Genomic DNA, 71,552 nt, shown 5'->3' with positions numbered 1-71,552 from the left:
CATTAAGAATAGGGCAAGTGAAAATGACGATGGCTAATAAGCATTTGAGCCATCAAACATTCTGACTAATCTAACCACAAAAATAAGTACTGACCCATGGGCTAAGTACCTAAAAGAAAACATAAACCATCTTATATGAATCAATTAGCGTGTGAATCTTAAGGGGAAAAAAATTCTACAATGATCCTTAGTTCCCCTTATTGTTTTTAATGGAATCTATGTATAGTAAGAAACTCTCAAGCTTGTTCTATGCTTTCTTCTGTGTTACTTATAGTGTGGTTGTGTTTCTAGTTCAAGGAACAAGTTGTAAATACTTCCCTTATGTTGTTAAAAAATAATTCTGTTTAATATCTAATAATTTCTGTAGAAATTATTAAAAGCTCCAACTTTTTTAATCATTCCCAATCTATAAATTTATATACTATCACTTTTAAAAAATGTATTTCTACCTCATCTAGTTCCATATGGATTTGATATAGCTTATAAAAACAAATAATATCAATAAAGTTATTTTTAAAGTTGAGATAGTCTGGGCAAAAAGAGAACAAGCAAGAAAATAATAAAACCAAATGCTAAAAGTAGTATACACAAATTTTGCACCATAACCATATAGTCAGTAAAGGTGGACTACGCATTTGGCTCTAAAACAATAAAATTGCAAGATTCATAGAGCCCATAAAATAAGAACAGTGGCTGACTGAGATAAAATTTCCCCTTGGATCATATGAAAAGGACACTATGTGATAAAATTATTGACCTCCAAAAAACCAACCTACAATAGAAACAATCTTGTTTTGGTGTGTTTTGTTTCATCAAATTCAGGTCTTTAAAGAACTAGTGTTTTGATGCCCTCTTTGCCCAAGGGCAAAATTTATTATCTAAGTGAGAATGTACCATATGGCATTCAGAGAATTTCCCCCAAATATAGATATTTGCAACTAGGTTTTTGATAAGAATTGACTAAAAGATAGTTAAAAATTTTGTTCTCAAACTAGGATCCAGGGTGCAGATGTGCAGCGCAATAGAATACGGCAGAGAAGATTGAAAAACTACCAAAGGCAAACACCAAAAAACCTTTAGAAAGAACTGATATCTTGCTTTCCATAAATTTCTGAATTCATTTCCAGACATGAATAAATGTGAAATTAAGGCACTAGACCTCTTCAACGCATAAACATTACCACACTAATTTTTCATGGGAACTTTTTTCAAAATAGATATTATTAGTCATTCACTGTGGCTCAAAAAGAAAAAATCAACAACTCAGTAAAATACCAAATAGATACTTAATTTCAGTAATATTGCTTTCTAGTGAATCCTTCAAGGTAAATTGGTTTCAATATTTTCCTAAGGGGCTGGAGTTGTGGCTCAGCAGTAGAGTGCTCACCTGCACGTGTGAGGCTCTGGGTTCGATCCTCAGCACCACATAAAAATAAATAAACAAAATAAAAATATTATGCCCATGTATAACTAAAAAAAAGCTTTAAAAATATTTTCCTAAGATAACTTGCTGAATGGAAATGTTGAACACAAAACAAACATATCTTGGAACCCTCTTGCCAAAAAGTATGAGTGGGGATTTAGAGTAGGTGTGGTGAATTGGCTGTATTATTGCCCTCAATTTTCATATTGATTCTGTCATCCATCGTGGACTCTGGGCTTTGTCATGTGACATATTCTAGCCAATGGGATGGCAGTAAATTGATAAAATACCTGCAGTTTCTGCTTGTTTTGTTTCTTTGAGAATAAGCCCAGGCAGCCTGCTGGAGGATGAAAACATGTGAAACAGAGCTGAATTGTCCCTTGCCACAGACCCCTCATCTCTGCTGTCAGCTGCTGTCAGCTGCAGTCATTAATTCAGAAACCAGACAAGGATCAATGAGGGGTGAAGAAAAGACAAACGGATACACATAAAGAGAAGAAGGTAGGGCCAGGTGGCAGCCAAACTCTGATGGAGTTTGACCCAGAGCTAGCTTAGCACATTTATTATATAGGTTTGATCAAAAGGTTATTTGTGGGAAAATTTCAGCAAAACCGCAACCTCAAGGACATAGGACTGGTGAGACATTAGTGTCATCTTGTTATGCTCAGAATCCTCTGTTCCTGGGAGTTGATGTCTGAACTCAAGGTCCAGACTGATAACAGCTGGGTGCCTTTGCATAGTAGCCTCCTCTAGCCAGCATCACCATAGCAACTGGGCTACCTTGACCTACACCTTTGCACAGGAAGTTCCTAGGGCAATGCAGGCATGAGGGAGTCAAACCATGATTCAAATCATCACTCTCCACAGTCCCAAACAAGATCTCCTGACCTGCCAACTCCCACCCTAGCCTACCCCCTAGCTTGGTGAAGATCCCTGCCCTATTCAGCAAAGCCTAGCAGATCAATCAAAGTATCTCACCAGACTTAGGCATATGAAAGTACAAAGTGGCTGTTGTTTTAAGTCACTGAGTTTTACAGTGATTTGTTGCATAGTAGTAGCTAGCTAATACAGTGACTGAATTTTAGCCATTCTTTATGTCATATTAGAAAACAGGATAAAGAGCTTCTAAAGTCATTTTTAGAATTTGACAATATTAACAGATAATAATATCACTTTTACTCTCCATGTGAGGTGGGTGGTATTCAATTAATTTATCCAAAAGTAATGTTAAATATTGCAAAACAAGTTAAAACAAACAGTGTGGTCAAACATCTCTGTTCACTGATTTTTAAACAATCATTCAATTAACTAGGAGGCTTTCATAGAAAATTCAGATGGAAATTCTACATAAGAAACAGGACTTGGTTTCAATATTACATATATATGGTCTAACCTACACCTGGTTCCTGTGCACAGAGTAGAGTAAAGATAAATAAAAGCTGCAGTCTTATCTTGTTTTAGAAATATTCCTGCATAAAATATATAAAGGAAAAGTAATTTTCTTGCCAAAAGGCTGCTCTTTACATGGAATATTGGCCTGAGAAACACAGACTGCAATTTGTCATGAGAAACTGGCTCAAATATAATAGAGAAAAACTAATAAACTAATACATTTATAATTGAAACAAAGAGTAGAATATTTATCTTTTTTTAAAAAAAGGGGGGGAGGGGTGGGTAGTGGGGATATACTTTATGTTGATTCATACCAAACAAAGTTGGAAAGGGCCATTAACAACAAATCATAAACAATTTAATAATATAAAATAATTCACCAGGTAAGGTATTTAATTTGGTCTTTTTAATCTGCAAGACTATAAATTGAAATGTTTCTTGCATTAGTACAGCATGCAATTTATTTCAAAGTATAATCTGAGAAAAGGGGCCCTCTTGTATTGCTTAATATTGGGATTTCTCTAAATTGTTAACAAGTTTATTTAAAAATATTTCCTGACACTCAGTTCTCACTGCTAAATATATGCCAAGAATTAATATTTAAAATTTAAAAAAAATCAGAAGTAAAAATTATATTTGGTAAGATCCTGAATGGCTTCTGGATCTCATTTCAGATTAATTTAAATTTAAATTTAAACCAAGACTAGCCATGGTGTTTTAGCTTCTTAACAATCACAAACACAGGAATTTTGTCAATCAATAACCCATGTAAAAACAAAAATCCTTCCAGATCTGATAAGCAGAAGAGGTTTAAATACAGGAATCAGATGCTTCAAAAATCCATCATGCTGACATGAACCTACAGGAATCAATCCCAGATGCTGTAGAACTGACCATCTTTGTGAAGAATTAGAAAGCTGGGGAATCAGGAAATGACTCGGGGCTGACTGAGATCAAGAGCATAACCATGACATCTGTGGCCCAGAAAAGGCAGAATGAGGAAGCTGTCCCCATCCCCATGGCTGCTCCTCCACACCTGAAAGGCTGGAGAGCAAATACCTGGATAGTGATATCAAAACACAACATCTCAGGACTCTGTTTGCTAGGAGAAAAGCCCAGGTAGCATAGAAATAGACCCTACCACCTTCCAGTCCTCACCCACTTGTATTCAGAACCATGACTACAAGGGGTTCTGGGAGATAGAGCCTCAGCTTTCACACAGTGTAGGATCTCACACTTGTGACAATACAGTATGTCCACCCAGGAACAGCAACCTCCTAATTTTACTAAAAGAGGAAATGAGAAGCACAGTTTTAGTTTACCAATAGTCCATTCAGAAAACCTCAAAGGAAACTTCTCTCTAAAGTCACTTGACATAGAGATTTCATCCATCTCCAGATATCTAAGATGTCACCAATAGAATTTCAGTGTGTCTTACTCTGTTTCACCCCTCTCATCCACACCGGGTAGCCAGCTCAATCACAGATTGTCATAAATAGGCACCAGAGCAAGCAAGCCAACATTTAAAGTAAACGAAAAAAAAAAAATCAAAGCTTTCATCCAATCCAAGATCTTGGTTCTTGGAAAGATAATACACAGGAAGTGATTAACTATGATCCATTTCATTTCTTTTCACCTAGCCTGATCCAGAAAGACTTTAGGGAGTTTACTCTAGCACAGCCTAGGATAGATTGACTAAATTGTTCTTAAACTCTGAATGTGGGCTATACACAAAGTACTCTTTGAAACAAAGCAACCACAGAATGACACTCACACTAAGGTTACAGTCACCTAGCCCCTGGTTACCCGTGAGTACACCTGGAATTCTTGGTTAAGCCAAATTATCCATGAAGGCTTATAGTGTCCCCTGAGGTAGTTGGACACAAGAATTCAGAAGAATCTGGGGCTTTTTGTTTGAGACTGAATCATTCATATCCTCTCTCTTGGATACTGGAACACACAATACACAGAGACCCACCCACAGCGGCGAGTGGAGGGTGGGGAAGTTGAAAGGCCCCAGAGAAAAGCAAGCAAAGGAAGCTAAGAAGCAGAGAAGAGAACAGGAGGTCAGCAGTTTCTCAAAGTGAAGAGAAGCAAATGTCACTGTAGTAGAAGCCATTGAGGTAGCGACAAGCTAGGTATAAGAATGGTAAGTCAAAGACACTTCACCAACGGTAGCATATTTGAAAGTTACCTGACTTCTAGGAGAGTTTTTTCTTAATGTTTTAGTAATTCTTCATAAACTCCACCCACAGTCATGATCTCAGCATATAGTTTACCTGTCCTTGCAACCTTGAAGAGCCTAACTCATATACCACTGCCCCCAGGATGGAGGGGAAATTGTTTCTCCAGGTTTATCCCGTATCCATCAGCATGAACAAACTATATGCAAATGAAGTAGGTGAGAAATTTACCATCCAACTTTTCCCTATGGTCCCCATAGAAGTAACTAATGGCAAAAATCTCTCTCCCTCTCTCTCTTTCTCTCCCTCTCTCTCTTCTCTCTCTCTCTCTCTCTCTCTCTCTCTCTCTCTCTCTCTCTCTCTCTGTCAGTGGGTTCAGAAAGGTTTTCACCAGTTTTTGATAAACTGAGTATTTAAATGGCTCTTTCTTTTATGGAGTTCATAGAATAAAAGAAAGTCCTAAGATTCCAGAAACATGGCCCAACATCCAAGCAGTTTGTGGGTAGTCTGATATCAGCAATATATGCATCAGGGCAAATCTCATCAGATATATCAGAGAAATTAATCAGGACCAAAAACAACAATTCCTATGAGCTTTGAGCATAATACTCTATGTTATAGCTTGAATTGTGTTTCTGATATATATATCCTAATCTCCAAAGTGATTATACATGGAGGTAGGGCTATAAATGGGCAACTAAGGTTAAATGAAGTCATAAGGGTGGGATCCTGGTACCATGGGATCAGTGTCTTTCTAAGAACCAACACCAGAGAGATTGCTCTATTTCTATCCTCATACACACACAGAGAGGAGGTCATGTGAGCACACAGAAAGGTGGTGGTCACCTATCAGCCAAAAGAAAACTCAGGCAGACACCTTGACATCCATAGCATAAGGGAGGTGATAGTTGGGTAGGACCTGTCACAATTCCCCCTCCTACCCCAATAAAACTGAACTCACAAAGAAGTGAGCTGTGCTCTCCTCTTTACGTCAACCTATCTTCTCCTTTGGGGGTGACTTTTTCCTAACAGACTTTGCTATAGTTTGTGTCTTGCTCAAAATCTTCTCTTGCGAGAACACAAGAACTGTGAACTCAACACAAATCTCCACGAATACGATCATCTTGTGTTCCAGGAAACAAACCATTCTGCTAAGACTAAGATTAGTTGGGCACAAGGCGTGGACTTCCCAGCCTCCAGAACTATAAGAAAATAGACTCTTGTTTAAGCCACTCAGCCTATGGGCTTGTGTTTTGGCACCCCGAGTTGATGAAGTCAGAGTCAAGAAGGCATCACTTCCCTGCTCCCTACAAATTTGGGGGAAAAATTGAGCATTGTCGGAGACCAGCTCCAACAGGGGGTCTCAGGAGACGAACGGATGGTGAGGAGTCGGCGAAAGAGGGGGTGGAGAAACAACACAGACACCAAAGTGAAGGTGTTGATCCCAATCTTTACTTGTGAAGTTGATCATATATACTTTTCATTTTGGCAGGCTCACAGTACTTTGTGGTTACAAAACAGGAATCATTATTCAAAGAAACAAAATATTACGTAGCTACAATTAGAATAGAAGAATGTATCTTGGCTTATGCATAAGCAAGCATTTGTACTTTCAGTTCGCGTTTTGCTTTGAGCTGTTTCTGCTTAGTTAACTTTTAATAATAGTTACAAATGTCCCAAACTATTGGCCTATACCTTGACTATTCTTTCTTGACTTACTGACTGGAACCGGTGCCATGGTTACGGCAAGGGGTTGACTTGTTATTACTTTTAATCAAACAAGAGGAAGAGCACAAACCATTGTGCACAGGAACAAGAACAAGTTGCCCAGTACTAAGCACTAATCTGTCTTCTTAACATTAATTTTTCTTCTCTAGATTTTAATTTAATTTATCAAAAACTTCCTTGACAGGAATACAGGGAGTTTTTCATTAGACATTAACAATTTACACTCCACAGCTGAATCACTGCATTTAGAGCAAACAGATCTATGCTTTAGAAGTAGTTGCATTAATTGGGAAAGTCATGATTTTTCCTTCATACTTAATGGTCATATGAGAAATCGCAACTATACTTATTAAAGGAATACAAAAACAAACCAGCCCATTCCCAGAAACATACTGCGCTCCTCCAGAGGATGGATGCCTTGAGCCATCCACCTCAGTAGGGCCTTGCCATTGCCTGAGTCAGGGGAGGGGCGCAGCAGAGCATAACCAGCTCATCCTTATCCCTGTGAAAGATTCATCTTCCGTGCCCCTACGATAACTAGGAAAGTAATCTAAAGCCTTGGATTTAAGGGTTCCTGCAGCCAAAGGATTAATACAGTCAGAATAGACTTAGTAACTTTGTTTCTTAAATAAGATAGCGTGTGAACCTTATCTTAGGGTCCCAAATATGCTGTGTTCCAGTAGAGGAATCTTATTTGTTGGAAGAGAAACAACCCTCAGCTAAATAACAAGAAATAAGAGAGATTAAACATTGGTCACAGCATAGGGATCCATATCAGCAAATGGTGAATCCGTCTCTATGTACCCACCAGCTCTCTCTTCTGAACCCAAACATGCCCCCTACCACCAGCATTTGAAGCAAAGGAAATGTACAAGCTATCTAAACCAAGATGCCAGCCCTGACACTGAGCTCACAGGAGATTCAGTCACCTGGAAAAGATCCTCTTTCATTGTCACCACAGAAAGTATCTGGGGTGGCAACTGAAACCATCTACACCCACACAGCTTGTCATCCTCATTAGCATGATTTTGCTCTTCCAATGCCTTTATCAACATGAAGACGGAAATTTCTTTATTTCCAGAAACATTGGCCCAGGAAGATTAAAGCTGAAAATAATTTTATTATTAATTCTAGAAACTTCCTGAAAGATCTACCACCTCTTCAATAGAAAGAATCAAATGATGGTTTGCACACCAAAAACTCTTCAAAACTCTGTCTGCCGCAGTCCGGCTGCAGCAAAATAACCGGGGGGTGACGAACAACTTGTGTACATTGATACAGCAGGAGTGGGAGCCGTTTATTGTAGGACAGGAGTGGTATATATACATTACACACAGCTTATCTTAATTAATATAAACTAGATACAGCAGTCAACCAATAAGGAATCTCCACACTTAATGGCTCGCTGGCGTTACTTCACAAACCACTCCCCCTGGCAAAATGCCAGGCGCCATCTTGACTTGTTTACAGACTCTAACAACTATCCTCAAAATCCTTACCTCACTGTACCCATCATTCTTGTATCATGTTCCATATTCAAACCTACCCAAGCCCCTTTATTGAAAGACCTGTCTTAACTACAGTTTAAAAATTCATAAATGTCCCAACTTTGCTGCCTGCCACCACTGAGATGCTCCTAAGATTCTGTCAAGGTGCTAATCCTGACTGCAGTAAGAACAAACTTAGGGGCTGGAGTTGTAGCTCAGTGATAGAGCCCTTGCCTAGCACATGTGAGGTACTGGGTTTGATCCTCAGCACCACATAAAAAAATAAATAAAGGCATTATGTCCATATACAACTTTAAAAATATTTTTTAAAAAAGAGTAAACTGGGCTGGGGTTATGGCTCAGCAATAGAGCACTTGCCTAGCACATTCGAGGCCCTGGGTTTGATCCTCAGCACCACATAAAAATAAATAAAAAAATAAGTTAAAAGAATAAACTTAGTTTTGTATCCTCAATATATTGACTCCATGATGTTTTAGGGAGTCAGCATTTTAGAGATGTCAGGAAATAACTGAGAGTGCCGAAAATGTTTAAGATGTTTGCAGGATGAAGCAAGAGAAGTATTACTTCAGAGGAATGGACAGGAAGTGTAAGCATCCAAATAGTGAAATGGCAAGATGGGCCTCACTGAGGCCAAAAGTCATCACTATGACTGGAGGGAATGTCTCTGCTATGGAGCCAGAATGTCTTTGTGTGAATGCAAAGGCCATGCAGACAAAGCCTTGTGCCCAACTAATCTTAGTCTTAGCAGAATGCTTTGTTTCCTGGAACACAAGATGATTCACGTATTCACGGAGATTTGTGTTGTGTTCACAGTTCTTGTGTTCTTGCAAGAGAAGATTTTGAGCAAGACACAAACTATAACTAAGTCTATTAGGAAAAAAATCACTCCCAAAGGAGAAGACAGGTCAACTCAAAAAGGAGAGCAACAACTCACTTCTTTGTGAGTTCAGTTTTATTGGGGTAGGAGGGGGAGTTGTTACAGGTCCCACCCAACTATCACCTCCCTCATGGCTATGGATTGTCTGACTACATTAACTAACAGCATAAGGGCAACTCTGAGTCATCTTGGCCCAGCTCACAGGTTCTTTTTTTATTATTTTTTATTTGTTTTAATTAATTACACGACAATACAATGACCTTGACATATCATACATTTGAATCCGATGGGATATAATGTCTCATTTTTCTGAGTGTACAGGTTTCAGAATCACATTGGTCATGCAGTCACGTATATACACAGAGCAATAATAATGTCTTATTTCATTCTACTATCCTTCCTTTCCCCCCATCCTCTCCTCTCCCCTCCCATCACTTCTCTCTACCCAATCTAAGGTAACACTATTCTCTATTTTTTTTTTTGTTTCTCACATCTTCATACATGTATCTTGTATAATGATGAGGGCCTCTTTCCATCTTCCATGCGATTCCCCTTCTCCCTCCCTTTCCCTCCCACCTTGGAAAGCTGGGAATGGAACCACCATTTGACCCAGCTATCCCTCTTCTCGGTCTATACTTGAAGGACCTTATACCCAAAGGACCTAAAAATAGCATACTATAGGGACACAGCCACATTATAGCAGCACAATTCACAATAGCTAGACTATGGAGCCAACCTAGATGCCTTTCAATGGATGAATGGATAAAAAAAAAAGTGGCATTTATACCCAATGGAATATTACTCAGCACTAAAAAAAAGATCACAGGTTCTAATTGGAACTTGTCTTACAGGATTTATTATTAGTGGGCTCTGGGTCTTAATCATCCTGCTTTGATGGTCTGGGAATCTCTGGTCTGTGTTGTTTGTTCAGGGTCTTGCTTAGGATGTTTTAGTAACAGAGCCCTTGTGAGTAACCACACCTTACCCTTTTGGTTTATACCTCCTGAGTTTACCTATCTCCCTTCTATTGTAAAAGGAATAAATTATAGAGGTCCTGAACTAGTTGTCTTATCAGATCTTGTGACACCATTAAGGCAAGGCTGTTGATTAACTGATTTATTCTACCCTAAATATTTTCTGAAACCTCTGATCCACTGCTCAGAGTAACCACTACCTAACAATGGGATGTCTGCAAAGAACTTTTCTGAGGCCATCTCCTTCTCACCTCCCTATCTCCCCTGGGGCTCTGTCAAGAGGCAATTGCTCATCACCTTCAACCTTACTGATGCAGTATGGGTCTTCTTACACAACCCCTTCACACCATAATAGCAGAACACAAAACCCCTTAGCTGCAGTCTAGAGTTAGATCCTCAGCAACCCTGTCACGTGCATTACAACTTCCTGATCCCTTTGGTTACAGAATCATTCTTTATGATGGGTTAGACCTTGACCTCAACAAGCTGCCATCTTTGGTTAATCTTCACTATCTACCTTATTATATCTTTCTTATTATGTCTTTAACCAACAATCAGGACTTGACCTTGGCCTTGCCTTGTCTCATGTGGTGCTGGACAGAAACTGTAAGATGGACATGCTTGTCTGAAGCCCAGCGTCCTCTGAACTTCAGCCCACCCCATAGAGATAAGGTAAGGAGGGAGAGATTTACAGGCAGATTAAGATGTAAAAATAACAATTATATTGGGAGCAGAGCACTTAGTATTGTTCCTCCCAAATGCCTTAGCCTTGTTTTTCCCCACATTTTTTATTGGCATATTATGGTTGTATGTAATGGTGGGATCTACCGTTCCATATTCACACATGCACACAACATAAGGATAGGACTTGGCCAGTATCATTCCCCAATATTTCCCCTTTCTCTCCCTTACTCCCTCCTCCCTCTGGTCCCTTTCCTCTACTCTACTAATCTCCCTTTGATTTTCATGAGATTCTACCCACTTTTCTTTTCCTTTTTTTCTCTCTGATTTCCATATATAAGAGAAAATGTACAACTCTTGACCTCCTGAATTTGGCCTATTTCGCTTCACATAATGTTTTCAAGTTCTATCCATTTTCCTGAAAATGACATAATTTCATTTTTATTTATGGTTGCATAAAACTCTATTGTGTATGTGTACCATATTTATCTATTCATCCATGGATGGACACACCTAGGCTGATTCCATAGTTTGGCTACTGTGAACAGTGCTACTATAAACATAGGTAGGCATGTGATGCAGCAGTATGATAACTTTAATTCTTTAGGATTAATACTTTAGAATGGCATAGCTGGGTCACATGGGGTTCCATTCCTAGTCTTTTCAGGAATCTCCATACTGATTTCCATAGTGATTGTACTAATATGCAATTACATCTTCACATCCTCTCCAATATTTATTCTTGTTTGTACTCTTGAAGGCTGGCATTCTGACTGGTGTGAGATGAACTCTCAGTGTAGTTTTTATGTATAGGTTCCTAACTGCTAACCAAATTGAACATTTTTTTCATGTGTTTGTTGGTGGCTTCCTTATTTATTCCTTTTCCTCATCATTGGAAATAGTTGGCACATTACTGAAATGGAGCCAAAGATAATCCATCAAAAGAATATTATTCTTTTTTCTGCTTCTCCACTCCAATTCAGTGCCAGCAGTGACATAAATAAGTCTGTGTTTTCACATTAAGCCATATTCTCCATAGTCCTAGGATACTCTGAGTTCTAGATGCCTGACTCCCACCTCTATTTTCTTGATTGTTTCCAAACCAGGAAAAGGAACAGGGATATAAATTATTGGGCCCCCATTAAACTCAGAGAAATGTGATTAAAACAGAAAAAATGTAAGTTTATAAAGGAACATTAAGAGCATTTTTAAAAAAGAAACTGAAGTAAAATAACAAGTCAACATAAAACAAGTCATAAAATCAAAAGCCAAAGAGAATGAATTAAAGTTTAATGGAAAACAAGATAATCTAGTAAAGTGAAATAAATAATACAAAAGAAGAACAAGAAAAGCCAAACAGCTGAATATTTTTTAGAGTTGATAAAAATAAATATGAAAGCCAAAAAAATTAAACCATGTAGATAATGCAAAAACATTACATTTAATTAGAGATTAAAATTTTAAGGCAAATAGCCAGGTACAGTAGCAGACACCTGTAGTCTTGTTACTTGGGAGATTGAGACAGGAGAATCACTTGAGCTCCGGGGTTCAAGTCAGCCTGAGCAACATAGAGAAAGAAAGAAACTTTAAGGCAAACAAAAGAAAGATGAAAACAAATGATGAACTCAGTCCTTATTCCAGTTGAGTCGGATTAGACATCCTGAGCCCCAGGTGGAGCTGCTCCTAAATAGGGAATTAGGAGGAGTCAGCTCTCTCTCAGGGGCTGAAAATCATATTTTCAATTGGCACCTAAAGTGATGGTTCCAGGCTCTTAGATCAAAATATCAGAAACCTAGAATTTCTTTGACCTTTTTACAAACTCCCAGACAAATCTTGATTGTCTTGTTTGTTCTTGGGTTTATCTGCACACATGCCTACATGGGAAGAAGAGAGACCATCCCTATTGTGTCTTAGTCTGTTTGGGAATCTATATGAAAACAAGGCAGACTGGGTAGCTTATAAACAACAGAAATTAATTTCTAACAGTTCTGAAGGCTGGAAAGTCCAAGTTTAAGGTGTGGACTCACAGATGATGCTTTCTAGCTGTGTCTTCACATGATGGGAGGGCAAACATACTCCTTCGTTCTCTCTCTCTCTCATAAAGGCACTAATCCCAGTAATCACCTTCTAAAAGACCATAGAGGGGATTAATATTCTAACATTTGAAATTTGGGGGGGGAAACACAAACATTAACCTTCCAATTCTTTGGTCTTTTCCTCTGGACACCCATTTGTTTGTCCATTAGCTCATTTGACAACCGTTTACTGAGACCATATTCCATACAATATCCAGTTGTTAGTATGGTGACACAAATCTACCTATGGTTGAGAAATATTATAAATAATGTTTGTCATTACAAGTGAGGTAAATGCTGGAAGGAGAAGCACAGAAGCCATCACAATGACAAGCAGGGAATGTCCGGGAGTCATCAAAGGTTTTCTAATGAAAGTGTTTGTTTAGAACAAACTAAGCCAAAGGGAGAGGAAGAACATTGTAGCTAAAGAGAACAGCAGGACTGAAGACTCCAGGGCAGAAGGGACAAGCTAAACAACTGTGACCAGAAGACCTGCAGAAAGGCCAAGAAGAAGAAGATGCGGATGAAATAAGCAGAGGCCAGAAGCTAGATCCAAAACCACAATAAAGATTTGCATTTTCTTTTTTCTATTTCCTTTTCAAGTGAGGAATATTTGACCCACTATTTGAATCTAGTGGAAAAGTTGCCCTTGATGTTTTGATTCTGTAGTTATTAATATAGTTCAACCCAAAATTAACAAGTTTTTTAATATAGTTAATACAGTTCAACACAAAATTAACAAGTTTTCATTCAAAAAACATGCTTCCTGAAATTAAATAATTTTAATTCCTTGATAAATTACCATACATATTTACCTCAATTTCAGTTTTCCCCATTTCCTGTTTATAAAGTTAATGTAAGATCAATTTTTATTGTAAATTTTCAAAGAAAATGTGTTTCATCAATTGTTTTGCCTTCAAGTTTAATTTTCAAGGATCTGGTTATAAATTTTCTAAAGGTTTGATTTCTCATAGTGATTTTTTTAATTAATCAGATTTTATTAGATATCATTTAGCCCCTTTCAGTATTATTTTGTGTCAATTATGTTTGTAAGTAATATTTTGAGTTAGAGAAATGTGTTTTTATTTATTTTTTTAGCTAATCCATGATATAATCTTGAATTATTCTATTGTTCAGGGCTGATCTATTTAAAGTAGTTCTCACACTTAGCAGTCTCAGAATTCCTCTAGACTCTTAAAAATGTTGAGATTCTCAAAAACCTTTTGTTTTTGTGGGTTATAGCTATCAACAGTTGCTGAATTACGAATTAATCTGGTGCCTTTATGCATTCGTTTTTTAAATTGCAATAAAATCACATATTCACAGATGTATTTATTAAATATAACTATTTTCCAAAACAAAAGAAAATGAGAAGAGTGGCATTGTTTTACATTTCTACAAATCTTTTATATGTGGCTTAATATAGGACAACTGGTTTCTCTTTCAAATTGTTGTAGTAGCACACATCATGTGGGACTCCAGAAAATTCCGTACCAGAAGAATAAGAGAGAAAGTACCTCACTGTTGGGATGAAAATATTTTTGTACTAATGGATCCTGAAAAGGTCTTGAAGAACCTCAAAGTCTTTAGACCACACATCTGACATCTGCTGATCTCTTGCCACGTTTCCCAATATATTTGACGGACAAGGAAACATTCTTTTCATAATTATATATTTTAAATGCTTGTTAGAAAAAAAATGTAACTCATGATACACTTGACACATGCGATTATTTTTTAAGGCGCACTAAGTCTGTCCCAGTTTAATTTATACGCATCCAAGTCAAGAAACCCACCGAAAACGTTTTGCGTTTTCTTTTCCACAGGAAGAATGCATTGCTTCCAGTGGGAAACTATTTTCTTTGAAATCAGCTGTGTGTCGATGTAGAAAGACACTGCAATCAGGCTTGGAAAAGGTTTTGGGACAGTAAAAGGGTTTATATTTCCAGGAAGTAAAAAAGAGGAGCATAGATAACGGTTACGAATGTGCGCGTTGCAATCCGGGTAATCTAGGTAGAAATCATTTGCTCTGTGGTCTTGGGTGTGATATTTACTATTTGTGAGTTTCCGTTTCTCTTCTATAAAATGGAGATGATAATATTAATGTGTAAGCTGGATCATTAACAAGGATACTGCAGGTAAAGCAAAGCACACGGAACCTGGCACCTGTGAGCACTCGACAGGCAGCACACCTTATTAGTGATTTTGATTGGCACCTTCACATTCCCAGTACCTCCTTCAGTTCCCAGCACAGAACTGACACCCATCGATAGTTTTGGGGGGGATGAAGACAGGGGCACCGTTTCAGGACTAAGGGCACACCTGTCCTGACACGCTGATGTCTGGGTCTGGAAAATTATAAGTTTAGGAAGTGTGGTTTATTGGTCAGAAACCGCAAACACGCTGCGAATCTGCCCTGGATCTCCCTGCGCATGCGTCAGCCCAAAAGCCCGACCGCGCTCACGGCGCTCGGCAGGATCGTTCGACCTGATCGAGGATCGTCAGGTCGGCTCTGGCTGCTGGAGCTCCTCTAGTTCTCGCGAGGCTTCAAGGCAGGCGGTCGGCTGGGGAGAAAGCAGGGACGGGAGGCGGTAGCACGCAGCGTTCCCAGAAGGCTGTGCGCGCCTCCCGCTTCCTCCCCTTCTTCCGATCGAGCGCGTGAACGGCTCTGTGCAGGCTGGCCATGGCGCTCCACGTCCCCAAGGCCCCGGGCTTTGCCCAGATGCTCAAGGAGGGAGCGAAAGTAAGGGGTGGAACGAGAGGGTGAGGTGGGAGAGCCGGCATGGGGTTGCGGTGGCTGTAGAGAAGGAGAAGGGCCTACTAACAGGCCGGGCATGCTACCGCTGGCACAGCGACCGGGGGAGAAGATTCCAGAAAGGGAGGAGTACTCGAGAGACTCGGCCGCCAAACCCCGAGTCTTTTTTATTCTCTCTCTGCTGTCGAGATCCGAGGCAGCAGTATTGACGACCCACACAGTCTAGCTGGGCGAGCGTCATGCTGCTCCTGCGTTTTCCCCTCCAGTACAGCGGGACTCTAATATTAGGCTCTCCTCCTCAAAGGGATTTGTAAGAGTGAAGTTGAGGAGATGAAATTGCTTTGGGAACTGTGAGGCCGATTAGCACACAATTCGTGGATTACAGGCTGGGGAGGGAGAAGGAGCAGGCGATCCCGACCAGAGGGCATAAGAACAAGAGCCAGCCAGTTCTTGGTTGCCTGTTTCCGAGTGAGAAATTGTGTGGTTAGTAGGACAGTCCAAATGGATTCTGGTCCCAGCTCATTGGAGCCAAGTTGACATAAAACGTGCCTCTCAGCGTCCTGTTTTCCTCATCTCTTTTTTAAATTGAGGAAATTGGAGCAAAATGTGGTATCTCTTGAGTTCCGAGTGCCTTATTTACCTGTGTAGCCCACAGGATAAATGACACTTTGGTCCAAATGCTACTTAGTTTTATGATCTTGAATGTGATTTCAGGAACATGGTTTTTAAAAAATGTATCTTAACTGCACACTGAAAATATTGTCTTTTGGATTGTCCAAGTTGAAGATAATTTACTTGAAATATTTTATCTCCTTTCTCTAATTGGACTTAGTTTTCCTCCTGTCTTTTTCACTACACAAAAAAAAATTAAAAGCCTGTGTTTTAATATGTAAGTAGATCTCTGTAGTCCCTAAAAAGCATACTGCTTTATTCATTTCAAATAATGAGGAAATTGTGTGGAGAATTTTATAAATATCAAGCAACACGTTTTACATGTGTAAATCTTGAATGATTAACTCAACAATCCTGTGAGGTGGATACTATTATTATTGGCTAGATTTATAAGTGAAAAAATTGCCCAAGGTCTTGAAATTAGCCAGAAAGCTGAGATTGGTGACCATGGTTGGTTTTATGGGAGGTGGTGTTCAGACTCTGAACACCAAGTATGGAATACTTACACAATACTTGATTTTTATTAAAAGAAAAGCAAAGATATCTTGTGCTGGGAAATTCTTGTTTATTGTCTTATTTTATTTTACAGCATTTTTCAGGATTAGAAGAGGCTGTGTTTAGAAACATACAAGCTTGCAAGGAACTTGCGCAAACTACACGTACAGCATATGGACCAAATGGTAATTTCCAAATTCATGTTTTAAAAATAGAGTAATGGAATCCTTTTTATTTTTCTTTCAAACTTGTTCTGAGGATTATATTTACAGTATTGCTTTGAAAGTTTATTTCATTATTCAGTAATACCAGTACATTCTTATTTGTTTGTTTATTTATTTATTTATTTACCAGGAATTGAACTCAGGGGCACTCCACCGCTGAGCAGACAGGGTCTCACTGAGTTGCTTAGCTCCTCACCTCTCCATTGCTGAGCCTCGCTTTGAACTCGAGATTCTCCTGTCTCAGCCATTCAAGCCACTAGGGTTACAGGCGTAAGCCACTGCACCTGGCATATTTCTGATTTTTAATCAGCAACTTAGATCTCCAGAAAAATAGCCATCAAAATGTTACTTTTAACATATTGAAAGGATGTAAAAATTATAGCGCTTCCACTTCCCACCCCTCCCCCTCTTTTTTGAGACAGTGTCTCCCTTAGTTGCCCAGGCTGCCCTTGAATTTGTGATCCTCTTGCCTCAACTGGGATTACAGGCCTGTGCCTGGCCCTTGAACCAATAAAGTGATATTATGCTATGTGCACACCTGTAATCCCACCAACTCAGAAGGCTGAGACAAGAAGATTGCAAGTTCAGAGCCAGCCTCAGCAACTTAGCAAGTCCCTAGGCAACTTGCGGAGACTCTGTCTCAAAATTTTAGAAAGGGCTAGGAAGGTGGCTCAGTAGTTAAGCACCCCTGGGTTCAGTCCCCAGTACCAAAATTCAAATTAAAAAAAAAAAAGTGGAAAGGGGACATAAGATTTTTCTACTCTTACCTTCACCGGTTGAAATAAAGATGCAGATCTGTGAAATAAGAATGAAAATAAATATGAATTGATTATTTTGGTTTTTATACATGTTAACATAATTTACATTTATGGAACACTTTTTGCATGCCAAACATGTTGTAAACAACATGGAAGTCCACTGTAAGATTTGGCATACTTGCTAAATATTATAGGAAATTAGGGGGAAAAATATGAATGTATAATCAGGGATTATACGTGGGCTCTGAGATAGAATGAAATATATGTTGATTTTTTTTACAACACTGTTTTAAGAAGTAAATACAAATTTTGTTTCTTAACTATGTTTTTCTGGGTATTTGGGGAAATATTTGAGTAATGGATTTTTTTCTTTTTTAACTATTATTTTTGAGGAATGAACAAAATGGTCATCAACCACATGGAGAAGTTGTTTGTGACAAATGATGCAGCCACTATTTTAAGAGAGTTAGAAGTAAGTTACTACTTTTGAAACAACCAAGAAATGTTTTGAGAACATCAAAAATTATATTTTATCATAGAAGGAAATTTCTTACTTCAGATTGAATAATAAAAGAACTACTTTTTTCCAACTTGAAATTTTATTATGCAGGTGTATAAACAGCTCTAGGTTTAATGTTTTAAACTCATTTTAAAAATCTATTATGTTATTATTAATGTTTGGAGGAATTAATTATGATAAGGTACATTTGCTAATAATGTCAAATTGATTTTAGAGTGACAATGAAATGAATTATTCTATAATATAGAAACAGCTAATGAGCAAAACTTTTTTAGTCAAACAATTTGGCTTTATGAAAATAAAAACAAAACTAATCCAGACACTGAACACACATTGGAATTTTGCTTTATTTAGCAGCAGTTTTGATGTTATAGCCTATAGAACAAATACTTTTTGTAGGGTTATAAGGAAAGTCTGGCACCTAAATGCATATAGCCATTTCTCTGTAGCTGCCTAGTAATTGAAGGATATGTTCAACTTCAGGAAATTTTCCTGATGGTTAGCCTGTAAAGAACTCAATCTTGTTTTAAATGAAACTGCAGATAATTCAACATCTTAACAGTATTTTCAAGGACATATTTAACTTCACAGATTATTTGTGGAAGAACCCATTATAAGTGTTGATTTTATACACTATGATGTTCTCGGAAGTTATTAAAGTATAATAAGGATATTATTAGGATAATACCACAATATTAAGTATGTTTTTTATGGTTGTCAATAATTATTACTTGTTTCTATACAAATATCTAAAAATTGACTCCTAAGAACAAAATTATGTAAATTTGTTGTAGCCTTTTAAGAAAATTTTTACATTTCTTTTTATAAACCAGAAGTGATAGCCCTTATGGCAGGAACATACAATGAAATTAATATTGAGGCTCTTAACCAAGTCAAGTAAAATGTCTGGTTTTGTTCCTCTGAAGATATTTTAATGTCTAGATCTAGTGGTTGGAATTGCTTTATTTTTTAATTTAGCACATAATAATGTGCTGAACCTTATGAGTTGTATTTAATGGATGATGCCCATCAAAAGAAGATGTGTTGTGAAATGGTTTTCATTTGTGTTGATAGACCTAGAGGGACTTGGATTTTCTTGTGACCACACTTTTAATAGCATTTAATGATCAAATGGAATTACCTGGCATATAGGGAAATTAAAGTCTATTTAAGAAATGGAAATTGATGATTTTATGTTACTGTAAGGATCAAAAATTTTCACTTGATATTTCTTCTTATACCAGGTACAGCATCCTGCTGCAAAAATGATTGTAATGGCTTCCCATATGCAAGAGCAAGAGGTTGGAGATGGCACAAACTTTGTTCTGGTATTTGCTGGAGCTCTTCTGGAATTAGCTGAAGAACTTCTGAGGATTGGCCTGTCAGTTTCAGAGGCAAGTGCTCATTTTATACCTTATCCCTATTTAATTTTTGTCTGTATATACACTACTGTTTAAAATTTAAGATCATTATCAAAGGAATAGCTAACATTATTGAGCTCTTTACTCTGTGCCAGGAAATACAGTACAGTGTGCTTCACATTGTACCATTTTATCATCAGAAGAATCCTGTTAATCCAATTAAACCCATTTTATTTTAAATGAGGAAAGTGAGACTTAGTTAGAAAAATATTGCACAAGATTCTATACCTCTTAAGTGGAGGAGTTGAAATTCAAATCTGGGTTGTCTCCAAAACCTATTCTCTCTCATAACTAGTAGGCTCTGCCATATATTAGTCTGTAAGTATACTCATTTTATATCAAAAATACCGTATTCTTGGGGTTACAAAAAAGAATTACTTTAAGTCATGTGAAAATTACGGGTTTGAAAGAAGTACTTTTGTTCTTTACATTTTAGGTCATAGAAGGTTATGAAATAGCCTGCAGAAAAGCCCATGAGATTCTTCCTGAATTGGTATGTTGTTCTGCAAAAAACCTTAGAGATGTTGATGAAGTGTCATCTCTACTTCGTACCTCCATAATGAGTAAACAGTATGGAAATGAAGCATTTCTAGCCAAGCTTATTGCTCAGGCATGTGGTAAGTACTAGTAAATGAAAGGATTCAAAATTAAAATATCTAATATGACTAATATTTTCTGTTACTTCAAAAAAAATTTTTTTTTCTTTTTGTCTTATTTTCCTAACAGTGTCCATTTTTCCTGATTCTGGCCATTTCAATGTTGATAACATCAGGGTTTGTAAAATTCTGGTAAGTTCAGAAAATTTATCGACATTCTCTAAAAAAGTTTTTTTTTTTTTTTTTTTACAAAAAAAATTGATCCAGACTTATATTTAATCTTATGTTTTAGACACTTAGTGCTTAATTATCTTTTGGGGCATTGTTTTACAACATTTAGTATTAATAGGTTGTAATGTTATCACCAATTAAGTTTAAGTGTATTGACATGTTGTTTCCCTGTTGTCAATTTTCCCTGCCATTCTTTTGGATTAAGAATAGTGAACAAAACAAAATACTAATTTCTTTGCCTTCTTTGTATATGCTGGATTATAACAATAAACTTGGATAATTTTGAGTGGGGTGAAATCTGATTTTTGTTCTGTATTAATAAAATTCACAATGTAAAGATAACATTGGAATATGTTTTTGATAAAATTTTTTATGTACTTTATAGTAGAAATGGTTTAGCACATTGGTATACTGATTATCGTGGTTGAATTTAGCTTATGTGATATGTATGCTATCTGTACATGTGCTATGTGTTTTCTGTCTGGGATGCACCTTGCTCATTAAATTGCAAGACTATTAGAGCATAATCTTTAGCCTCACACATTCCTGTAATATCAGCTACTCAGGAATCTGAGGTAGGAGAATCACAAGTTTAACACAAACCTGGATAGGCATAAACCTGGATAACTTAGTGAAAATATCTCAACACTCTCAAAATAAAAAAGGCTGAGAATATAACTCAGTGCTGGAGCACTTAGCACAAGTTCCTGGGTTCAGTTCCCAGTACCACCACCAAGAAGAAGAGCTGATTTTTGTTCTTTATTCAGTCTATAGTAGTAATAGCTGTTCCTGGTTTATTGGCACCAAATACTTCGGTGAGTGGATGAATAAATGGTTAGAGCAGTTTTCTACCTTTGGTTCTTCTTAGTACACTGAAGGACAACCTCTCCTTCATAAGTGGCTCATTCCCGAGGTGATTCCCACCTTAAGCAGAATGTTCTGCTTTATGCCTATCATCCCCTTTTATAGCCCTGGGTCTCTGTCTTGGTGTATTGCTTCATTTTAGAAAAGGCTGTATTTGATAACATACAGAGTCAACAGTTTGGCATTAATAATGATCTTGGTATTCAATTTCTTAGGGCTCTGGTATCTATTCTTCTTCAGTATTGCATGGTATGGTTTTTAAGAAGGAAACTGAAGGTGATGTAACATCTGTAAAAGATGCAAAAATAGCAGTATACTCTTGCCCTTTTGATGGCATGATAACAGAAACTAAGGTATGTAAACTTCAAACCTTCTTGAAATTAAAGTGAAAATTTGGGTTACCTTTTCATATTACCATTTTAAGTACCTCATAATTACTGAAAATTGCAGGATCACATTTATTTTTTAAGCCAAATTTTATATTCTTTGATATAAAATTCAGTTACTAAAAATTCTAAATTTGAAACATTAGATGGCACCAGGTTGGTTCATAGTCTATCATACAGCTATTGGCATTTCAGCAAGTAAAATAAGGTGAGCACTCTGTGTGCTCTTTGAAAATAGTTTAAATGTCAACCTTTGGTAAAATCTGAAAAAAAAAAATGCTAATATAATTTGAAATTTTTAATTGTTTTTAAAAATATATGTAAAGTTTTAAGTTTGTATTTAGCTGGACTCATCCCTGCTATTCTTGAAATTTAAAGTATTGCTTTAAACTCCTCTCCCCTAATCCAAATTTAAATATTGGATTAGGGGAGAGGAGTGTCTGTTTAGGAATGATCACAAAATTTAGGAAGAGTTTGGGAATCATATCCTTTCTAGTTTTTGTTAAACTGTTTGATTTTCATAAAAGACAAAAAAGGACACCTGTCTAGCATAGCTAAAATTAAAGTATTTCTCCAATTTTTCCACTGAAGTACCTGTTGAGGAGCATACACATCTGTTTTAGGAGTGAAGAGGAACAAGCTGAGTGTTTATAAATATCATGTATTCTGCTTCATAATACATGCATGTTTATTTTCATGTTTTCTCCCAAATTCTTAGGTTATTTCTTAAGTTAAAACTCATCCTCTGCATTTGAACACCAAAGTAGTGAGGTGGTTTTAAAGAAAATACTTAACTTGTTTTGCCAGGGAACAGTATTGATAAAGACTGCTGAAGAATTGATGAATTTTAGTAAGGGAGAAGAAAATCTCATGGATGCACAAGTCAAGGCTATTGCTGATACTGGTGCCAATGTCATAGTAACAGGTGGCAAAGTGGCAGACATGGCTCTTCATTATGCAAACAAATACAATATCATGTTGGTGAGGTAAGAGCTGCATTCTGTTAAACAAATTACAAATGATTTTTAGGTGTTGAAACACTGAATAAGTTCAGCAATTCTATGAAGGTAGTTAATAAAGGGAAATAACTTACAAGATCAGATAAATTATTAGATCAAATAGCAAAAGAATTTAGAGGGATATCAATAAGTAGAAGAGGAAACGGAAAAGGCATTCTGGGTAAAAGGAACAGCTTGAGACAATACACAAGCCTAGAACTTTGTCAGCCAGAGTGTAGAATAAGGAGGGTGCCTTGTAGTCCATGAACACATCTATAGAGAACACTATAAGACTTATCCATTCCCATCTACTACCATTCTTAACACCTAATCAAACGTGCAAAGTGAATCACTGTACTCTTCCTTATATGTGTGGTCGTACACAACAAAGCAAAAGTTGTATGTGTACATACATACCAGGTCCCTGGTGTTTTAGAACTATAAACCTCTGATTTCCTAAAGTGCGATGGGAATAGGAAAGGTAGTAGAATGAATTGGACATAATTTTCCCTTGTTCATATATGAATAGACAGTGAAACCACATCATGTACAACCACAAGAATGGGATCCTAATTAGAATTACGTTATACTCCATTTATATATAATATGTCAAAATACACTACTGTCATATATATCTAATAAATAAATAAAAATATCTCAGCAGAACTGGGTAAGCCAAATATGCAGGAGAGTAGGATTTAATTGTGCTCAAAACACTCAGAGGTAAATAATAGTTTCATGCTAGTTTATACATGACAACTCACATATCCAAAACTTGATGTCTCTTTATATACTATATGGTTGGAATTAAATGTTGTATTAAGGTCTTTTTTTTTTTTTTTTTTTTTTTTTAAGGCTGAACTCAAAATGGGATCTCAGAAGACTGTGTAAAACAGTTGGTGCTACAGCTCTTCCTAGATTGGTACGTATTTTGAGAAACAATCAAAGATAGTTGCATCTATTTGAATTTTATTATAACAATCTCTTTTTTACAGACTCCTCCTGTCCTTGAAGAAATGGGACATTGTGACAATGTTTACCTCTCAGAAGTTGGAGACACACAGGTGGTTGTTTTTAAGCATGGTATGTAGTAGTGGCAAAATATGTTTGTGCAAATGTAAGTTGTTTGTTTTCTTTTACTTAATCTCTGAATATGTTTATTGACAGAAAAAGAAGATGGTGCCATTTCTACCATAGTACTTCGAGGTTCTACAGACAATCTGATGGATGATATAGAAAGGGCAGTAGATGATGGTGTCAATACTTTCAAAGTTCTCACAAGGGTCAGTATTAACAAGAAGCTTCTTTAGTAATCTCTAATGTCTTAAAAACGTAGTTGGTGCTTCTTCAAAATGAGTGGTTTAGCCAGGCATGGTGGTACTTGCCTATAATCTCAGTTACTGTAGAGGCTGAGACAGGTGGATTTTTACCAACGATTTACCTTTCAATTGCTGAAGAATACGATAGTTTCTCAAAATGATCATATGAAGGACTTAATAGCAAAGCAAGGCTATTTCTTTACTGTTAAATAGTTCGTGTTTTTTTTGTTTTAATGTACTAACTTCAGTTGCTAAAGCATTGTTGTCAGTGCCTAGAATGCAGATAAAAGAGACAGGACTGTCCCCATTCTTCACTTTGGTCTTCCTTTTTCATGTACTAGATACTGCAGAAAGAAAATTTGTCTGATCATTCATTTTTACCAAGTTTATAAGTAGATTTTGAATAACAATGACTGGTTGAAAACTTAGTCTGATGGAGTATTAGAATCTGAAAAGATTAGTGAAACTACCTTTTTAATGTTTTGTTTTTGTTTTTTTGTTTTGTCTGGCTTTTTGGACATCTTACAGGATAAACGTCTTGTACCTGGAGGTGGAGCAACAGAAATTGAATTAGCCAAACAAATCACATCATATGGAGAGGTATGGCTTTTACTGTGTAACTTTCTTCTCATTGCTTGAATAAAAAGCAATAATAAACACATTTTGTTTTAGACATGTCCTGGACTTGAGCAGTATGCTATTAAGAAGTTCGCCGAGGCATTTGAAGCTATTCCCCGGGCATTGGCAGAGAACTCTGGAGTTAAGGCCAATGAAGTTATCTCTAAACTTTATGCAGTTCACCAAGAAGGAAATAAAAATGTTGGACTAGACATTGAGGTATTTGATAAAAAAACATGAACTTAAATTGTTTTGTGAATGCACAACCTAAAAATAGGAGCAGTACATATAAAGGGAAAATCAGAAATAGTGAACTGATTTATGAACAATTTGTTTTTCTTAAAAATTAGTTTTCAGGAGAAGGGAAATAGCATGGATGGTGAAAGGAGACCCTCATCATTATGGTGTCAACATACCTTATGTATAATCAGAAATATGATAAATTATTGTATAATGGTGTATTAAGAATTGTAATTTAAAATTTTAAAAAATTAGTTTTCATTTTATCTGATAGAAGAAATTTTTAGATTTCCTTTTATTGATACTCTTATAGTGTGTATGGAGTAGTATTTACACGTGGTTACTTGTCTGGTACTTAGGAGTCACACATGCAGGTTTTTTGTTTTGAATGTAAGCACTTTCACTGAAAAGAATTTAAAATGAAAGGATGGAAACTGTTTTGTGTTTGACAGGCTGAAGTTCCTGCTGTAAAGGACATGTTGGAAGCTGGTATTCTAGATACATATCTGGGAAAATATTGGGCTATAAAATTGGCTACTAATGCTGCGGTTACTGTACTTAGAGTGGATCAGGTGAGCAAAAGTGAAACTTTGGTATCTAAAAATGGTAGTTTCAATATGGTTCAACGGTACGTTTTTATAGAACTAGAATATAGCATAGTTCTTTGTTTTCAAAGGAGTGTTTCCTTACCCTCACACCTTAGATGTTCAAATCCCATCCCCCATTTTAAAAATTTTTTCTTCTCCTGTAGTTTTAAATTATACTGAAAATATTGAGTAATCTTAAATCCATTTGCCACAAAATTCTCAAAGCAATTATTAACTAATGAACTATTTATAAATACTTTATAGAAAGTTGTATTTGTTAGGGACACAGAATATATACAGTAAGTAAAAAAAATCATGTGAAATTAAACTTGGAAGAAATCCTAGGTGAAAATTAATAGACAACTAGACTTATTTCTAAGCACAGTATGGACCAGTTAATGATTATTCTATAACAAAAGTAAAATATATATATATATATATTATTTTTTTTTTTTAAATAAAGACTCTTTCATAACTGGAGAATGAGCAAAAATGGAACTGGGTATCCACTTTCACCTTACTAGAAATAAGTAGAAGGGCTAGGAATGTAGCCCAGCAATAAAACACTTGCCTAACATGGGAAAGGCCCTAGGCTTAGTCCCCAGTACCAAGCAAAAACTGTTTTGTTGTGCCAGGTAGTTTTCAGTAAAGAATATGATTGGTTTTTCAGTCAAGATGAGACAAGCCTAAGGAATTGTTTATTCTAGAAATGATGTGTTAAAGGAGAACCCAAAATAGAAGGGGACAGGAGCAGCTTAAGTAGACTAAGATATGTGGTGAAAAGAAATCCTGATAGTGGAAGTTCCTTAACTGAGGAACTTCTCTGAATGCCAAGTAAGACTATAAACTTTATCACAAAGAAATTTCCTAAATTTTGATAGTAGGGATGTTATTGGTATGTGCCCTTGGTTTTTGCACTCTGCACATAAAGATATAGGCAAAACCCATCCAACTACGTTAGCCAAGCTGGGGTTAGAATAATTACCATCTTTAAAAGTTAGTCGTGCTTGATTTTATGCAGTATATATATTCTCGAAAGAGACTTTATTATGAGCAGTAGTTGATGTAATAGGAGCTGGATTGATCTTTTTTCAAATATCTCTTTCAACTCGGGCTCAAAGGAAGTATAGTACCCAAATAGATAACATCAACATCGCCTAAGGTCTTGCTAATTCTCAGACCTTACTCCAGACCCATTGAATCAGAAACTCTGAAGGAGGTCGAACATGCAGCTTTAATAAGTTCTCTGTGTAATGGTGATGCCTAATAAAATTTTAGGAACTACTATTATTTTTATGTTGTTGGGGTTCAAGCCAAGAGCCACTTTGTTGGCAAGCACCCTCCACACTTAGCCACATCCCCAGCTCCCTTATGTTTAGACTTCTCATAGAGGCTTCTGAAAACAGGTGTGAAATCTGTTGGAGTGGTGGTAAAGATGTTTCATGTTCATGTTGCTTAAAATAGAAGTCAAACCCTTTAATGTTGTACAGGATGATTTCTTCATATAAATTGGGAAAGCAATGAATAATAGTTCAGCTTAATAGTTTATTTTAGCTTCCCCCAAACTGATTTGAGGCCACTGCCACCATTTTTGTTTTTTAATAAAATCTTTAGATATGAAATTGTTATACTGTACTTGGGTAAAATGTTGGTTTAGCACATTTTTTTTAGATAAGCTGAAGAAAGTCTTGTGGCTTATTTTTTAGTTACCAGTGAACTGGTGCTTGGATTTGTTTATGAACAAACACTTGTTACTATTTGGTTCTCATTGGTAGGAGAAAGCTTCATTGTTAAAGTTCTCATTGGTAGGAGAAAGCTTCATTGTTAAACTTTTATCTATCTATCAACTACTTCAGATTATAATGGCAAAACTGGCAGGTGGACCTAAAGCGCCTAAACCACAAGGAAATTGGGATAAAGATGGTTGGCAAGACGAACCTCATATATAAATAACAAATCAGGTGCCACACTGACTGGTTTATTCCAGGGATGCATGCAAAAACTTTCACGTTTGCTTAAGTTATCAAAGTGCTTGTTTTGGAATGTCCTTTACTAATCTGTGTGGGCTTTTTTTTTTTTTTTTTCTTTTTTGCTGTTTTTACCCCAGAAGCAGGAAGCTTTCTCACTCCCGAAGGTTCACTATAATTTCTAACAGGGAAGCTAGAAAACTTTGTGCTATGGCGTTTCATATGCAATATATATAATTGATTGCTTATATTAAGAAGATTGCTCCATCTTATAATTAGGCCAATAGAAAAGTATTCTTAATTTGTGAAGTTTGAATTTATAAGCACTTTTGTGTTTTACAGATCATCATGGCAAAACCAGCTGGTGGGCCCAAGCCTCCAAGTGGAAAGAAAGACTGGGATGATGACCAAAATGACTGAATAGCCTAATTTTTGCTATAGGTGAAGGTTGTATTTGAAGTAGTTCACTAGGAATTGCCTAATGGTTTTCTTATTCTCCTTAAATTAAGAAGTGTTCTGTGTTTGTATCCTTGGCTGAATGATAAAATAAATGTGTTTTACTGTAAAAGCCTGTCTGGTGACCAGCTACTGAATTTTTTTCAATCTTGTAAATCCCAGTAATTCTACAATGAAATTGATTGACACAGGTGCATTAAAATAGATTGGAGATCATGATCTAAAACTTATGTATTCTTGTATTTTTATAAACTGAGAAATACATATTTTCAAACCCTTTCATCATTTGCCTATTTTCTCAAAAGAAATATAAAACAGTATTTTCAAACATTATCATTATATTTGTTACTCAATGGAGTCATCACATTAGCTTTGGGACTTAAGTCACTTAATGTGTGTAGTAACCAGCTGCCCTTGCATGGCCTGTTGCCTGGTTTTTTAAATTTCAGTACAGCCACGCCTATGCAGTCACATGTTGTCAGATGCCACTTTCCACAAAGGAATGGCAGAGTTGAGTACTTGTGACAGACCAAATGAGCCCAAAAATTATAGTTTAACTATCAGGCCCTTGATGGGAAAAGTCTGCCAATTCCTGGACTAGAATTCCATAGTAAGTAAGTGGATTTTCATAAAGCAGATCCTCTAAGATCAGTAAGGAAAGTTGAAAAACAAAGACCATGTACAAAAAGATTTCATTTATTTTTATAGGATATGTGCCATTACATGTATTGGTGACATAGGCCCTTCCCTTGAATAATAGTTCAGAATTATATTGTTTTTGGTATTTCAAAGGATTTGCTTTTTTTGGTACTGGGAATTGAACCCATTGGTGCTTTACCACTTAGCCTCATCCCCAGCCATTTTTATATTTTGAGACAGGGTCTCCCTAAGTTGTTGAGGCTAGCCTTGAATTTGTAGTCCTCCTGCCTCAGCTTCGAGTTACTGGAATTATAGGCCTAAACCACTGCACCCAGCTCAAAGGTATTTTAGAAACAGTTTGGTTGACTGGTTTTTACATAAACTCATCAGAGGAATGATGCAAAGTTTTCTTATTCATAAAATTCTAAAATGTTGACCTATACAAGAAGTTGTGACAGGCTTGATGTTCTAAGCCTGGTTGTAACTAACCCAGTATTGGCTAACTTGGGTAAAAAAGGAATTTTTTAGAAGGAAATTTGCAGACTTTCTCTGACATGCTGGCATAAAAGAGGATTTGGTACCAAACTACAGTCTAAGTTTGTCCTATGTTATACTTTGATAACAGCAAATATTTAATGTTATCTAGTGCAGTCAATGTAACTTAAAATCTAAAGTAATAAAACAAGTTTTGGGGGAAGTCAGTTTATTGATGGGTCATGATTCACCACCCAAACATTAAGCACAGAGGAATTAAATAATTCAAATTTACTTTTCAGAAATGAAGCGAGAATAAAAACCACTATGACAATACAAAAAAAAAAAAAATCACTGAATTTTTAAGTGCTTTCCCTTTGATACTTAAATAAACATGATTTCTTCTGTCAGGTATTTAGTATTAAGTGAACATGATTTATAGTCTTTAATTTTTTATTGTTACTAATAACAGCCATTTAAAAAAAGCCACAAATGCATTTCCAAAGAAAGCACTTTTTTGTTGTTACAGTATTCTCTCATAGAATAAGAGGTATGCTTGTGAGTTTAGAACTTTAGCTGTAGGCACAGCTTGCACATGTGTGTCGCTGATGTGAAACCACTGCCCTTTGGTTGATTCCATTTCAAAATCTGTCAAGAAGAAAATATAAAATTAAATATAAATGGGAAAATTCAAATTGATTATTTTCTGATTTTGCCATAATCTGCTTAATGCCTACATTTTCCAGGACAACTTACCTTGTGGAATATCTCCATGAAGAATGAGATTAGAGAGATGACTATTTGCAGTTCTTGCCTTGGCATAGGCAGTGTAATGACCCGATCTCATGGTACCACTGTGTTCAACAACTCCATATAATGAATATAGTACTCTTGTGTTTTCTTCTGCAACATTCTTTAAAAATGAACAGAATCCAAAAGTTAGTTCTAGTTCCATTTGTACAGATGTCATTGGCAAGGTAAGTTTACACTATTCATCCTTTCAGAGTGTAGAAATTATTCATGAGTCTGAACTTAATTATTTTCTCCCTTACTTCTTCTTAGCCTAGAGATACTTCTGGGATTTTTTTGTTTGCTTTGTTGTTGTGGGTTCCCACCCACCCCCACCCCCGGAAAGTTGGTATTGCTGTTTTCCTGCTGCAGAAACCATAAGCCATGAGCTGCAAGTCCTTAACAAAACAACAATGTCATCTGTGTACCAAAAACCAACTCACATTTTTAGATGCCCTCTAGGGACAGAAGCACAAACTTTCAAGTACTCACTTTCCTTTTTCTTTAAAGAACACATACTCTATAGGGCTAACAATAAGGAAAAACATTCTTCAAGACAAGGACCAATTACAGATTACTCTCAAAAATCTTTAGAGTATCACAATCACTACATTCATCTTTATGCCTCCATATTCACCAAAGAACTTTTTACTTCATTCTAAATCCTGTCAGCTTTCCAGATATTTCAGTGTTCACTGGAACCCTCACAGAATTTTCATTACCATTCCATTTTAGCTACTCATCATGGTCAGAATTAGAATCTGGGCTTTGGTCATCACTCAGAACTGTTCAACTTCAGAATCTTACTAATCTAGTCTCAGTCTATAATTCTAATCAACTTTCACCTCAGGTATTCTTACTATTTAATCTAACAGATCATCTAGACCTTTTATTCTGGCCTGTGAGACTTCTTTTGTCATCATTGTCCTCATCACCATTTGCAGTATACACTTTGCTGTTCAGGATGTGTGTGAAACAGCAAAAGTGGGCACCACCTGAGAATTTACAAAATCACTTCGTAGGTTGGATTCCCAGGTGATTACCTATGCACATTTAAAGTGTGAGAACTCAGACCATATGTGAGCTACCTAATTCTTCCATGGATGCCCTCCACAGCTATGGTCTCAACTATTCACCACTTCCTTACCTCCAATCTTTTATTCTCTTACTAACCTCACCTCCCACTTCAGAAAAACTGAGACACAGCCTACCCAACTCCAAGTTGTCCATTCTCAAGAAACAATCCTCTCCCTTATGTTCAAAGACCAAACTCCAACCCTCAGCCCTCCTAGCTTCCTCTGATATCTTCAACTTCTAGATTTTCCTCTAGGCTTACAAACCTACTTACGTCTTAGAAATTTTTAGAAATAATCTTCAGTGGTCCACCTCTTTTCCTTTTCAATAAAACTTATAACAATATATACATACTTGATCTCTATAACCCACTGAAGTTCCAATGCTATTCTTAAAAATTCATAGCATGACCTCTATGCTGTCTAGTTGTTAGTTTTTAGTCCCTTTCTATGATATTCTTGACACTCAGTTCACACTTAGTCTTTCCTTGAAACTTTGAGCACATGGCAATGGTATTTTAGGCAAAAGATGGATTCCTGGTGACCTTGTATTCAAAAGTAATGAGAGGTATTTCCACTTACCAGCTAAAGTAACCTAGCCTTGTGGTGATAACAATAATAATTACAATTTACTCACCCACTCTGAAATCACACCTTGAAGAATTTTAATTGGGAGTGAGGAAAGTAAATTCACATCATTTTAAAATTCACACAGAAAGTATCCTCTCCTACCTTTGCCCTGTTCACTCATATGTTCAAAACCTCTGCCCTTGGCTACCTGATCTTTTATTTCAGGCTCTATATAGTATACAAGTGATCCCATCTCACTACTTTTTTTTATGTTTTAAATTAGATATTCTAATTAGTTACACATGACAATAGAATGCATTTTGACACATCATACATAAATGGAGTATAACTTCTTATTCTGGTTGCCCATGATGTAGAGTTACACAGGTCGTGTAATCATACACACACATAGGGTAATAGTGTTCATTTCATTCTACTATCATTCCTACCCCTATACTCTCTCCCTTCCCTTCAGTCCCACTGTTTAATCCAAAGTATCTCTATTCCCCCTTTCTTTACTGTGAATTAGCATCCACATATCAGAGAATCCATCTCACTTCTAATCACTGCTTACATGATTTCCAAACCTGTATCTCCAGCCCTAAACTCTCTGCCCTTGGGCTTCAGACCTGTTTCCTAGACATTAACCTCATGAATATTTCAAAGATATCTGATACTCACTGTATCCAAAACTGAACTCATTGTCCTTTCTCCACTTTCTAACCTGTTCTTCTTGTATTTCCTAACTCAATTTATAGCATTCTGTCTGCCTGTTCATACAGGCTACAGTAGTCACCCTCAACTGCTTCTGTGCCACACCAGCATCCAGATAAAGGCCTCTGTCTCACCTTGCAGCACCAAGCAATTCTCAGTGGTTAATGTTGCTGTATCCTGAAATATTCACCTTCCCTTTCCCCTGCCCTACTTTATAAGCTTCATTACTTACTAACTGAATAATCCAACTTACTACCTCTAGAATTTCTCTCCTAAGACCCAGTCTTCATATGTCAGCACATAACCTATGTTTTATGTATATATATAAAACCTCGTCACCCCATTGCTTTAAACTCCTCAGGGTCTCCTTGCATTACTAAGAAGTTCCTCATCATGAAACTCTTCATTGCTATCTTACCTCTCAGGCTTCATTTCCCTACTTCCCTATACCTTCTCTAAACTAGTCTAGAACTGCTAACATTGCCAGTCCCTGCACACTACACTACACTGTTATGCCTTTGTTCCTGTTGTTCTTTGTGCCTGAAGTACTCATGTCATTTTGACTCATCTTACTAACTTTTACTTTAAATATTAGTTGATGCATGGTCTACTTTGCAGGGCTTTCCGAGAATCACTAACATGTTGGATTAAGTTCACACGTGTTCTATGTATAATAATCTGAACATTCAACCATATTTATCTGATTTCTCTTTAAAGAATTTGCTTTAAAATAAGACCACTCTCACCTACCTTACATTTAAGGGTACAAAAAGGAGCCAAATCTAAGATTTCCGGAAACTTTATGTGTTTGTTAACTTTGCGTAGGTTGAAACCAGCCTAAAAGAGAAGGACAAACAAATTCAATTCTTACCCTAGAAAGGTGTGCATGTTAAGTAGTACCCGCCTCCAATATCCAAACATGAGCATCTAGTCCTGGTTCAGTCTTGGAGATTTGTTTTTGATCCCAAGTTGATTTTTTTGCTAAGTGCACGTATCTCTCTTTCATTCTCTCTCTCTCTCTCTCTCTCTCTCTCACACACACACACACACACACACACACACACACACACACACCCCAGAACATTAAGAAAGCTGGGCCAGGCATAATGGCTGCAAGCCTGAAATCTTAGCAACCAGGGAAGCTGTGGCAGGATCATCACAACTTCCAGGTTGAATGTTTCTGCTTCAGTCACCCAGAAAAATCAGATTAGAAGTTTAGAACAGAATTTGAAAGTCACGCTGCTATTGCAAGAAAAGACTGGGTCACCAAAATGATGCAAGTCCAAAGTATCAATATCTTTTTTTCAAGGGTCAGTAAAAATAAAATGTAATACATAAAACAGAAAAATAACTATAATATTCCTGGGTATGAGATTTTAGTATTACATTGCCTTTTTAAGTCTGGAATTAAGGTTAAAATAAGGTACTATAAAAAGAGCAGCATGAGTTCTAAGAAAAGTAAGGAAGAACTATACCTAAATGCCGCCTCTTCCTCTCTGACAAGCACTTGCCTATATATATGTATATATATACACACACACACATATACACTTATTTCTTTGAAGACAGAATTAAAGAAAACCAAAGAAACATATTAATATATTAAAACAATAACACAGTAAATATTATATACTTAAAACAAATCTGGGATAACAAATGGTACCTGCTGAAATCTCTTTAAATGAAGAGTGAGAACAGGAGGAGCAAGAGAAATTAGCATCTGCTTTTTGGCATTGGTATAAACATGTTTTCTTTCACCTAAAGAAAAGGACAAATTTTAGCAAATGAAAGATTATTTTTGACTTCTGAAGTATTCAGTTTGCTATAAAATCAGATATCTAAAGCAAGGATCAGCAACTGTAAAGGAAAAGATATTAAATATTTTAGGCTTTTGGATCAAGGGGCAAATATCCAAGGATGTTTTCTAGATATTTTATATAGAAAACAAATTTCCCATAAATTTTTATGGATGAAATAAAAATTTAATAAATTAAGTCTTGAGTGCACTCTACTAAAGAGAAGAACAAAATTACTTTAGATGACATATAACATTTTTGTTTGTTAGGGTTTGAAGTGGCTGTTTCCTTTCATCACAAAATTTACAAATATTCACTTATAAAAAACATTTTTGAGGGCTACAGGTATAGCTTAATGGTGGGGGGCCTGCGTAGCATGCATGAGACCCTGCGTTCAATCCCAGCAAATGCTTGCTCTCACAAATTTTTTTTTTAATATTTATTTAGTTAGTTAGTTAGTTATCGGCGGATACAACATCTTTGTTTTGTATGTGGTGCTGAGGATGGAACCCGGGCCGCACGCATGCCAGGCGAGTGCGCTACGGCTTGAGCCACATCCCCAGCCCCACAAATTTTTTTAAGTGGAACATCATCAAATTGGTTGACTAGAAGTGCCTCATGCATTTCCCTCCACAAAAAAAAGAACCAAAAAAAAAAAAAAAACTGTTTTAGCTCAGATACCACAAAAACACAGGTAGATGCTCAAATTTGGCCTATGGACCTTAGTTTGCCACTGCCTTCTCTAAATCAAAAAATTCTGTATGGAAAAAAAAAAATTCCCACAAAAGCAATATGTTTCCTTTTTATATCTACATGTCAATAAATTAAAAACTAGGATTTTAAAACACTTCAACCACTTTTAGTAAAAGTCCTTAGGAATTTGTAGCCCTTTCCTATCTCACTTACCCAACTTAAAAAAATAAAAAAGGGAAAGGGAGGAAAAGAAGAGGAACTGTCAATGTCTGTTTCTTATTTGATGGAAACTGTACAAAAGAATGGTCACTCTAGTCCTTTGCAATAGACACATCACATAAGTACGCTAAAAAGTTCAAGCATGACTTCCTGGATGCAAGAGAAACAAAGATCATCACAAATGCCGACAGGGAGCTATGGATGCAAGGAAACACTATCTGTCAGGAAGCTGTGGTGATTGCATTTCAGTGGGATAATCTACCTCTGAGAAAGGTGATGGACAGTACACTGTCCCACTTAACCTACTGCTGCTGTGATATCACAGAATACTAGTCACCTCAATAAAATTCTTCTTTCATTCTTCCATTGAAACATTTACCTTCAAGAAGGCTATCCAAATCCTGATAAGATCACAACAGAAGACTACTCCATCTCTACAGTGCAAAATGTACCCCTTCATATTAATTTTATTTACAGTAAGAAAATCTAAATACCTTTTGTATTTGCCTTTGGTCCATTATATTGCCTCCGTGTGCATACTTCACAAAGCAGTTTATTTGCATCTCGAAGTTTCTCATTACGGGTGAACTGATATAAACAATATTGAACTGAACACTCATCAGTGTTCAAAGTGTCTCTATTTGCAAGAGTACAGAAAGCAGTTTCTGGATCTTCATTTACAACCTCATATACTTTTGTCCCAGAAGTATGACTGTCATTCAGAATCTCTATATCTATTTCATCAGGTTGAAGAACAGCATTTAAGTTAAGGTTTTTGAAACCACTGGAAATGTCCACCTCTCCATTACTCCCTTCTTTCAGAAAGGTACCATTTAAATTCCTAGTACATTCAGAGGTAGATGATGCCAATTCCTCCAGATCATTATCCATATCGATATTTTTAATATCTATTTCCTCTATGGACTTTTGATTGTCAGTTATATTTTCTATCATTTTTTCTTGTCCGTTCAAATCTTTCTGATTAACACAAAATTCTTTATGTGTAACTTCCTCTTGTGAAATATGGTTGGATTTAATTTCTACTTCTTCCTGAAGTGACATTTCAGCCTCACATTCATTGTCTTCAGGATGGTCAATGGTACAGATATCATTTAAATGAAGAACTTTTCCTTGAATTTTTTGTTGCCTTCGTTGGTTCTGTGTAAAAGGAATATAAAACATTACAAAGGCGGGGGTGGGGTGGAAGGGGACAAAGAAATGGAGACACAGGAGTAGAGCACATGTACCACATCAAATTTTGCTATTTACTGATCAAAAATAATTTCATAAGGAGGAGTTCACTATCAGAATCTCATTATAAAAGTTCCTTGGCTATCAGGGTTCAAATAAATTATGAAGAAAAAGTCTTAATATGAAATCAGAAACAATCAAAAAATTGTTGCACTGGGGAAATAGAAATATGCAAATATTCTTTTTTTAAGAGAAGTGATCTAGACAGAGTACTACAACTATTAAACCCAAGCAGCCAAGAAATACACAATGTGGTAGATTTTACTGTATTCTCAACAAAAAGATGTATCCATATAACTTATGATTATGATTATTTGGTCAAAGTTTCACTAAGATAAAGAATAAATTGGGCTGGGGATGTGGCTCAAGCGGTAGTGCGCTCGCCTGGCATGCGCAGGGCGCTGGGTTTGATTCTCAGCACCACATAAAAATAAAATAAAGATGTTGTGTCCACTGAAAACTAAAAGATAAATATTAAAAAATTCTCTCTATCTCTCTCTCTTTACAAAAAAAAGAATAAACTGAAAAGACGCGTAAGTACAGGACTGTTCTGGACAGAAGGATGGATGACAAAGTTAATGAAAAAGCACAGAGGTCACCTGGACACATGTACAGAGGTCAATTAAGGATTTTCCCCCTAAAAATCATTCTTTTCTCTCTTTTTTGCCTCTGTAGCCTATTTCCTCTTGAGAAAAACAAAGCTATTTTATCAAAATTCCTGTTTTCTGAGTACCTAAAGACCCAAAGGTGTTGGCATTTTGGGCTGTAATTCAAAGGATAGTCTCTGTGAGGCTAATCTACAATACCAAAAAGATGAAGAACAACACAAGATGACACCAAACACTCTAACGTGTCAGTAAAAACAAAGGAACAAACAAATGAAAAGAACAAACAAATGAAAAATGGAAGAATAATTCAAAAAAAGAAAAATAAAATGGCTCTGAAACATGAAAATATGTTTAACCTCATTTATACTAAAACAAATGAAAAACAAAATTGCATTGAGATAGTATTTTCCACCTACCAGACTAGAAGAAAAGATTGATATCACTTTGCTATCAAGATCAGAAGAAACAAGTGGTGGTGTGAATATAAATTGGTACCTTTGTGGAAGACAACTAGAAAATATCTATTGAAACTACAAATGTAATCCTTCTTCTCAAAATTTACCCTACAGGTGCATTTTGTACAGGGTTATTCACTACAGCAATGACCAAAATAGCAAATACTAAAAACAACCAAAATCAACAGAGAAACAGCTAATGAATTATAGTACATCCATGAAACAAGTATAATGCAGCAGGGGAAAAAAATGAAGACACTTTCTATCCTGAAATGAAATGGCATCCAAAAATCTAAGTAGGTATATAAGCAAACAAAAAACAGGACCAGAACAGTGTTTTTAGTAAAAAAAAAAAAAAAAAAGTCTCTAACATATTTGTATTTCCTTAAATTTTCCAAAACAAATTCCAGAAGAATACATAGAAAACTAAAGACAGTCATAAAATGATAGTAGGTGACTTAAGTTACCGTATATCTTTATATATTTTTAAATTTGTAAATGTCAAGTGTTAACAATTCAAAAAACCAAGTTGAAAATCAACTAAGTTTATTAAAAACAGTTATCACACATGATGCCAGATTAAAAAAAGAAACACAACTTTTCTTTACATACACTCAAAGCAATTTCCCTGCAGATAATACTAAATGAGCTAATTCTATAATTGTCAAATTCAGACAACTCAATAGTTCAGAATGTAAAATAAGAAAAGCATGCTTTTTCCAGTTACACACCTTGGCTTGCTTTTTGGCTTGCTTCTTTGCTTTTTTCTGTAAGTGCTTACTTGTTCCTGAAGGAATATCATGTCTCTCTTTTATGTAACTGTCATTATCTTTTTCTTCCTCACTGTCTTTATCTTCATCCTCCATTGTCTTTTTCAGATTTTTATCATTTATACTTTTCTTACCACTCTTAAAATATGGAGAAAATATTGGTTAATACCAAAACTTTACATCCACCTGGTGGTTGAAAGAAAATTCATATTACCAAAAATTTTTTTACTTCTATTTTATACTAGTTTTACTTCCACAATATTTGAAAACATGCCTAGGACAAAATGCATTCATCTCACTTACTAGAAAGCAATCTTCACATACTGAGAAAGAAAGCAAATAAAACAGCAAAAAAGGAACTTCACATCTAAGTGTAATAGAAAGGAATGCAATGGATGTTACTAACTACATGCTGTATCACATTGTAAATCAGTCCATTTCTAAATGTCTTTTCTGTTCATAAATGATTTATGTATCAGACTGCAGGTACTTCTTTTAATTCTTTTCTTTCCTTGTATGTAAATGATAGTTTTACAGAAAAAGAGAATAAAGTAAGTGTGGTATGACTTTAACCACTAAGTAATGAGGCAAGGGATCCCTACTTCACAGGAAGTTGAACGATTTATCCCACATTCATGAAATGTCTCCTTTTCCCTACAACCACTTAAAGGAAGCCAAACCAATAAGGCTTAAAATTGAGATAATAATATCTATTTAATATTTATGTACATAAGACTGCAATGAATCTGTGGTTAGCCTTAAATAATAAATAATAATTTTAATGGGAGGAAAATACTTCCCTATGGGTAAAGCAATCAAGTTAATTACCTATGAAGAATTATATACATATCACCCTTTCTTTCTTATAAGAAAAATATATCCCATTCTTGATTCAAATCCGAAAATTTATTCTATCGAAAGTAAATTTACGAAAAACTTCTTCATGGACTAGTAATAATAAATTTGAAAAAGGTGACAAGGTTTTTTTCCCCATAAAAAATCTAACAGAAACAAAAATAATCTACTTCAACAAAATAAATTTCATAGTCTTACCTGATCATCTAAAACTGGGAGAGACAAATCAAGGAAAGATTCATGAACCAAAGAAACCTTAACCAAACAAAAAAGAAAATGTAAAAGGAAGGAAGAAATTCACATTAAACATTACATATCAAGATCCTCCCCATTTGGGTGAAGAGGAAGTAGGTTTTAATAACGGGTTATGAAAATTTGAAATGAAATACACAATTTTGAGGACTTCAGATTAGGGGAAATAAATTGAAAGATTAAAGCAACTTCAAATTTTAGAAGTGCTAAAATTTTCCAGCAAAAAAACCATACACATTTGGATAGTTCAACAAAGAATATTCTATGAAGTTAGATATTTCCTTTTTTGAAGGGAACAATAAACTGTTTTCAGGAAACATTAATGAATACTTGCAGCCCACACTATATCCACTTACAGTGCTACACTCATCACACATGATTGTACTAGTCAGTTCACCACCAAAGATACGGTCCACAAAACTTGGTATTGATTTTTTCTTTTCATAATCTGTAGGAAAAAAGTTTGTAATTACTTTATGTAATTACTTGAATAAGAAAAGATAAAACTATTTACTTACCTAACTCTAAAATTTTTCATTTCTTATCCAATAATTTTTCCTCCATTCATAATTAGCATTATTTATCTTTATACTATAGAAGTCAGCAGCTACATATACTCTGCCTCTAGACATAACACAACTGAACACAATCATCTTTTATGAATTAAGAAAAGAAAAGTTCTTATGGGTGATCTCTTAGTCAGTGTGAACCAAATAGTGCAAGTCGTGAGACTTTCTATATACTAATACCTCCAATAGTAAAATGAGCAGATCAGACGAGGATGAATGTCTAGCTCTAACATTCACTGATTTTCTAATAAAGACATTGGTACCAAACTTGGAGACAAAATGCATGTAATTTACTTTGTAAACTCTAAAACTGAACTACTTTTATAATTAAAAATAAAAAAACCTCAGGAAAATATTTTAGATGAAATCTTCCTTTTGATTTTTCTAAGTTCGCAGAAAGAATCTTGATACTCTTAATGTAAGGTGACATAATTTTATTACCTAATCACTCAATTTTCCAAATATATAAAATTTATATGTATTATTCAAATGATAAGTGTCCACTGATATAAAAACATACTTTTATAATAAATGGACACAGGAGCCACAATTCTCTACTACTGGCCAGGCTCTCTAGGGTACCAAAAAGGTAGAATTATCAAGAGTTGATTGGAACCACAACTTTATAATACAGTACCCCTTAGTCACTTATGGCCATTTAAATTTAATTAAAACTAAATATCAATTCAGTTCTTCAGTTTCACCATTCAGATTTCAAGAGCTCCAGAGCCACACGTGGCTAGTAGCATCTACACAGGACAGCATGTGGAAGAGTTCCATCACCACAATAAGATCTACTGGACATATCTGTCCTAAATCTTTATATGTCACCCAACAGTAAAATCAAAGTTGGCTCTATGATTATTAACCAGCTACTGACAACTCATATTAGTGTGATTCATTATTTTTTTTTTTTTTTTTTTTTTTTTTAAAGAGAGAGTGAGAGAGGGGAGAGAGAGAGAGAGAATTTTTTAATATTTATTTGTTTTTAGTTCTCGGCGGACACAACATCTTTGTTGGTACGTGGTGCTGAGGATCGAACCCGGGCCGCACGCATGCCAGACGAGCGCGCTACCGCTTGAGCCACATCCCCAGCCCAGTGTGATTCATTATTTACTGTTAATTATAGTTCTAAGTTTTTTAAAAACAAGACTGTGATATCATCTTAGTTCAATCTTTATAAATTTCACTATAATAATGCATAAAGAATAAACCAGAAGTTAATTTTTTTAAATATTCACCTATGGAGTACTAAATAATTTTTAAAAATCAACAGTGATGTAGAGAAATTATACGTTAATAATTGAGGATTTGAAATACAAGTGCCGGCAATCTTGTCCTAAGGTACAGAGGAATTCAACTATAGTGTTTTAGTTCAAAAAATTAGACATTACCTTTAACTTTATTTTTTAGTTCTTCATCCAATTTTTCAGTAGAATTACCAAATGCTTTAAGAATTCCTTTACTCACTCTCTAAAAGTAATAAAATGGATATATATATACTATTAAATTTTAAAGTTAATTTCCTTAGAAAATATGTAATCAAGAAAGGATCAAGACGTAACTCTCCAGATTTACTAAAATAAAAATTAATTCTTCCAAAATCACATTTTCAAAATTAATTCAAGGAGCTAAAAAGAATTATAACTCTAACACAATCAATAACCTGAAAAAAGGTACTATCTTATCATTTCAAGATCTTAAATCTATGTAAACCAAAGCTTTTCAAAGCATGCCCACTTCCTTAGGAAACACATTGAAATGTCTTATCCTCGAAAAAGAGTGTTTGCATGAGAGCTACAGGAACTGACTCCAGAACTAGATGTTCAGCTCTGCCTTTACAGGCTGAGACCTTGAACCAAGTACCAAACTTCTCTATACACTAGATTCAGTTTTATAGAATGAGAAAATAGTAAGAGGACCTACCCCACCGACTGGTTGTGAGAACTTCAGACAACAGTGCTCCACTAAGTGTAGCTCTAGCATTAGTTGCTATTATGGTTACTATCACCATTGTGATATTATATTAATTATATTCACATCACCAAATACATTATTTTACATCCTGGCAACAGACAAAATTTTCTAAATGCAACAAATGTTCCTTAAGTTTTATAAAATGAAAATGCTTCTTACATTCAAAAAACTGCTCTAAATCACACTCGGAAAAAGAAGAAAGGTATGCTGCAACTGGGAACTGGTTGGGAAAAATATCAGTTGGTAGAGGCTAGTAAAATAGGACCCTTAAAGAACAATGTTGTTGTAAACCAAATCAGGTAAACTAAAGCATTATGAAAAGGAGAATCATTTCTAATTCTCTTGATCTATTCTAATGAAGAAAACATTAGTTGAAAAAAGCCAGTATAGAAAAAAAAATTTAAGAGTACAATAGCTTCAATGACTAGCTTCCACTGCTTAATAACATTTAAATAGCAAATAACAGACAAGCTCATGAGATGGGATTATAAAATATGGTGGTAATAATATGCTAACTTGGTGTTCTTCTGCTCTCATCCCATCCAGTAAATAGCGAAGTAGCTCCTGGCTGTCTTGCTGCTGGTAGCCCTTAAACCGCACTGCTCTACAGAAAAGGAAAAAAGAAAAAGAAAAGCAACAATGAGTCAATTAAAACATGAAGCTATTTTTAAGAGACCTTAGGATCCTATCTTAATATTAGGGTGTCCCAGTTTTCTCAAAATTCCTGTTTAGTCTAATAATGCCCTTGGCAGATGTAATTATCACATAAAATACAATTCTTTAAATACAAATGAAATAAATTATAGTTAGTATATATATTTACTGGGTTGACTCTAACACCATTAACTTTTTAAATTATTTCTCAGCATTTTACTGATGCATTAAAGGCACAATCAAGTGGATACTCACTTTTTACAGACCTGAGCAAAGAGTTCTTTAGGTGTCACAATTCCCTTTTTGGTCTCTTGCATCTCATTAAGAAACTGGCTCATGGCTAAAGTAAGAGGACCTGGAGGCTCAAGGTTTACTTCTAAGGGTTCCTGAATATGGAAATAAAAATTACATTTTTCAGTCAAATTTTAGAATCACTTACTTTACCCAAATGTAACTAGTTAACACATATTACCAATGTTCCTGATAGAGTTGCTCTATTTTTTGAAAATTATATAAAAAGATACAGAAACATGACAGGTACAGTGGTGCATGCCTGTAATTTGAGAGACTCAGAAAACTAAGGCAGAAAGACTGCACGTTTGAAGCCAACCTAGGCGACTTAAGGAGACCCTGACTCAAAATGAAAAATAAAAGGGCTGGGGATTTCACTCAATGATAGAGTGCTCCTAGGTTCAATCCCTACTCACATACACACACACACACACCCCTCACACACACACAAAGATAAAAGAAACTCTATGGTAAAAGACTATCTTATAAAGAATTCAGCTATATTTTAGTTTTAGACTATCAGGAAGTTACTACCAAGGAACTGAAAAACTTAAAGCAAAATGTAAATAATAAAAATGAATTCATTTGGCTATAAGTCACTTTAAAAGATGTTAAAACGAAGGGCTGGAGGTACAGTTCAGTGGAAAAAAATTTGTCAAGCATGTGTGAGGCTCTGAGTTTGAATCCTAGTACCAAGAGGGGGTAGGGATAAAAAAAGACATTAAGAACAAAAATGTAGGCCTAGAGTTTCACAAATATCAACATTGCCAAAAGTGAAGCAGAGCACTAGCTCACAAAGCAAACAAATGTAAAGGCTCCTCATAAATTCCATTAGCCTGTTCATGTTTAATTTAGTAGTATAAAATAAAAACAAAAGGGCTGGGGATGTTGCTCAGTGGCAGCATGTGCAAGGCCATAGGTTCAATTCCCAGTACCATGGAAAAAAACCAAAAAGTACAAAATTTTAAAAAAGCAAAAACAAAGAAGTAATGTAGAAAATTGTTTTCTTTGAAAACAGTTCAGAATATAGATATTCACAGAGGAAATTTATTATAAAAGTTTTTTTAAAGTACATACTGTTAGTGCCAAATCAGGTGGTTCAATTTTTACAATTGTTCCAGACATTTTCACTTCTTTCAGTAACTCTCTAAGCACTGGTGTTTGTGACAAATTCTAGAATGAAGGATGGAAAAGGGAAATTACATAAAGGCAAAGTAATTCATTCAAAATTTCTTAAGTGTGCATTCTACCAAAACATGAAATCAAAACCAAAACTGAAATGAAAAGTCATGACCTGTTCTTTCCCCGACTCTGGCTAAAACCCAATTCTAAGCTTCTTCATCACTTCAGAGGGACATTCTCCTTCATCACCTGGTTAGAAGTACCTATCCTACACTACCATCACAATTTTTTCACCACCACTTTTAATTACATTTTTGTTTTTGTGGAAATTATCCTGGGCTTCCCTGACCAAATGCAAGCTCCAATAGGCAGGAGCCATGATTGCTTTAAAATCCCATCACCCCCATTCACTACTATGGTTTATTCACATGCAATAAACAATTACTTGAGTTATGTTGAATGCATAGAAATAAATTTCATGGGGAAAAACTTGATACTATAAGTAACAGACCCTATATTTCAAAAGGGTGGGGTGGGGGGGTATGACACTGTCACCTGCATAACTGCATTGAAGAAACATGTATTTCCCAAATTACTGAGTCCTTTCACGGTTATTTGGGAAGAATTCATGGGTGGATTTTCTTTAGTCATGTTTTCCTTCTTTTCTCTTTCTTGTTCATTTTTACTCTCTTTTTCTAATTTTTTGTTTTCAAGTTCAATGTTTCCATTATCCCTGTCTGCTTAAAAACAAAAAAAAAAAGCAGCAAAAAAGGCAAAATATGAAATATCCATATCACATTCAAAGTTATACTTGAAACAGAGCATTAGAATTGGTGACTTTTACCTAAGGCCATTGTCACCAATTTTAAAATTTTATTTTACGTCCACATTCTTTACTTGTTTTTTTTTTTAATTGTAATTTCACAGGTAAAAGAAATGTTCACTTGTAGAAAATTCTTATGTAATAAAAAGGGGAAAGTTTATATGAAAATGTACATTGTTTGGTTTCATTTGTCAACCAAATGCTTATATCTCTTCTGAAATTTGTTTATGCATTCTTCTTTTTAGGATATTTACCTACATTTATTAGATAATGCTTAAAATCAAACAATTCCAGGGGCCAAAAATCAATTCTTAAAAACAATTCTCTATCCTTGTCTAGATCTGACAAAAAAAAATTGGACCACAATTATCAAAAACATAAGCCTAAAGTAAATGCTGTATATCAGACCAATTAATTTAATTATCATGAAGAAACCAAGAAGTATTTGACCATTAGAAGGAGTTACAAGTCTTTATTTTATTTCATGACCCACTATAACTTTGTTAAAAGTATACCACCTAAATACTATATAAAACAGATCAATAGTAATCCCACAGTCAAAGTCTCCATCCAGACTGTCATCACATATAACTACTCATTTCTCACAACACTATAATGCTTCTCATTCTAATACCTCATAATGGCATAATTTTTCAACATTTTACATTCTATATCAAAAATAGTTTCAGAGTTTTAAAGTCAGTCACAACTAACCATTATGCAGCTACATGTAATACCAGGTAGCACAATAAATAAGTCTAAATATCAGCAGATATATAAATCAACATTATAGTATCTATTAAGAAACAAATTATTTTACCTGGTTTGGGAATTATAGTACCAGCTTGTTTTCTAACATAATCAACCACTTGGCCCAATCGGTTTGAACTACTATACTGGACTTCATTATCACAGAGGTAACACCTATGTCCAAAAAGATCACAGAAGAAAAATGATAAATTGACAAGCAAAAAAGGAGAGCTAGATGACAATTCCTGAAACCCAAAATATGTACTGCCAAATTATTCTATTAAAACAACTGAAAACAAAAATTCTGTTTTCTAAGCTGGGTTTGGTGGCACAAGGGACTTGGGAGATAGATGCAAGAGGATCCCCAAGTTCAAGGGCATCTAGTGAGACCCTTTCTCAAAATAAAATTTAAGAAAAAGTGGCTGAGAATGGATAGAGTACCCACAGTTTGCTCTCTAGTACTACATAAACATAAATGCACAAAATCTTTTCCTGAAGACTATGAAGACTATGCATGTGTCTGTGTGGCGCTGAGAATTGAACCCAGGGTGCTCTACCACTATGCCACACCTCCAGCCCTATTTTGAGACAGGGTTTCACTAAATTCTGAGGTTGGCCTTGAGCTCATAATCCTCTTGCCTCGGTCTCCCAAACTGTTGGGATTACAGACCTGTGCCATTGTGCCCATTGAAAACTACACATATTATGTATGTAGCATAGTTCTAGCTAACTATTAATAAGAAATCTGGTGATTTCTTTTAATAGTTAGCTAGAACTATTCTACATATACATACTGTTAAAAACTCCAGACATTTTACTGGACTGGTTATCATATTAAAGTCAAGTCATTTCTACACATAATGTAAATACACATTATTTTTTTTTATTGTTTTATTATTATTTTTTTTTTATTGTTGGTTGTTCAAAACATTACATAGTTCTTGACATATCATATTTCACACTTTGATTCAAGTGGGTTATGAACTCCCATTTTTACCCCGTATACAGATTGCAGAATCACATCAGTTACACTTCCATTGATTTACATATTGCCATACTAGTGTCTGTTGTATTCTGCTGCCTTTTCCATCCTCTACTATCCCCCTTCCCCTCCCCTCCCCTCCCCTCTTCTCTCTCTACCCCCTCTACTGTAATTCATTTCTCCCCCTTGTATTATTTTTCCCTTTCCCCTCACTTCCTCTTGTATGTAATTTTGTATAACCCTGAGGGTCTCCTTCCATTTCCATGCAATTTCCCTTCTCTCTCCCTTTCTCTCCCACCTCTCATCCCTGTTTAATGTTAATCTTCTTCTCATGCTCTTCCTCCCTACTCTGTTCTTAGTTACTCTCCTTATATCAAAGAAGACATTTGGCATTTGTTTTTTAGGGATTGGCTGGCTTCACTTAGCATAATCTGCTCTAATATCATCCATTTCCCTCCAAATTCTATGATTTTGTCATTTTTTAATGCAGAGTAATACTCCATTGTGTATAAATGCCACATTTTTTTTATCCATTCGTCTATTGAAGGGCATCTAGGTTGGTTCCACAGTCTTGCTATTGTGAATTGTGCTGCTATGAACATTGATGTAGCAGTGTCCCTGTAGCATGCTCTTTTATTATTTATTTTTTTTAATATTCTTTAGTTGTAGTTGGATAATGCCTTTGTTTTATTTATGTATTTATTTAAGTATTTATGTGTTTATTTATAGTTTTGATTGTAGATGGACACAATACTTATTTATTTATTTATTTTATTTGCTGCTGGGATCAAACCCAGTGCCTCACATTTGAGAGGCAAGTTGATCAATCACTGAGCCACAATCCCAGCCCTATTTTATTTATTTTTATGTGGTGCAGAAGATAGAATCCAGTGCCTTACACGTGTTAGGCAAGCACTCTACAACTGAGCCACATCCCTAGCCCCACATAATTTAATTTATACACATAATTTAAACTACAGACCTACACCAACAAAATAAATTTTACAACTAACAAATGATGCTCACTGAACACTGTTTTGAAAATAGTTTTGGCCGTGATCATATAGTGGTCAGTACTATGCATTGTGAAAATAGTTTTAAGTAAAAATCTGTTTTAATGATGTAAAAACACAGAAAAATACATGCCAGTCTGACATTTATTTTCATACAACTCATGGTCAAATTTTTACTTTATTCTCATTTATCTGAAATTTGTTCTTAGCATTGTAACCTTTAAACTAAAGACAACCCACCGTATATTTTATAATCTCATAAGCAAGGGGCTGGGGATGTGGCTCAAGCAGTAGCGCGATAGCCTGGCATGTGTGCGGCCCGGGTTTGATCCTCAGGACCACATACAAACAAAGGTGTTGTGTCCGCCGAGAACTAAAAAATAAATATTAAAATTCTCTCTCTCTCTCTTTTAAAAAAAAAAATCTCATAAGCAAGAAATCAAAAGAACAAAGATTTCTATATTTTCTATATGCTGCAATTTTATGTGTATACAAAAGTTGCAAAAGCATCTCATAACATCACATCACCTTCTCTAGCCTTCTATGATGGTAAACACTGCAAGAAGTTTACCTTTCATGCTCCTTAAACATCTTCAAACAATTTCATTTTCCAGTATTTCACATAATAGGCACTCACCACACACTCCAGTTGTCCAAACTGAGAACCAGACAGTGTGGCTCTGATCTTGGTATCATATAGTGCTTCAAAGCATGCTGCTCCTGAGAATTTCTGCCACAGCCCTAGAGAAGCAAAATCATAAACCTCAAAGTTACAAAAATTCATGAAAAGAGAAGAATTCATAATTGATCATGAATACAGAAGTGTCTCAAGAACTTTTTTACAATTTTGAAAATAAAATGTTAAGCTCTAGAAAATATGGATTTTGTTAAAAATTAAATATCCATAAGCAACTTAGGACATTTACGGAAGATGGTATCTAGAAAACCATGCATTAAAAGTACTCTTCCTCTCTAATTTGTCTTTCTTGTCGCAAATAAACCACACTAACACAAATCGTCATATCTGCTTTGGACCCTTAAGAGTCTCCCAAATATTCTCTTCACTTTAGTATCCTTCATAACATACTTAATTTTTTCAGTTCAATGTTCCTAAAACAAAGCTCTGTTCATAAACAATTCAAAGATTGCAAATTGCTCTCTTAAACTCTTAAGGAACGGATACCCTCTGATCCCAACCTATTTTTCCAATGTTAATTCCCACAATCTCCTATTTACATATCAACTATCAGCTAAAAACACAGTAGTTTTATAAAATTTATCTGTGGGAAAAACTGGCAAAATGCTTAACAATATCTATTATTTCTTAGGATTATATGTGAAATCAGTAACTATTTCAATGAAATTTTTCAACTTATACAATATGGAAAAGCAAATTGGCTCTCTGCCCCATCTTTACCTTCCTGACAAGTCTGCCTAGTAGTCCAAATTCCTATACACATAACCTGCCATCACTAAGGACTGACTGGTAGCCAGATGTTTAGTACCACGACAACAGATGTGTGCAGGTGTAACAGACAATCATGCACCAGGCAGTCACATACACACCTTCAAGACCAAAGTATTCATTCCCCCAGCTGCCTGGAATGTGGCCTGATGAGAACTCACAGCAAAGTCCATCTAACCCCAGGATTATCCTCAACAAAAGGGAGCGAACCTGCCCATGATACTCTCTAGGGACAAGCCACCAGTAATGAAGGTCTCTGTATGGGTATAAAGGCTCTTTGCCTTAATTTAGGATATTGCTCAAAGGCCAGAGTTCACTATATAATCAGCTGAGCACCTGTTGCAACAGCTTAATTTAACTTTTCCCTCTGCTTATTCCTGCTTCCTAACTCTTTTAATAGTGTGATACTTGAGAATACTCACCAGTAAACTGCCAACATACAAATCTTACTCTCAAAATCATTTCCCTGAGAGTATGCATCTGTCCTAGTTAGCCATAACAGTACTTTTAGATGACACCTTCTAAAACAAATTTGAAGAGTTTTCTAAAATCCCAAATTAATAAAATCTAAGAATTACCTGATGGCCACATTTAAGACATAGCCAAACTGAAGGATTTTCTTCTGTTTCTTCTTCAGATTTATCTTTTACTTTGTTGTCCGTCTTACAGTCTTGACAAATATTCCATTCCACATTGACTAAAGCCTTTTTCAAATTACCTTGTTCCAATCCTTTTCTAATGTGTCTACATATAGGTTCTATTAAAACAAACAATTTAAAAATGAGGCCAAAAATAGATTTTTATTAATGTCAAAACTTAATTTTTCATTCAAACTTCAAAACTGAATTAACCCTATAAACAATCAAATACCCTAAAATCTTGCTTGATATTTGGCTACTATGATAATTACGTGGCTTTTTCTTTTTTTTCCTTTTTTCTTTTTGGTGGTCATGCTGGGAAGCGAAGTTAGGGTCTCGTGTCTAGGCAAGTGTTCTACCACCAAGCATCCAAGAAAGAGATCTTATTCAAATTTGAAATTTTCATTTTTAAAGTTCTAAATATAATCACTACCATGCCTAAAAATTCACTTCAATTTATCTATTTTCTTTAAAGGAAGGTCCTTTATATGTTTTCTTTATATTAAAGAAGTTGGAGAGAAAGTCCCTCATTCAGTCAACACTACACCTACTTCAGGCCAGGCACTACACTAGATACTAGGCAACCTAAAAGCAAGCAAGCCACACTCTTCTCTTTTGAATAGCTCATACTCTGGTAGGAGCAGAAGCTAAATAAATTAATCTGTAAGAATTTCTAAAACATGCTATAGCATCACAAGAAGAGGCAGCTAAAGACTCCAAATTTTTCACAAGGGAGATAACATATACATTCCTGGACTATATTAATAGTAATAAAAAAAATCTCCAATATTGATTAACACATCCTATAGCTGTGTTAATAATACATGCTAAGTGTTTTACATATAATACTTCCTTAATCCTCACAATCACCCAGAAAGAGCACATTAGTATTTCCAATGACAAATGAAAAACTAAGATTTAGAATCCAAGGTCATATAACTACTGAAAGGCTGTGCCAGAACTTGGATGAAAGTTTCTGACTTCACAGTTCACAATTCAAACTACGACCTCAGGGAGTAAAGGGCAATCTGAGAACAATCCTATGAATAAGAACCTGCAAATGTTCATGCTGTCTCCCTGAATGGCAGGGTCTCAGATGGTAGAAAAATAAGCAACTGGACCCTGAAACTAAAAACTATACTGGGGTCAAGTGAATAAAGGGCTTTACAAGCCATTCTCAAGGGTTTTCATTGTTTCAGGAACACTGAAGTTTTAGAAATTATTTAAGTAGCACAACTGGCTTTATGCTCAACGAATGTGCACCAAGAGAAAAGTAAAAACAAATGAGATATGCAAGACAACTGCTGAATCCCAATAGTCAAATTTAAAAAAAAAAAAAAAAAAAAAAAGCTACCCTTTTGAACTATCAAATCAGCAAAGATTTTTACAAATAATCATAACCAACACTGGTGAAGGTTCAAGTAAATGGGCACTTGATTATGCTGCTAGGGGGCCTATAAATTAGTAAAACATTTCTGAATAGCAATTTAGCAACCCAATCAAAAGAGCCTTGAAAATCATTATACCCTTTGATTCAAAACAGTTCTACTTCTAGGATCTACAGTAAGAAAATAATTGGATGTGCACAGATATTTAACAACAAAGATGTTCATTATTATTCCATTCTTAACACTAAAAAGTGAAAATTTACCTAAGTCTGTAACAGTAGAGAATTAGCTAAGTTAATGAAATATGCACTTGTGACCCTTTACATCAATGGAATTATACACTACTAAAATGCCATATAAGACTAGTAAATTACATATAAATGTAAACATTAAAATGCAGATTACATAACAATAATATACATTTTGATCCTATTTTTATATGTTAAAATCTTTTTAGGAAAACAAATATCCTTTTAGGAATATAAATGTTAAAGATTCAATTAGTGCAATATACCTGAAGATTCAGAGGAATCATCAGTTGGAACAGTTTTTCCCTTTGTCCGTTTCTTTCCCATGCTGGCACTTTATGGATTATTTACTGACACAAAATAACAATCTAGAAAACAAGATAAAGTTAGATTGACCAAGAAAAAAAATGTTTTATATTGCTCTAGGAAAAGGAAATACAGCTAAGCCATATATAATGTCTTGCATGTCTATCACATTTTATAATTTACAAAGACTACTGACATATATCATCTAATTTTTTAATTGCTTTTTTTTTAATCATCTAATTTTTAATAAGAACTTTGAGGTAGTTGGGATAGTACTTCCCTGTCCTCATACCTTGGGAAAATGATTCTTAGCAAAGAAAGGCAAGAGGCTTTCAGTAAATCTAAATATCAGGGGAGAGCTTCAGTCTTCATACACAGATCTTGAAAAGTCTCAACACTTGACACTAAGAGAAATTCAGCTCCTCACCACATCAATTAAAAACTCTGAGCTGGGCAGGATAGTGCACACCTGTAATCCCAACCACTCAGGAGGCTTAGACAAGAGGATCACAAGTTCAAGGGCAGCCTACTAAGTGAGACCATATCTCAGAAATAAAAAGGGTTTGGGATGGAGCTCAGTGGTAGAACACTTGCCTAGCACGCAGGAGGTCCTCGGTTCAATCCTTGGTACAGCAAAAATATAAAAATTTCCTTAAAAAATAATTCTGAAAGCAACTTCCTAAATAGTTAGAAATTTTACAAAGTAATTTCAAACCTGCATATAAAAAGTGATGCATTTTTCTTCACCAGAATTTCCAACAGTATCAGCTAACAAAAAATTGATTACAACTTCATTATCAACCATTTACATTACTATAGTATTGCCAAAATCACTTTGGAATACAAATATGACTGTAGATCAAATCTTCACTATTTTAATCAATAATTCAAAATTAGAAAACAGGAAAAATACTGAAAAACTACATATCTAACTTTAAAATTATTAATAATTTTGAAAGCCATTTTTTTGTGCATTAAAATAATTTGTTAGTGACAAATCCTTAAATGATTATAAGGTATTGTACCTGAAATGTTCATTAATGTGTAAGTGGAGATTAGGGCAAATTAGGGCCTGGAGAAAACACTGTTACTGTGTGTGTGCGCGCGCACAAACACGTGTGTGCACACGCGTGAGAAAACCCAGAGTCTAATACATGCAAAGCAGGTGCTCAAACTGGCTTAGTGTCTTAGAAATATTCCCCTTTTTGGCTTTTGGTGCCTTAGTGTAACTGAAGGTCATTCAAAGAGATTTGTATAAAAACTGAAAGTACAATTGATAATTATCTTTTCCAAGTATAACTTAAAATGCTTAGAAAATAAATAAATGAACAAAGGAACACAAAAGTATATGAGAACACAAAAGTATACGAGGATCATACAAAGGATGAATATTTTATGTACTTTTCCTTACCTTAAAGATAAACATTTAACTGTAGATCTTAGAAAAAAATAGTACCCAAGTTCTGGCCTCCACTCCAACTCCCTCTAATCTGTGCTGCATTCCAGTACCAGATTCGTTTTCCAATAATGCCATTTTTAATCACATCACTCTCTTCACTGAAAGCCTTTAATAATTTCCAAGTCCATATTCCTCAACTTTACCATCACAGTCCTTCATAGTTTGGCCCAAATGCTTTGGCAATACTGACTCTCATTACTCTTTCACCAAAAAAAAAAAAAAAAAAACTACCTGAAGTAATAATTACATGGTGCCTTTGATCTTCTAAGTCTCAAAGTACTTCATAAATATTTTTACATATGATTTCACAACCCTTTAAATGGGGATATTTCACTAAAAGAAGAAACTCAGAAACAAAATAGTGAAAGAACACAGGGTTACAGAAATATAACTAAAACACAGATATTTGGGTTCTAAGACCACCATTCTTCCCTTCCAATCAAATCCAACTCTTCAGTAGCCTCTACTCCAAATACCTTGTCCCAACCTCTGTGCCTTTGATTTCTGAGTTTTCTCCATCCATCCAAAATCTCCAAGCTTTCCATTTCAATAAAGTCTTAGTCAACACTTCCACTTTAAATAAACCTCTCCACTAAACTTCCCCACTATTTTAGTGTGCATTATTCATCTTGTCCCTTTATCTGATACTTATCTTGGGGTGTTTCTTAAATCTTTAACCTGAACATGTCATTTTTTCTCTCAGCAATAAGAAATTGTAGGAAAAAACGGTTCTAGGCATTATTTCTGAGTTGCCTGTAGCATCTACCACCAGTGCTAGTATACAGCAGTTCCTCGTGAAATACTTCTTTTTGTTAAAATGGAAAAACGAGTACCTGAGGCATAAAGGATGGTTACAATGTGCAAAAGGTAGGTACAAAAGAATGAAGCGAACAAGTTCTGGTGAAGAAGAAAAGGAAGAAGAACGAAGAAGTCAGAAGTCTGCAGTAATGAAGACAGCACTAGTAAATCTGGTTGCAGTAGCTCACACTCCAAAGGAACACTTGAAAGGCGAATCCTAATTGCTGCAGGTAAAGGACATAGGAGGTCACTAAAGAGGTCCAGTAAAGTTTTGACAACTATAAAGGCAACTAAAGAGTCATGAAAAATAAGTACTGTATCATCAGCTATAAAACAACAATAAAGCTACTAGATGTTTTCAGTTGAGTCTCAGGATAAGAATTAGCATATTAGTCAACTTACTCTTTACAGAACCTCATGAAAATTTTAAATCAGCACTAGCTCTACCACATCTCAGATTGATCCGATTCCCTTCTTCTGCCCTCCCAGTCTTCCCCTGCCTACTCGCTTCCATTACAAATGTGTGTGGAAAATCCTGTCAGCAGACCTTTCTGAAACGTGGCTTTCAAGTTCTGCCTAAACTAGTCCAGCCTGGGAGTACGCATCTGGTTTGGAGACAGATCCTATTCTTACTAAGCACAAGGACGCAGCTACAAACCCACCCCACTCATCGGGCGCTCCCGGTAGCTAGCCAGCCGCCCACCTACATTCCCAGAGGCCGCCACGCCTCCTTCCCTTCTCATCCCACCCTTTCCAACTGCTCCGCATCCACCGGGGAATCTTGGGGTCCGGGGTCGAGAAGGACGCCAACACCGGGAATTCATTGGCCAGCTCCTGGGACTGACAGGACATCAAGCCAATGAGAACGTAGCACCGGAAAGGTTAGAGTAACACGCTTAAAAGGGGCCCTTCCAGGGAGAACGCGGTTGGGACGGAAAAATTCATGCTCTACCAGCGCAGGAGCTCAGAAGAGTGGTGATCGCGAGTCAGTGGAGGCAGAACTTACCCACGGTGACAGCGCCCATAACTGCATCCCCTAATGGGCCTTTGGGCTAGGCGGCCGGCTCCGTCTTCCTCTCGGTGACGAATAGAGAGCAACAGAGCCGAATCCACCGTGCCCCTTGGAAAGCCGGAACTTCCGGGAAGCGGCATTATGGGAAGCCACTTGGCCCAGGGTGGGCCGCGCAGATGCTGATTGACGCGCGCCTCGGTGTAATCCACCCCGGAAGCTGGCGCACAGGAGTGCGGAGTTGTCGCGGATGAAGTTTTTCCTGGGTGGGTTATCTGTGAAGTAAATTAAATCTTTCTGAAAGCGTGGGTAACTGGTGGTGGTCTGTGGTTCGGAGCCTTCTGAACGGTAAAAACGAAATTTATGCCGTTGGATCAACGTGTTGCACAGCCCAGGTTGTGGGTTTCTGGGCCGAGTCACAGGTCTGGGCATGAAGGTAGTTGTTTAGTTTCCATTCTCCAGCCTGCGGAAAGTCAGAAGCTCTGTTTCAACTGGACCACTTGCATCTCGGAGGTTTCTGGAAAACTACTAAACAACCACAACCAAAGAAACTACCTATACACACAAGAACATGGATGTATCTCTATGATACTGAAAGTATACACAAAATTACCTACTGTATGATTGAACTAGCTGAAGTTCTAGACCAGACAAAACTAATTATGGTAGGGGAATATGAGCATGGCCTTGGGCTTGAGCCTAAGCCACTTCATTTTAAGAACTCCTGTTTGAAACCTGCAGTCTCACCAGGCATGCCTACTGGAGAGGTCCTGTGACAAACAAGCCACTTCTTGCCACCCTGATAAGCTCAGAGTGAAGCCTCAGGCCGGCTGTCCTCCACCTTTTAGAGGAAAAGGTTCCCGATTAGAGGGAAAGGCGAAAAGATTAGGGTGGGGACCACCAGACCATCAATCCCACTGCAAATGTCATTGAGAAATCCAGTGGCAGCTGTTAAGGACTGAAAGGGGAGGGGCGTCAAAAGAGCAAATAAATAGACATTCAGCCAGCCAAAACTGATGCCCTTACACTGAGAGTCTGATGAGGACTTGCACTGACATCCCAACACTTCTCATTCTTTGCTGATCCTCTGCATCTTCCTTATTGCTCTCAAACTCTACAGCCACATCTTGACCCTGGTGAGAGCCTCAACTTCTCCTTAAGGCCGTCTCCTCAACTGGCGGTCAGCTTCACCTAAGGAGAAGCCTGTCTTGGTTCCTGACCTGATCAACACTGTCTGAGTGAGTGTGCATCTGCTGGACTTAAAACCTAAGGCTTGAGACTTTTGAGCTAACACTTGAACTTAGCACGCAGAGGGAATGTCTGTCATAAGCCTATCATGATTAACTGTGCTTTCAGTCCTTAGAATTAATTAATCTAGAATTGTTCACTGTGAATTTATCTAGAATTGTTTGCTATGAATTGATTTTGTCTATTGCAGTGCCTAGCATTAAGGATTGTCATTTTTCTTGACTAAGAACCTATAGAGTGAAAGTGTATTGAATGATTTGAGTGAAAAAAAGCATTGAAAATGGCAGAGCCATGTGGACATTCTTTATTTCTCCTTGACTTAGCACCTTTTGCCCATCGAGACTGGGACAAAACATCACAACAGTGGTTGCCTTTGCGGGAAGTTGAGCATGAACTGACTAGGAAAAAGCTTGAAGGAACTTTTCTGAAGTGGTGCTATATCTTAGTAGGAGTTGGGTTACATAAGTATGCTGAGGCTGGCTTTGAACTCAGGATCCTCCTGTCTCAGCCTCCCCAGCAGCTGGGATTACAGGTGTGTGCCACTACACCTTGCAACCTTATCAATCTTATCTCTGCTTTAAAAGAATATCCTCTGAATAGCAAGAAGTTGATTAACTTTCATTGTCTTTACATAGGAGATTCCAGTAGCATCTTTCCAGCTGTGATAACCCCAAATGTCTTCAGAATTGCTAAGTGAACAAGGGGAATCCTTTCTTGAGAATTGCACTGCAAAATTTTCACTGTAAAATTCTCTCCACTTTGTTTATGCTTAAAATTTTTCATAATAAAAGAAGAAAAGTAGATTATATAATGGCATAAAAAATGCCCAATCAAAACACCAAGTAAAAAAAAGATATAATTATGAATACCTGTGTATTACCATTTTTATTTTTTAAGAAAGTTGTTAAAGTTAGCAGTTATGTCTAAATTGAATGTTTTCAAATCTTGACATTCATAAAATTATAAAACATCATAAAAGTGTAGTGCACGTAGTTGGATAGGGAAGACCAAAAACATTTCTAACTATTCTCGTGTTGGGAGTCTCCTTCAAACAGTCCTTCCATTAACAGGGACAAATCTGTGGATGGATATGGTTCCTCCTACCTTGATTACTGGACAAGAACACCTAAGGTTGCCACGGCCAACATCTATCCCCTCTTGAATCTCCCTATTGTCTTACTACTCTGGTTCAGAGTCAAGGGAATAGATTAGAAATGCACAATCTGGGATTCCTCTCCCAATATCACCTACCTAATCCCGACCTGACGTTGTTCGCGTTTGAGGAGCTTTACTTTAAAGGACCAATCCTGGCCCTACTAAATGCTGCCCGGGTCACTCCAACAGTGACAACAACTGGGAAATGACAATGATGTTGGGATGGAGCAATATAAGACTGAAAACTGCGACACAGAAGCACCTGCGGGGTCAAAGAACTATGCAGTTCCAAGTGCACGGGAGAAAACAGGCGGCCGCATTCCGGACCAAAAGGTCAGGACAGTTATTACTTCCGGGACTCGAAAACTCGCGCGCAAAGGCGCTGTCCCATTTCTCCCAGGCCGCCCCGCAGGACCGGCTGAAGCTTCAGTCGCCCAGCCCTGGAACTCTGTCTCCCGAGGGGATATGTAAGCCAGGAAATCCAGGCTTACAGCAGCGATGGAGCCACGGCTCTAGGTGAGTCTCTCGGCGGGGGCACTGGTAGAGGGGACTGAGAGTCTTCCCAGCTGAGAGGTCACACCAACTTCCTGGAACTTAGTACGTGTTAAGACCGCCTTCCCTCGCTCTACGAGTCCACTCATTGGTCCAAACCCACCTCGCCGTTTCCTAGTCCCGCCTATAGCCTCTCAGAAGACCCAATCAGGAGCGACGGCGTCTTCTCGCTGCGCAGTTACTGGGAAACGTCGCGACTTGAGCAATCAGAACCCTGTGCTTTGAAAAGCTAAGCTGCTAGGAAAGCCGGAGGCTCGTGTTTCATTATACATTTTAACAGCAATTACTGAAATCTTGGGTTAGAGAGTTCTTTGGGCAGAGTTTTCTCGTCAGAGAAAATAAGTTGTCAAATAAATGTCTTAACCTGTGTCCTCACTCCCCTACTTGACCCAATCACGCGTGGTCGCGTGCTTCTTTGCTAATTTCAGTTTGTCTTCCCCAAACTCATGAAATCCTCTCCAAACTTCATTCCCTCCTGCCTGACTTTAAACAAATACATAGCTTGAAATAAGTGTAGGTAGCTGGATGTGGTTGGTGCACTCCTGTAATTCCAGCGACTCCGGAGGCTGAGGCAGGAGGGTTGCAAGTTCGAAGCCAGTCTCTGCAATTTAGCGAGCCCCTGTCTTTAAAAACTAAAAAGGGCTGAGGATTTAGCTCACCAGAGGATTGAGCACCCCAGAGTTAAATCCTCCGTACCAAAAAAGAAAAAAAATGATTTTTAAAAAAATTAGCCTTGACTTCCAAAATTACACCTCAGCTAAATCTAATAAAAATCATATATCTACCTGCCTGTTGGACATCTCTATTTAAAGGTATCTTAATAGACTTATTATTTGATTTGTTGAAAACCAAGCTTCAATTTCCATAATCTTCCCTATCCAAGTAAATAGCAAATCTTATCATCCATTAGCTTAAATCAAAGAGTCATTCTTATGTAGCTCATGTAATTCATCAGTAAATCCTGTTGGTGCTCTCCAATGCTCTGTACATTGCTCACCTCCCTGAGCACCTCCCCTAATTCAAACCACTATCATCTCTCCCCAGGTTATTGCAGAGCTTATCTGCTCTTCCTGCTTACCTCTTCCTACCTTGTAGCGCCATAAGTTAAGCTCCTCTGGTGGTCTTCTGTACCAGGGAGGATAAAATCCAAAGTCCTGGATGGCCCTGCAAGTCCCAACATAAACTTCCCAGTTTGTCTCCACTAACCTCCTCTTCTTTCCCTCTGGTCCCAGTTCACTGTACTTTAGCAAGCTAGTCTGGCACCCTCCTGCCTTCTAACTTTTGAATATGCTCCTTCTCGTTGGTAGATGCATGGCTTTCTTTTTCAATTCCTTGTCTTGCCTGCCATCACTTTTCCTGACAACCCTGTGTACAAACACTTTTGTCTCCCTGTTGTTCTGTGTCCTCGTTGTCATTTCCAATCTTTATAACAGTTATCCCTTGGGCATACATATTTGTTTTTTCATGTCATGGCCTCTCACTAGATTAAATCTCTATGATAATTGAGATTTTTGTTCCTTTTATTCGTTGTTACAGTGCCAATGACAATGTTTGACACATAAAAACTGCTTGAGAAACATTTGTTGAAAGAATGACAAATAATCATTATAGCAAGAAGTCATATAACTCTACTCTGTTACCAGTCATTCCTTTGAGCACTTTTCACACACTCACTTAATCTTCACAGCACCATTATCATTTCTGTTTTGGTGATGGGGAAAATGAGACTCAGGTACATCAAATGACTTGCCCAAAGTCACACAGTTATTGGCAAAGCTGGGATTTGTACCTTGTACAACTGAAATCTGATAAAGAGTCCATACTTTAGCCAGGTGTGGTGGCTTACACCTGTAATCCCAGCTGCTCGGGAAGCTAAGACAGGAGGATTGTGAGTTCAAACCCAGCCTCAGCAAAAAGCAAGGCACTAAGCAACTCAGTGAGACTCTGTCTCTAAATAAAATTCAAAATAGGGCTTGTGATGTGGCTGAGTGCCCCCGAGTTCAGTCTCTGGTACCCACCCCCCAAAAAGAGTCTGTACTATAAACCATCACAATTTAAAAAAAAAAAAAAAAAAAAGGTAAATTCTGGGCTGGGGTTGTGGCTCAGGGGTATAGTGCTCGCCTAGCACATGTGAGGCACTAGATTTGATCCTCAGCACCACATAAAAGTGAAATAAAGATTTGAAAAAAAGGTAAATTCATTTTCTTTAATAATCACCAAATGAATTGTTTTCTAGCATTATTCAACTTCAAAAAAGACTAGAGAATATGTTTATGAAATTATAATAAATCTGGGAATTTTAAATAGTTATGAGAAAATGTTGAATAATAGCAAATGCTTAAACTATGTTAAGTGAAAATAGTAGGATATAAAATTATATGAAGTTTCTGGTTACTAAAGAAGCATTGTGGTTGAAGGATGGAAGAACACATGTATCGATAACAATTGTTCTATTTATTTTTATACTAGGAATTGAACCCAGGGGCACTTTACACTGGGCTACATCTTCAGCCCTTTTTACTTTTTATTTTAAGACAGGGTCTCACTAGGTGCAGAAGTTGGCCTAGAACTTGCAATCCTCCTGCCTCAGCCTCTGAGTTGCTGGGATTACAGTAGCATGTGCGACTGTACCCAGCCTCTAATGGTTATTTGAAAAAAACTTAAAGGTGGTGAGTAATCATGGTAATATTTAAACTACAGAAGTCTGGATGACTAGGTGGCATCTTCTGCTCTTCTGTGGTAAAAAGAGCTAAATCAATTAGCCAGGAAAAGAATGTCCTGAAGTAAGATAGGTTTGGGGTAGACAGCATACTAAATTGACCTCTTAAAAAGTCATTGCACTGTTGGAATCTAACAATAAGGATTCTGAAAAGGCACATATAAAATGTGTACACGCTAATCAGTACTCAAGGTCACCCTAAAACACCCTGTTGAACTTTGTTTTGTTTACTCTATCTCAAGAGCTTCTCCTAGTACCAAATGCCTTCTGTGATTCCTCTCCCCACTCCTCCCCACCCCCAGCATGGCATTGACACTGTAGTAATCAGTGTCTTAAGGAAATCAGTTGAAGATTCACTGAGATTAGGAATAATATGGTGTTGACATTGATTTATACTCTAATCTGTGGAGACAGTCCAATGTGTACAAGAGTGCTTCGTATTTTCCTGATTTATGTCGAGTTAACTCTAATGAATGCAGCACCCTGCCACCTTTCACTTTTAGTCATTCTCATAATGCTTAATGGGTTTTTGGCAGGACATACCTATAATTTATTTTTTTAAGTAGAACTTTTTTTCCTCTTCAGAAGTACCATATAACAAGTTAGCTAAATCATTGAAAAAATACCATTTCCTGGTATTGAAGAATAAAACTAGGGGTTGAGGCTGTAGCTCAGTGGTAGAGCTTCTGCCTCACACACGTGAGGCACTGGGTTTGATCCTCAGCACCACATACAAATAAATAAATAAATATATTGTGTCCATCTACAACTAGAAAATATTTTTCAAAAAAGAATATAACTATATTGGAGGAAATAAAATAGACTTGAATAAAGAGAAAGACATGTTCCTAAAGAACTTGATAATACTTTATCCAAGGCAGCCTTTGTGAATTGGATCCACTTTCAGTGAGCTAGCATTTTGTGCTACCAGATCTATAAAACAGTCTTATCATGAACAGTGGATAAGTTCACTGCACAAGGTAACTTTTTAAGAGTGTTCAGCTGGCCTTCCATGGCCTCTAAGCTGCCCCACCCCTTGTTCTCAGTACTGGTGCCCAGCCAACCACTATGTGGATCTCTTCCTAAAAGTTCATGCTTTCTTGCCTGCCTCCTTGGAGCCCTGTCTAGAAACTGCATATGATCATCATTATCGTAATAACAGTGTGCAGTGTGAGTTGATAGATATTAGAGGCAATGTGCAAGATTCTCCCGGGAAATAGACACTTTGAAGAGACTCTTTAATAAAGGGGCCTTTTCCAAAGGTGTGGCCAAGTTCAAAGGAACAATTACACTCCCCAAGTGCAAAAGCCTGCTGGAGCCAGGGACAAAAGGAATGCCTGAAGAAACTGTGGTCTTCAAGAGCTTCAACCATGGTCAGAATCCTACCAAAGCAAAGAAGGAAGAATGAAAAAATACCCTGGCCTCTTTCTCTTCCCATTCTCCCGTGTCCTGTGAGCGCATAGACTGAACCCAACCACAAAAGGCAGAGGGATAAGATGCTTTCAGGCTATGGAGGTCAGCTGCCTAGAGTTCAGGGCAGAGATAAGGACTAAGAATGGATTTAGAGGACAAGCAGAAAGAAAACAGTCATAACAATGAGCCCCTGAATTAGATCTTGGTAGTTGGGATTGTGAGGAAGGCATAAGTTCAGGTGTGTACAGTCATCCCTCCATATCTCTGGGTTCCATGTCCATGGAACCAGTTATAGATTGAAACCGATTATAGATTGAAAATAGCCAGGAAAAAAAGTTATGCCTGTATGAACAGATTCTTTTAGATTTTTTGTCATTATTCCCTTCGCATGACCTTTACATTGTATGGAGTGTTATAAATTATCTAGAGATGATTTAGAGCATATAGGAGGATATGTAGGTTATATGGAAGTGCCATACCATTTTATACTTGAGAATCCCTGGAATGTAATATTTAAACATCAATGCCTACATTATAATTAGTGGCTTTTAAATATATTTTGAATATATCTGAGTGAAGCTATTAGACAAAGGAATTATTGATAAACAGGAATAAATGAAAAGTAAATAGATATTTAAAAGGAAAACAAAAATAGTTATATAAAATATCAAAAGCTTAATGAATAAAATTTGGAATTTTTATGTAATTTTTTGTTAAAATAAATAAATATAAATTTAAAAAAAAAAAAGAATCCCTGGAGTATAGAGTATAGTATCTGCAGGGCATCCTGGAACCAACCCCCCATGGGTACCAAGATAACTGTACTGTTTTACTTGTGCTTGGGGAGGCTACAGCCTTCATCACTTAGCTGTGCTGCTTTCCCATGCCAAAGACTAGCCTTGAACCTGTGATCCTAACTTTAAAAATGTTAACAGGGATTACTTGATTACTTACTTCCAGAAGCTCTCCTCCATATGCCTTCTTCACCTATCTGTCTTACACTTTCATGAAGGTTCAGCTCAGATCCTGCCTTCTTCCTCAAATCTTACCCTTTTTTGGCCCATTTCATTGATTATGTGCTCATGTTATTCCTATGATAATACCTATGTCATTTAATGCAACCTTTTTGTTGTTATTTTTGTATCCTATTAGATGTGTATCCTGATCTTCAAACTAAGTAATGCCAGGAAGACATGAAGGTCAAAGCTTTACATATAATAGCTGCTTGATAAATTTTACCAAAGATGAACAAGAATGATGTGAAGACACCACTGATTTAAATAATGATGTTTGATTTCACAAAATAAAATATTTTAAAGAAGGTAAGCCAAGTTTTCCTGTGTAGCAATGAGGTGTTTTTCAAAAGAGTAATCATTCTTTTTCTCTGCTCAATTTAGAGATAGTACATGCTAATGACAAAATTTCTTTCTTCCTTCAACCCCTTTCAACCAACACTAATTGGTAAATTCATTTCTAACTCTTTTCTATGCATATAACAATCATGAAAAAATAATATAGCATGAGGCCCTGGGTTGGATCCCTAGCAATGAAAGGAGAAAAAAATATATATACATATATATATGCACACACACACACATAATATGTGGCTATATATAATAATATATAAAATATATATATGAATACTGTGGGATCTATATAGATATAGATATATATACACGCATTGTTCTAGCTACTTTTTTTCAGGTTACCATATGTCATGAACATCAATGACGATACACATTTTTAATGACCTCATAATATTTTCTTGTTTGCATGTATATTTATTAAATAAGTGTCCTATTGTTGAACATTAGAGTCATTTCTGATTATTATTCTATGCAATGATTTAATTAACATCTTTAGTTTTCTGATATGAAACATCAATACTCTGCTTTGGTGTAGACTTACGAAAGAAGAGGAGGCCACCTGCGGAAGGCTTTATCTTTGTGTTTTAACTTTCTTCTGTCATTTGAATTTGTACTTTGTACTTTGTATGTGTTGGTGGAGATACCAGGAGTTTAACCCAGGAGCACGCTACCACTGAGCTACATCCCAACCCTGGTTTTTTGTTGTGTTTTTGTTTTTTTGGTTGGGGAGAGATACCTGGGATTGAACTCAGGGTCACTTACCCACTGAGCCACATCTCCAGCCCTATTTTATATTTTATTTAGAGACAAGGTCTTACTGAGTTGGTTAGCGCCTCACCATTGCTGAGGCTGGCTTTGAACTCATGATCCTCCTGCCTCAGCCTCTCAAGCCACTAAGATTACAGGCATGTACCACTGTGCCAGGCATGCTTTTGATTTTTTTACTCTGAGACAGGGTCTCACTGCTAAGTTGCTGAACCTTCGATCCTAACTTTAAAAATGTTAACAGGGATTACTTGAGCTGTGGGATGATTAGCCATTACTTGCTCTTCTTTATTTCCTAAAAAGAAGTTAACCATACCCATAACTAAATTCTCTTATTCATTTATTCATCTTAGATTTCCTCTTTTCTGGATATATAATTGGTATAGCTTTTTGACTGTAATTTGTTTACTTGAAGTTGGTCATTGTGGTAGCTGAAAATACCAGGTGTACTATATAGATAATAGGAAGAACAAAGGAATTTAGTTATTATTAGAATAGTATGTCTCTCACTGGATTGCCCCCACATTTTTGGTCTTAAGCATAGTACATCTGAAAGTAGAATAAGGAGGGGAAAGACCAATTAAATTTCATATTTTATGAAAAAAATCAAGTACCTTTTGGTAAGTACCCATGTTAATCTATTGAGTTCTCTCAAGATTATATATGTAAATTGTCTCTCTTATTCTTACCTCCTTAGAAACTTACAGATGTCCAAAAATGACTGAGATAGAGCAAGCAGAGGCCCAGCTCTCTGAGTTAGACCTGCTGGCCAGTATGTTTCCTGGGGAGAATGAGCTCATAGTGAATGACCAACTGGCTTTAGCAGAACTGAAAGATTGTATTGAAAAGAAGACTATGGAGGAGCGATCTTCAAAAGTTTACTATACCATCAATATGAACCTAGACATATCTGAGAAATCAATGGTAATTCAACTTTGTTTTGGTAAAGATTAGAACATGCCAAGACTTACAGTAACACGGCATTCTTTTTTCTCTTTTCCTTTGTCTTTCTTCTTGCTCTTCTCAGGAGATATTTTCTCTGGCCTGCATTCTTCCCTTTAAGTACCCTGAAGTTCTGCCTGAAATTACTGTCAGGTATGTTACAGAAACACTGACTAATTTTAGAAAGTCAAAAGTCATCAGAATAAAAGCAGTTCTTGAGTTTTCTCTTCCAAGAAAATTGATTTAATTTTTCCCCCTTCTTTTCTATCAGATCAGTATTATTAAGTAGATCCAAGCAGACCCAGCTGAACACAGATCTGACTGCATACCTGCAGGAGAATTGTCAAGGAGATGTCTGTATATTGAATGCCACTGAATGGGTTAGAGAACACGCCTCAGGCTATGTCAGCAAAGATGTCCCATCTTCCCCCACCACAGAAAGTGCAGTCCAGCCAGTTGATCCCATTCTTACAAGACTTTGGATTTACAGCCATCACATCTACAACAAATGCAAAAGAAAGAATATTCTAGAGTGGGCCAAGGAGCTTTCCCTGTCTGGATTTAGTATGCCTGGAAAACCTGGTGTTGTTTGTGTGGAAGGTCCACAAAGTGCCTGTGAAGAATTCTGGTCAAGGTTTGCTTTCACATAGTTTATATATCACGTCAATAACAGCAGTAAAAGAGGTTTTGGTTAGGATCACAACCAAAATCATAGCTGATTAAAATAAACACCAATGAGATAAAAGTAAACTTAAGAAAAAAAAAGATATCTTTGCTTATAAGATAGGACATTTGCTAAAACTGTTTTATAACTTCTGTTATAATGCTATAGAATATTCAACACAATTTAAAAAATTTCCACTTTGAAAATTTCTTTTCAGGCTCAGAAAATTAAACTGGAAGAGAATCTTAATTCGCCATAGAGAAGACATTCCTTTTGATGGTACAAATGATGAAATGGAAAGACAAAGGAGATTTTCCATTTTTGAAGAAAAAGTATTCAGTGTTAATGGAGCCAGAGGAAACCACATGGATTTTGGTCAGCTGTATCAGTTCTTAAATGCCAAAGGATGTGGGGATGTTTTCCAGATGTTTTTTGGTGTAGAAGGACAGTAACTAAGGAGAAGAGTATTTTGTATTTTGTTACTGTTGACTTTTTGTTTTTTCCCACTGTTTCTTGAGAGATGAAGTAGTTTTAAAATTGAGTGCAGTGGCACACACCTATATTCCCAGTGACTAAGGAAGCTGAGGCAGGACGATCACAAGTTCCAAGCTAAAAACTAAATAAGGGCTGGGGGTGTAGCTTTGTGTTGGAGCACTTGCATGTTAGGGTAAAAATAAAGCAAGAAAAAGAAGTGTAGTTGATGAAAATGTCATGATTTAAAGAACCTGCATTTCAATTTTTAATCTTGAAATTATCAACAGAAATTTCTTGACATAAAAACTACCGATTTTGAAAAAGAAATTACTTATATAATGTTGGTAGCCCAACTTGTCAGCCATTCCCAACATCCCCTTTTCCTATCAATAAAGAAGTTGGGAAAGCTTAACTGCTCACCTTCGCATCCTCTATTGCAGCTACAGGTAGCCTTGGGACACATTTGCAGGATTTCTGGGAAAGATTTGCTTCTTGAATAGAAGTGATAAAAGTAGCTAAGCCATCTTTTTCCCTATTTTTGAAACAAATACTGAGGTTATGGAAAAAGCTGGAATGGTCCTTTCAAATGAGAAAGGAAAGATCATGGGAACCAAAGAGATACCAGTGCTCATCATGTTGGTCTGCTAATCCAGTACCATCCTCTGACTATCTGTAGATATCTTATTATGAAATAAAACCAGTTTTATTTAAATTTCTTTTAATTTTGTTTCTTGTTACTAGCAGCTGAAAGCTAGTTTGCGAATAGATTTTGATTTCTTCAAAGCTTTAGATCAGTGTCTACCCCCACCACTTGACATACTGATAGTGAAGTTTTTCTTAGTTGTTTTGCAGTTCATCTTCAGTTTAGTATACTTATGGTCTGCCCCTGCTCCTGGGCTTGCCTCACAGAAGGCTGAGGTGTAAATAGAGCTTGTACTTTTCAACTAATCATATCAAATTGGTAATTTAGAGAATTTTGTCAATTTGAATTTTGACAAATATTTTTATTCTAGAAGTGACTTTCTGGAAATTAATTTTTGGCAAATTGACCTAGAGTCAAATAAACACACTACCTGACGTTTGAGTCCTCTGTAAATCAGTTCCAGAAGTATTTATTAAATACTTGTTAATTGCTAATTGGTAACCATATGTTGAATATTCCTTGAAGAGTCAGAATTGGTTAGGGTTGGAGTGAGATATAAAGTATTGTTTACCTTTGTTGGAGGCAGTACATGTGCCCATCACTGAGTGAATCAGTAGATAAAATATATATGATATGTTAGTATGTAAAAGTTAGAAGGAATAAGAGATCAAGGCAATGTGGACAGATCTTAAATATAAAGATGGTAAACACAGATGGGAATCAGAATGGCATTAAAACACAGTGCTGCTGGGCGCGGTAGTGCAACCTTGTAATCTGGGTAGCTTGGGAGGCTGAGACAGGAGGATTGTGAGTTCAAAGCCAGCCTCAGCAAAATTGAGGCACTGAGCATCTCAGTAAGACCCTGTCTCTAAATAAAATACAAAATAGGGCTAGGGATATGGTTCAGTGGGTAAGTGCCCCTGAGTTCAATACCTAGTACCCCCCCACACCAAAAAAAAAAATAGTGCTCATTTTCATGTCTTCTGTACTACTCCTTATTGTCTCCTTGCTGCTCACCTCCTGATACCAACCATCTGTGTGTCTAGAGTTTTGACTCTTCTAGCCACTACCAAATTTGGATAAAATTTGATACCCTAGAGACCACCAAAGGGACCAAATTTTGTATGTATTACTTTTAACAGAATTAGTCATTGCATATTATCTTTAAAAATACAATGCTATGTACAAATAAACATGAAAAGTAATAAAAACAGGCTGGGATTGTGGCTCAGTGGCAGAGCACTTGCCTAGCATGTGTGAGGCAAGGAGTTCAATCCTCAGCACCACATAAAAAATAAACAAAGGTATTATGTTCATCTATAACTAAAAATATTTTTAAAGAAATTAACAAAAACATAGACTACAAGAAAAAGATTCGTAAATTCTCTTCCCCAATACAGACCACCTGTCAAATTTAGATATTATGATATAAACAAGAGAAGTACAGATTTTCCAATTTCATGAATAACAAATTCCTTTGAAAATAGGAAAAAGTATTGCAATCATCAAAAGAAAAAAAGCAAGTTAAGTGATCCTGCCTATCTTATACATTGTAACAGACACAATAAAAGCTATAAGAGGGCTAGGGATGTGGCTCAAGAGGTATCGCGCTCACCTGGCTCGTGTGCCGCCCGAGTTCCATCCTCCGGCGCACCACATACAAATAGAGATGTTGTGTCCACCGAAAGCTAAACAATAAATATTAAAAAATTCTCTCTCTCTCTCTCTCTCTCTCTCTCTCTCTCTCTCTCTCTCTCTCTCTCTCTCTCTCTCTCTCAAATAAAAGCCATAAGAATCTGAAATTAAATGTTAAAGGCAATAGCTCTTATGTCCTCTGAAACAAAAACAGAAATCTAAGATTAGTTCCACAAATCTAAATTGAGAAACAAAGCCACACTGATTCCAACTGCATAATTTTAAGCACAACTACAGCTTTTCAGCACTTAAAAACTATTACTCAACTATTATGCAACTTTTTTTTTAAAAAATAAAGATGTTTATCAGGGAAACCCAACAAAAATCTTTGGGGAAATTCCATAAAAACTGCAAGGCAGCTGACAAGTCCACAGCCCAATTGTGCCACGGCAGTGGGGGTAGATTGCAAGAAAAGCCACTGCAAATGCCTGGAGATAGCATGGAAGACATGATTTACTGGAGAAAACCTCCCTGTGTATATGTGATTGCTCCAAGAAAAGTATAGTGGCGACGTGCTGAACCAGTAGCACTTCTAGCCCTCAAGGTGCGTAGCCAAACAGCACCCTCCTCCCCCTCACGGTGTTTGGTTGATCCACTGGCCAAGGGCTGGAATCCTGACAGGCATCCTTTCCACAGTGCTTTCAGCTCCGAGCCAGTCTCCTTTCAGATAGCGGTTTTGTATCTTATGCTGCAGAAGCGGTGACATCAACAGCATTCTCTTGTTTATACGCGGAGCACTGGACAGAGCAACTGTCCTGGCGTACCTACTAATAACACTAACCTTTACTAGTTCCCAATGTGCACAAGGGTCCTTAAAGATAATATCTAGCTGGACTTCCCAGTTCGAGCTGCTCCCATTTCCCTTAGCTGGGCTAGGTTTGGGGAAACAGAAAGGAAGCGTTCAGGGACATACATGATAATCTGTCCCCCTTTGCTTTAGGGATGATACGCCAATCTGATGTCACTAAATTCGGGGAAGGGTTGTAGGCTTTAATGTTTTTCATTATCTCTAAAACGTGAGCGGCGGGACCTGGCGAGCGAAGAGCCAGGTCCTTCGGGCTCCTTGTATTCTAGGGCGGTAGCTCACAGCAGCTGTCTCTGAGCCCCTACCCGCCACCACTGCGCGCCCAGGCGCAGCTTCGGCGCTCTGGGAGGATGCGCTGGACACTTCAGGCGTGCGGCCATTCTGTGAGGCGTGTCCCTGAAGCACTAGCTGGTGGGCTGCCAGTCCCCTGAGCGCGGGGACTTCTGGAGAGGTTGCGTCACCTGCCGCAGGCGCTGCGGCTTGTGAGCTAAGCTGAGTCCTAAGGGGCGGACTTATCCTTTCGCCCTGGGTACTGGCATCGCGCAGCCACCCAGGTGCTGCTCAGGTACTGAGATAGCTGGATGTTTGCTTGTGGTGCTTATTATCTTTTGGAAAAAGAAGCCTCGATCGGGTTCCACGTTCTTGTGAAATTTCCTAGACGTTACAGCAAAAGAGAGAATTTGAGGAATGATGTGCCTTGGGATCCGAGTGACACCTTCAAGGTCTACGAAATCCCCGATTTTACCCATAGCATTTCTGAAATAGAGGTTCAGTTTTTCCCCCGGTGGGACTTTTCAGATTTTGTAAACCTACTCCTGCCACTTCCAAAACTGTCTTTCTCTTTCTATACATCTATAACTCTATCATCTATCTATATATAGGTGTGTGGGGGTGTGTGGGTGTGTGTGCGCGCGCGCATAACACTTTTGCATACACGTATGTTTTCTTTTTCAAATACTGTACATGCTGCCTTGTTTTGCCTTCTATGATTAAACAAATTATAAACGTTTCATGACATTCAGCAGTTCACTGTTTTGATTATGAAGTCATAACATTTTCCGGGGTTTGGGGTTTTTTTTTTCCCCCCATCAACAAAGTAACTGTGAGCATTCATTATTATCTCTCCAGATTACATTTGTAGAAGTGGAAATTCACAGTGAAGTCTGTATTTTAATCTCCAAGTTCCCCTTGTGAAAGTTTGAGAAATGAAAATTAAAATGCTTCTGAAATTTTCTTTGTCCCAGATTATTACCAAATTGGATTGTTATTTTGCTAATATAACAGATAAAAAAGTACATATTGTCCCTATGTTGTCTTCATTTAACTTTTAATGTGGTTTTAATTTTTTCATATGTATAATGGTATATTACATTTCTTTTTGCCATGCATTGTCTGTTTATGCCTTCCTTATTTTTATTGTAGAATTATCCTTAAAATATTAGTAGTTTAATACTAATATTAAAATAATTAGCACACCTGTAATTCCGAGTGGCTCGGGAGTCTGAAACAAGAGGATCTCGAGTTAAAAATATATATATTTATGGTTTTCTGCCTTTGAAGCTTTGGCTGGGAAAAAATTCCCTGCCCCAGAACAATTTGAATAAGTACCTATACAATCTTATAATACTTTAATTTTTGTTTTAAAATAACTTATTGTGGGGCTGAGGATGTGGCTCAAGAGGTAGCGTGTGTGCCTGGCATGTGCGGGGTGCTGGGTTCCATCCTCAAAACCACATAAAAATAAAAAATATATTGTGTACATCTAAAAAAAACCCTAAAAAATAAATATTTTAAAAAATATTTTAAATATCATATTGTGAAATAGATATGTAACATTCATCCTATTTACGTTACTATGATATATTCACCTTGCACAAAAAGGTAAAAAAAAAAATTAAAAAGCAGAACAATGAGTAACAACATTCTTACCATCCATTTACAAAATGAAACTTTACATTGTAGTTGAAGTCCATTTATGTACTTTTGTTGTTTGCAATCCTGTTTCTTGGTGGTCCTAACCCCTACCATAAATGTGTAACATTCCCATAAATATGTGTGTATACTTTTATGACATGTATCTCTGCACAGCATTTGTAGCTTCACTTTTAATAGTCATTTTAGAGTGTGACATGAAATAGGTATTTAAATTATTTTCTCAAAAGGAAACTGTTGTTTCAGTGAAGTTTACTGGATAATCCTAGTTTTTCAGAGATTTAAGATACCACTTTTTTCAGAACCTGGATATGGATTTATTTCTGGATTTGTCACATGATTTCATTCCTTATTCCTTGACAAACTTTTAGGACAGTTATGGCATTGTTTCACATTTTAAATCTTGGTGGGATGAATTATTGTTATGCTTGCTATTCAAAGTATTTCACTTATAATTTCATGCATATTTATTTAGATGACTTTTCAGAATAGTTTTGTGCTATCTAAAAACCAAAATTTACTGAGAATTCAGTTGGAGTACATACCTTTTATCTCTATTGTGACCCTTTTTTTATTTTAT

At 36.5% G+C, this 71,552-nt stretch overlaps 3 protein-coding genes and 1 long non-coding RNA gene across 15 annotated transcripts; 2 read left to right on the top strand and 2 right to left on the bottom strand.

Moving 5' to 3' along the window:
* The first annotated feature begins 15,425 nt into the window (after positions 1 to 15,425).
* On the top strand, positions 15,426 to 28,060 carry Cct8 (chaperonin containing TCP1 subunit 8). The gene is made up of 15 exons (XM_005323563.5): positions 15,426 to 15,584; positions 16,858 to 16,948; positions 18,138 to 18,217; positions 19,510 to 19,659; positions 20,123 to 20,303; positions 20,413 to 20,474; positions 21,593 to 21,730; positions 22,571 to 22,749; positions 23,617 to 23,683; positions 23,757 to 23,844; positions 23,929 to 24,044; positions 24,609 to 24,680; positions 24,753 to 24,917; positions 25,391 to 25,510; positions 27,835 to 28,060. The coding sequence occupies exons 1-15, from the start codon at positions 15,525 to 15,527 to the stop codon at positions 27,910 to 27,912; spliced, it is 1,647 nt and encodes a 548-aa protein (XP_005323620.1). The 5' UTR covers positions 15,426 to 15,524; the 3' UTR covers positions 27,913 to 28,060.
* Positions 28,061 to 29,273: 1,213 nt separating this feature from the next.
* Positions 29,274 to 54,730, bottom strand: Usp16 (ubiquitin specific peptidase 16). Of its 4 annotated transcripts, XM_040286961.2 has the most exons (19): positions 54,596 to 54,719; positions 53,625 to 53,813; positions 51,293 to 51,394; positions 49,331 to 49,509; positions 47,925 to 48,028; positions 45,363 to 45,466; positions 44,275 to 44,459; positions 43,675 to 43,770; positions 42,562 to 42,692; positions 42,169 to 42,256; positions 41,070 to 41,148; positions 39,463 to 39,554; positions 39,053 to 39,109; positions 37,961 to 38,137; positions 35,410 to 36,073; positions 33,871 to 33,965; positions 32,958 to 33,044; positions 29,818 to 29,974; positions 29,274 to 29,709 (listed from the first exon to the last, which is right to left on the bottom strand). In XM_040286961.2, exons 3-19 carry the CDS (start codon positions 51,351 to 51,353, stop codon positions 29,585 to 29,587), a joined length of 2,481 nt encoding a protein of 826 aa, XP_040142895.1. In that variant the 5' UTR covers positions 51,354 to 51,394; positions 53,625 to 53,813; positions 54,596 to 54,719; the 3' UTR covers positions 29,274 to 29,584. The 4 variants fall into 4 exon arrangements, with proteins under 4 accessions (XP_040142895.1, XP_040142900.1, XP_005323624.1 ...); XM_040286966.2 differs by lacking the exon at positions 53,625 to 53,813 and having other exon boundaries at positions 54,596 to 54,730; XM_005323567.5 differs by lacking the exon at positions 53,625 to 53,813 and having other exon boundaries at positions 44,275 to 44,456; positions 54,596 to 54,730.
* On the top strand, positions 54,726 to 66,609 carry Rwdd2b (RWD domain containing 2B). Of its 9 annotated transcripts, XM_078044511.1 has the most exons (9): positions 54,726 to 54,864; positions 55,719 to 55,836; positions 56,170 to 56,378; positions 56,482 to 57,517; positions 62,838 to 63,007; positions 64,515 to 64,741; positions 64,845 to 64,912; positions 65,031 to 65,393; positions 65,641 to 66,609. In XM_078044511.1, the coding sequence occupies exons 6-9, from the start codon at positions 64,535 to 64,537 to the stop codon at positions 65,873 to 65,875; spliced, it is 873 nt and encodes a 290-aa protein (XP_077900637.1). In that variant the 5' UTR covers positions 54,726 to 54,864; positions 55,719 to 55,836; positions 56,170 to 56,378; positions 56,482 to 57,517; positions 62,838 to 63,007; positions 64,515 to 64,534; the 3' UTR covers positions 65,876 to 66,609. The 9 variants fall into 9 exon arrangements, with proteins under 9 accessions (XP_077900637.1, XP_077900640.1, XP_040142902.1 ...); XM_078044514.1 differs by lacking the exon at positions 56,170 to 56,378 and having other exon boundaries at positions 57,191 to 57,517; XM_040286968.2 differs by lacking the exon at positions 56,170 to 56,378 and having other exon boundaries at positions 56,917 to 57,517.
* Positions 61,490 to 68,303, bottom strand: LOC120890370 (uncharacterized). The gene is made up of 3 exons (XR_013436986.1): positions 68,156 to 68,303; positions 64,789 to 65,258; positions 61,490 to 61,654 (listed from the first exon to the last, which is right to left on the bottom strand). It is a non-coding gene; the product is annotated as an uncharacterized LOC120890370 (long non-coding RNA).
* Positions 68,304 to 71,552: the final 3,249 nt, after the last annotated feature.

Source organism: Ictidomys tridecemlineatus, chromosome 3, assembly GCF_052094955.1.
Source record: "Ictidomys tridecemlineatus isolate mIctTri1 chromosome 3, mIctTri1.hap1, whole genome shotgun sequence".
NCBI lineage: Eukaryota > Metazoa > Chordata > Mammalia > Rodentia > Sciuridae > Ictidomys > Ictidomys tridecemlineatus.
This window is presented reverse-complemented; position numbering and strand designations above follow the sequence as displayed.

Excerpts from the sequence above, each read along its gene's own strand:
- Cct8 (XM_005323563.5), top strand. The coding sequence starts at position 15,525 with ATGGCGCTCCACGTCCCCAAGGCCCCGGGCTTTGCCCAGATGCTCAAG. Across the intron at positions 24,045-24,608 it reads CTTTCAAAGTTCTCACAAGG|GATAAACGTCTTGTACCTGG; the intron begins GTCAGTATTAAC and ends GACATCTTACAG. Across the intron at positions 24,681-24,752 it reads AAATCACATCATATGGAGAG|ACATGTCCTGGACTTGAGCA; the intron begins GTATGGCTTTTA and ends ATTTTGTTTTAG.
- Usp16 (XM_040286966.2), bottom strand. The coding sequence starts at position 51,353 with ATGGGAAAGAAACGGACAAAGGGAAAAACTGTTCCAACTGATGATTCC. Across the intron at positions 43,771-44,274 it reads TCTTCAATGCAGTTATGCAG|AATTTGTCACAAACACCAGT; the intron begins GTGACAGTGTCA and ends CCTTCATTCTAG. Across the intron at positions 42,693-43,674 it reads CACCTGATTTGGCACTAACA|GAACCCTTAGAAGTAAACCT; the intron begins GTATGTACTTTA and ends TTCCATATTCAG.
- Rwdd2b (XM_013357802.4), top strand. The coding sequence starts at position 64,535 with ATGACTGAGATAGAGCAAGCAGAGGCCCAGCTCTCTGAGTTAGACCTG. Across the intron at positions 64,742-64,844 it reads ACATATCTGAGAAATCAATG|GAGATATTTTCTCTGGCCTG; the intron begins GTAATTCAACTT and ends TGCTCTTCTCAG. Across the intron at positions 64,913-65,030 it reads CTGCCTGAAATTACTGTCAG|ATCAGTATTATTAAGTAGAT; the intron begins GTATGTTACAGA and ends CTTTTCTATCAG.